The following is a 58,952-nucleotide window of genomic DNA, read 5'->3' on the forward strand; positions in this document are numbered from 1 at the left end:
CGAAAATGCGGAAACGTCCATTTTATAGCGGAAATATATTCTTATGCGGAGACGCGGTGATGATTTATGTATGTTTTGGCATTACGTGCTCTTTACCAGTGCAGCTTTTGTGCACCCATTAGACCCTTTGTGTGCGTTTCGCATTAAATTCTATATACTATACTTATAGATGGCAAACCACTGAATGTGAATGAAATTTAATTCTAAAAACTGCACTTTTTATGGTTACCTAGTAACCAGGTTATTGCTCTGGTATGCAGTAAAATAGTTGTTTTCCAATTGAAACTAAAAATGGAAAATTTTGATCTGTTGGCAGTTCGTCTGTGTCTGGCTTTTGATAAAAACTTTACCTCATTTCCCAAACTTTATGGGTATATTTTGTACACCCACCCAACAGCCAACAGTTATCGGACGGAAGAAAAAAAAAATATCCACTGACAGAAATGGGTTAAGCTCATACAAATGCTGCAATTATTTGCATGCTCGAGTGTCGAGCATTTTTATTTGCCCCGCTTTTCGTATCCTGTATTTGTCGCGAAAAAGGGTATATCGAATTCTGCACATGTATGTAATAGTCAGCAAAAATAATATTAAATATGTGGAAATGTTTATATATAGCTTCATCGGATTAAATTCAATGCCAGAAAAAAATGAAAAGTAGCTAGGTTAGGAAAGAGAAAGAAAGAAAAAATGGTCGATTGGATTGGCCCCACTGAGTACGAGGTATCTTATTCACACGGCTATATGACTCTCCTTTGGCTTACGTAATGGTGGCCGGAATGGTAATGGGAAATAGGAGCTGCGACCAGAATGCGACACAAGAGGGATTTCCCCCAGTGCGTGTCTGAGCAAAGCCGCGCATAATTCAGGTTAAGTGCGCTTCATGTGCGTTTATGCTGACATTAAAACACTCACTCAAACACTCACATGCACTCTCAAATACCCCCATGCACACTCGTTCACATGCTAATACACTCAGGATGGCTGCGTGGTTGTTGCTTTCTCTATTACAACTGGAAAATTATAAACTTTTTTATTGGAGTTGAGAGCATGCGTGCGCAATGGCAAAATAAAGGAAAAAATCCAAAAATAATAACAAACTTTTTTGCCGGAGTAAATGCAAAACAAAAATTGTCGCACAAAGAGGAAAACTTGCTGAATTTTCCAACGAATAAAAAGTTGATGCTGAACCGACCCTCACCCTACGCCGTTAAGCATTGGAAAATAATTAAAAAGTTTTTCGTCGGGCTAATGGAAATTGAATTGCATGCTCGCCTTGAAGAATGGCCAAACTTCATTAAAATCCATGCTGAATAATTTAAAAACAAATGAATACAATTCGGGTTTGATTTGCTCGCTGGGCAGCAGTACTAAATGTCAAATGATGTCACAAGTTTTTGCGTGTTTCACCCAGCAACCAAATATTATAAAATATCTACTAATTTGCATTTGGATTTTAATTTTATTAAAGGCAAATCAAATGCTTTTTATGCGATAATTTGTTGTATTTTTTGTTGAAAATGTTCGACTATGGCTAAATGAACGATCATACGGTTAAAGCTTTTCAAATTAAATATTGTATTGCAATTTAATTTAAAAAAGATGAGATGGAACATGACAAATGAAAATAAACTGACCTTTTGGAATGTGAAATATATAATGAATTCCACATAACGCAATTTCCACGTTAACACGCTCCAACATCACCTCAAGGGGTGTGGGAAGGGGGGGACATCGCACCCATGGTCCTGAAACTGCAACCTCACCTAAAGGGTGTCCTGACTGGACCAGTTGGCATCACACGTCAGTTCACAGGACGTCGCCCACGCGTTGCATGCTTGGTTGCATTTTTTGGCAGCTCGCACGTGTTACCGCTCAACAGCTCCATCTTGCACCACACCATAGCTGCATGCGATTTTTAAAATGCCATTACAAAGGGTATAACTAATTTTTTAGAGCTTTGTAGTGCAAAGATGAAAGCAATTTGCATATGTACCTACATATATTTTTTAATCTGTCTTTCTGTAGACTTTCTGACTTTCGCTTAAATTTGTTCCCGCTAAAAATTATCTGTAAGTATTTCTTACAACAAAACTACCTTTTCAAGGGCATTTCAATCGTCGCTATCGAAATCCGAAATCTTTCTCCATTCTTTCCTGTTATTTTTCTTTCCACTCGCATTCGTTGGCTCTGACAGTGCACACGAGTGCCTGGCATAATGCATTTATAAAGGCCGCTGAACAATGCCAAGAGCGAGTCAGATAATTTCATTTTGCTCCTGTGGCTGGCCCTGGCAATGCCATTTACCGCTAACTGTTTGTTTTTCTTATATTTGGCAATGCTTTACATTTATTTTCGCGCTTACTCCAGCTCTCCCTTTCTTTTGATCTGTTTCTTTTTGTGGCCCTGTCATTAAGCTCGCATGTGCCGGGCTTTGGTTTGTACATGAAATTTTATGACGAGTGTTGTGCCGTGTCGCCTCCACACGAGCAGATAGCGGATCCGCTGACGGGGAACAGCAACAGGAGCCCCAACCAGAGAGACAGGCAGGCAGTCAACGCGAGAGACAGATGCATCAGACAGTGACACTGGCGTCTGCAGGTGAAGGCAAACAATGCAAATATTTGTATGCCCCCCATAACTATATAGCACATGGGTGTACTTGTATCGGAGGTGTATCTGCGGTGTCGTACTCGTATAAGGAGTGCCAAGAGCGCGATAAAAAGTAATGTCGCATTTTGTCGCCCATTGTTTGGCAACTTTAGCTGATGTCGGCATTGATTTTCCTTGATTTCTGCAGTTCAACAACAATCAGAGTGTTGTTATATGAAGACATTAGGGTTTAATGGCTAAGTCAACTGATATTGAAAGATGTGAGCTTGAATTGTAACAGGAAACTGAAACTGTTTTATTCGCTTAGAAAATTTTAAATATAGAATATTTGGGAATGAATGCCAAATGCTGTCAGATAGCTCGTTATTAAAGTTGCCAGGCCTCCAGGAATCCTCCTCCTGGATGTAAAATGCGCTAACCATTTCATGTTTTAATCTATAGTTCTTATCGATCTTATCTCATGATTCCTAGAGTTAACATTTTATTTCCTCTGACTAAAAACTTCTTTAAAAACTTTTATTTTACTGAACTTTGAGTATAATTTCCCTTATACATATACAGAGTTCCCAATATTTCAAGTTTCTGTAAAGAAAACTTCAGCACTGCTAATTAATATGAATGAAGTCCTCGCAGTCTGAGCGTAATTGCCGTCGCCTTTGCTTTAGCAACATTGTTCATAATATTCCACTTAGATGGTGCTCACTTTGGGCCTTGCTGTGGGTTCATGTAGCTCCTTTTTTGCAGACTCTATGTACACGTATATATGTATGTATTTCATTTTCTATGTAGTTGCATAATTTCAATATGTCCATACTGTTGCCAATAAAATTTGCAAAGCAGAAAAAGGCAATGGAAAAGTTTTGCCAAGGAAATGAACGATGCAATCATGTTTCCCTCACTCCGTCTCTGGGAGTGTTTCGCAGTTTTTGTTTTTATTCGTACTTTGCCACTTTGGGGCATGCAACAAACTTTATTAAAAAGTATGCAAGAAATTTTCGCATCTATACATTTGCGAGAATACCCACAGGGCTGCAGAGGTATCCGGTCGTAGCTAAAGTTTGGAAATGGTTGATTTCCCACCTCCTTTTCGCACTCCTTCTGTTTCTGTTTCTCCGTCTGCAGCCCGTTTTCCCATTTTCCTCCACAGATTGACATGAATTGGCAAAATGAAATTGCTGTTTCTTGTGATAAATTTCAATGAACATTTTTGCCAAGGCGCAAACATGAAGTGAAAGTACGGGCCACGGCAGGAATTTGCATCCGTTGAGTGCAGTTTTGTGTGTGGCCCGAATAACAGGCTGTGAGGCATGCTAAGAGCCAGTTTGGAGCAGAACGAGTCCCCACATAAATTGCCTGGCAAATAAATTAAAAAGTGTTCACAAATGGTTGAGCTTTCTCATACAATATGATAGATAGTTGCATGAAATTAAAAAAAAAAAACCATATATTTAGAGATGACTTTGCCATCACATCATGTGAGTGTTTGTTGTTCGGTTTATATATAGTACTAGTAGACCCGAAATTAAACAATCATAATCAAAAGCAACAAATATACTTAAACAAATTGTTTATTTTTGATACAAAAGGGTATAACAAAAAATCTATCATTAAATGTTCTGTTCTACAGAATGGCACAAAATGAAATAAAATATGCGTTCAAACACAAATTTAAAATTTTTTTGATTCATTTTTAATTCGTGAGGAACCTATTTATAGGTTGTATAGAAACAATGCCACATTTTCTGGCTATCATTTAAAATAACAGCATGCAAATTGGGGGTGGGGGTCGCATTGCGGAGATAGCCGCTTGCACACAGATTTTTGTCTACAAATTTATAGTATATAATATAATATATACAGAACATATTTGGGTTATATTAAATATTCCATCTTTCTATAGTATGATAGCCTGGTTTGAATTTTTTCCTCTTAATCTTTTCTCTCGTTATTTTTAATATTGACAATTCTTTTTAAAGGAAATGTGTGAACGTAATGGCAGGAAAAACTGTTTGAGTTGTTAAGAAAATAAAACGCACGGCTGCACTGTTTTTCTTGTTATGCAAATGAAATGGCAGTGGCAGCGGCCATGGCAGCCATTGGCAATGGAAAAACTTGGCCTTAACTTTTCAATTTCCATTTTACGCGATGGAGACAGCTGGCCCGCCCCGACCAAACCCAACCAGTGCAATTAACAAGCTATTAACTAGAGTATGCCCAGGACTTAAACCTTTGTCGCTATCCGTATCTCTTCTTGCAGTTGTCGTCTTGGGCAATCACCATGAGAGTCTTTCGTTGAGTCCGGCCGAGCATAGCGTTGTGCGCTACACAAATGAATCCCTCATTGTGCAGTGCCGGAGTCCCGACCCGGACGTAAAGCTGCATTGGAAATCGCCGAAAGGGGACATTATACGCGAGCACAAAGGACGCATCCACATTGAGCAAACATCGCCAGGTGAGAATCGGGGTCAGTGTGGGGTTCTCGATAGATAAAATCGAGCAAAACACTAAAGGCAGGGGCGCCCGATGGACATGGGGCAAGAGTAAACAATGCCACAAGCACAACAACCGCAATTAATTGCAATTCCATTACTTTCCATCTGAATATTCGAACCTGAAAGGGAATTCACAAAGTCCCACGAGAAAGGGGAACAAAATATTCCTTTCAAAGAAACTTCAGAGCGATTTCAAATTCTTGTGTACTCTTTTAGTTTTAAAGTACATTTAAAAAGTGCAACAGAGCATCAATTTAATCCTGTTTACTAATCTGTCAGTAGTACTTTCAAGCTAATAGATAACGCTTTGATTCCCATTTAGTTTTGGCTACCAATGGGTATCCCCCTCGTCGTCTCTTCATCAATATTTATCCTCTTTTTGTTTTACTTTATGCTTTCGGGCTGTGGCCTTTGTTTTTTCGAACCCCGTTTAACCCTTTTCCAACATATATTCTATACACAATTTATTCTTTTTTATTTCTCGTGCTCGTTTGCTTATTCTCTTTTTCTCCGCTGCACAGAACAATTGAAAATCGTTTTCGCCCACATCGCACTGGCGGACAAGGGCAATTGGAGCTGCGAAGCTGCTGAGGGTGGTCTGCATAGTAAATCCTTCGATTTGATTGTATATCGTAAGTGCTGGAATCGCCCACAGGGAGTCCAAACTGGTGGGGCAGTCATTAATATTGCATTGTTTTCTTGACCCACACAGAGAAAATTACATTCACGGAGAACGCCAGCGTGATAACCGTAAAAGAGGGCGACAAAGACAAGACCATATTGTGCGAGGTGAAGGGCGAACCGCAGCCAAATATCACCTGGCATTTCAATGGACAACCCATTAGTGCGGACAGTAAGTTGGACGACGATAATGAGCTGTGCATTTACACGACTTCAAATACCCAACGTACAATTTTACCTTTTCCATTTCGTCCATTTCTCCCCGATTCCTTGGGATCGAATTCAACCCTGTAGCGGCAGATGGCTCCAAGTACCGCATCCTGGCCGATGGTTTGCTCATCAACAAGGTAACACAGAGTGACACCGGCGAGTACACGTGCCGGGCATACCAAGTGAATTCGATTGCTTCCGATATGCAGGAGCGCACAGTTTTGATGAAAATCGAACGTGAGTGTGATTTATGATTTCCCAACAAGAGCCATGGCACACTGGGACCAGGTGATGGGACAACAGCGATCATGAGATCATAAGAAAAGTTTTCCACAATGTTTGCAGCACCATCTTGTCCCAGTGTGCAATATTTTGGGGGCTTCCAGTGAAATTACTTGAGCGTCATGCTATTTCTTTTTTGTGGGGTGATGGCTATGAAATTTGTGTGTGCTCTTTATATGCGCCGCATTGGGCGGTAAATAGTTTTTGAGCACGAAAAATGCTGGAATTACATTCGCTTAGAGCCGCTTTTTGATGAATGCTGATACTCGCTGGCGGGGGTCCGTGTGCCCTGGTCAGCCAGTGGGCGTGGCACACATGCAGCTAATGGCTTAACTTGCCCAAAGAGCCCCGCAGCGAGGCTGTGATTTATGGTGGGCGAACATGATTTTTCCATTTTCCTGCCATACCTTTGAGCGCCACTTGTCAGCTGTCAGCAGACCCCATCCTCACTGCAGTAGACCTCAGGCTCAGGCTCAGGCTCGCTGCAACGGACCTCAGCTTCTGTTCAGATTACTGCAGAGTTGTTGGTAGAATTGAATTAAAACAAGCTATAATTGATTCCGCACAGACAAACCATTTTGGACGCACAAACAGTTCGTGAGCATGCAGTTTGCGTACATCAACGGGACAGCGTCCATCATGTGCGAGGCCCAGGCGGAGCCGCCGGCCACCTTTACGTGGCACCGGAAGCAGAAGCGGCTGCACAGCAACGAGCGGCTCTACACCATCGAGGGAGACCACTACTGGTCCCGGCTGACCGTCCATGTGCTGAACGCCAGTGTATTTGACAACTATCGCTGCCGGGCCACCAATCACCTGGGCAGCATTGAGCGGACCAAACGTCTGGAGCAGGGCGACAAGCCCCCATCGCCAATCACATTCCAGCTACGCGGCTTCAACTCGAACACCTTCGATGTGGATGTTAGTGCCCCGCGGGGACCCGAGGACCGCGGACCCATGGAGGTGAACGGCTTCCGGATCGAGTACATGTCCGAGTCGGAGTTCAAGTCGGATGCGGGCAAGTGGACCAATGCCAGGCGCAAGGACTTCCCCTTCGAAGAGGGTAAGTGATACGAGTGCGAGTATGTCGAGACCCTCAACATAATGCCTGTCACACGCTTCACTCCGCCCGACAGGTGCCACTTTCCTCCTTACCAACCTGGAACCCGACACCAACTACCTGATGAGGGCCGCCTCCCGTAATCTTGCCGGCTTCAGTGACTTTACCAAAGTGGAGAAGTACAAGACGCTGTCACTGGAGCCGCGCGTGTCTTCGGCGCTGCCCCAATCCACACCTCTATGCTTCGCTTTGATGGCTATGATGTGTCTGACACTACGGCTGGGATATTGAATCTGTATCTGCAGGCGGATGACGGATAATGGATGAGAGATGACGGATGACGGTTGATGGATGACGGATAACGTTGGACGGGTGATGCACCTAGCGGAACCGTGGCGAGCCCTTTGCCCCCCATGTGCTTTGTTTAGCTTTAAGGCGTGTCCGTGTGGGCACATTTCTGTCTGATTTGCTTGGCCTAAGTTCTTGGTTTATCCGACTGTTGATACAACCCAAAAACCAATGTTTTAGTTAAGTTTAGTACGAGTCTCTCATTAGCTTTGAACTTGCTTAAGGATTATAACTATAGTTGAAAAGGAAAAATATTTATGCAGAACATATAGAAATATTTATATTTAAAAAAAGTCCTCATAGTGCTTAAATGGAATACCAAAGTTCAACTTTAGATTTGCGATGCAGGGAACCAGAAGCTTCTCACAAATCTACCAACTGAACCCTCTATCTTCCCGGCTGCCCAACATTTTTGGGTATGCAAATCTGGAAATAAATCTTAGCTGAATATTAATCCAAAAAACCAAAAACTTTTCTTCCTTGAGCTTGAGCGTTGGCGCCTAAACTAGATTTTGTTGCCAAATCTTGAGGATATAAACAAAAAAGTTGCCAAATCGCAAAGATATATACCAAAAGTTGCCAAAAAAAAAAAAACATAATATATTCTACATAAGCCTTTAAGAGAAGAGATTCCAACTGATACAAACATTCCACTGAACATTTTTCTATGTATGTAAGAACACTAGACTCATAAACTATACAATAAAACAAATATAAATTTAATCTTCCTCTAAAGATATTTAAAAGTCTCATCACTGCAAACTCTCTCCCAAAAGATACACCGTGAGCGCATCAAACAATAAATACCAACAACACAGAGCTTAAAAAAGCATTTGAATATTTATATTACATATACCGGAGCAAAACCAACATTTCCAAGAAAAACATAAATTTAAATCGTAAAATATGTGTGCCACAATGAAAAGGGATGCCAAATATCGTATACCACATTTTGTGGCTAAAATATTTCAGCCTTAATGAATAAAAACTCTTCAAACTCATGGAAGAGAAATGTAACCTAGCCAAAGATTAAATGTTTTGTGGTTATCGTGTAACAATTGTGTGTGTGAGCCAAAATAAAAATTATTATGAATACCGAAAATAAATGTTGTACTTATACTCTATATATTGTGGCAAAAATATAAAATATTCCGCATAGAAATGGCAAAGAGCTAAATGAAGTGAGTATGCATAAATACATACCTACATTTTGAATAGCCTTTTGTATGGATATTATAATTTCCATTGATTTCCACAAATATAAACTAGAATCGGATTGGCCTGTTTCTACACTTCAAATTGTATTTGTGTCCTGTTTCTCTGTCATTTTAAGCAACGTTATCAATTTCAGTTCAAATAGTTTTAGGTACCCATTGTGTAAATTGTTTGTTTTTAATTTTGTTCTAATTTTTTTTAATCATGGACAATCCATGCACAAAGTCTATGAGTGCTCATGGTTTATGTGTTTCGTATGAAATTAAAGGCAAAAAGCATAGTAAATATCATTCAGAATGGTTGCAGCTTTATAAGAGGTGTGACTGTCAAATTGTATTGTAATGGCAACTTACCCATTTTCTTCATTCAGAGGAGGCTGTGCAACCAAACCAGGCTCGTCCAAGGGATTTCAGGTGGGTAAACTTGGGGACCATGACAGAAGTCATCAGTCATCAGAGGTATATGACGATGACTGTTTTCGAAACATTAATAAACCATACAAAAATGGATCAAGCCCAGTCTTGTGTAAGTTGGATACATAACCAAAGGTTTGAAAGTGATTATAAAATGTTTGCTTTTAGTTTCTAAAACTATCTATGCCCGATACAAGGCAGCTTTGAAGCGCGCAAAGGCTTTTTCAGCTTCCACTGATCCGAAAAACCGAGGAGATAGAGTTACCCATCCGCGTATTTCCGCTGGCGCTTCCAGCAATATTAATCCAAACTCATATACATGCCCAGGTATAGTCATACCGCCCTACAAGACCGCTGTACCTGTCGAGTCTCAGTCAAGTTTTAATCCGGTAGCAAAAAATCCCTCGTCTGCTACCACCCAAGGCGAAATGTTTCAGCTAAGCTGTGGATGTTTTGAACTGAGGCCAGTAGCAAAACCCATTGACGCTTCGAACAATAATCTGGGTCTTGCGAGTATTAAAGTTTGCAAAGAACCAGAGCCGCAACCCAAAACAGAGCCACAATCCGATGCAGTTACACAACCGGCAGCAGGGCCGATTTCTGAATCCTCGAATCTTTCATACTGTACGTGTCCTCCTCCAACACCTGCAACTGAACCAAAATCTGGAGCCCCCACCACTAGTCAGAAAATCAAATCAGCTATTCATTGCCATTTGTGCAAGAGACCTATTATAGTGGTTCCCGCGGGGGAAGGAGTACCATTGCCACACTTTAAGCATGGCATCAAGCCGAAGAGTAATGAAATTGCTCGTCAAACACCGTTCCAATCAAAGACCATACTGAAGTCAGATCAACGAATCGATAACGTAAAGATAAAACCAGAGAAAACACCTTCCAATATCCAGTTTTCACTGACAAATTTATACACAGAGAACCTACAGGACCTTCCTTCGTGCTCATGTCCACAGGTACACACAGGCACACAGGTAGATCACCAGACGCCTCCTTCCGAGCTTGCGTTAATGTCGGAAATATCCAAGCAGTTGTGCGAGCTGAACAAGAAATTGGATATATTGCAAAGGACAGAGATATTCGATATACGCCATCAGATGGATACCCTTAGCGCCAATGTGCAGTCGCTGAACCAAAAGTTTCAGGACAAGGAGATGAAGACAGAGTCGTCTGAGTGTGTTTGTTGTGCAGCAGAGCAGAAGAAAACCCCAAAGAATATGCAGCCTTCCTCAAGCAAAAATGCGATGGAGGTTAAGGATCGCTCATCGAGTGATTGCGAGTTCTGCAAGAATAAGAATCTACCAGTTCTGAACAGTTTTCACAAACAGCTTGTCGCGCTGATTGGTAACCTCAAATTCAGTGAGGTTTTGATGTCCATTTTGCTGCGGCGCGACAATGTCTACCATGTAAGGGTGCAGGATATGATCCACGATAAAGTCCTGGGCTGTTTCTTGGTAAGCGATGCTGGCATCGAGGAGGCCATCAAGCTAGGTGTCTTCGAGCAGACAATGACATTCAGTGTGGTCGATGTGCGGAACACGCTCAAGCCAAGAAAAGGCGCCCTGGGCATTGCTTTCGAGTTCTCCAAGGAGGAGCGACAAATCGGTGGCTGCGATACTGAAGGGGATATTAAGTTGGAGCCCCCTACCGAGTGTGTTGCGGAGACAGATACCTGAAGGACTAAAAAAACAAATTCTTGTTTTATTTCAGATCATTTCATAGTAGTAATTTTATTGGACACTAAACATTTCACAGAACTCCATAGAATAAATGGTATATCTAAGTACAATCCGTAATTGTCGTGTTCCATGGTTAGCAGAGAGTTTAATAACTGGAGTGTGTGCAACTCGTAGATACATCTCCGCAAATGCAATCAAACCAAGTGGCAATATTGACTGCCTCACCTTTGTCAGTGTCTGCCGTCGAACAAAAGCAATTTTTGATTTGTTGCACCGAACCGGACCAGAGGCCCCGAGGTGCGGTAGGCCCAGGACATCCCACAGGCGCCAGACCATCAGACCTCTAGGCCGCCCGACCGCATGTCAAACTGTTCATTTTGGCAAACAGCGGTTTGTCAATCACCCACGTCAACTGGGGCTCAACCAAAGGCCCGCATATGTCTGTCTCCTCTATGGCGGTATGGGGACGCCCGGTACGAGTACTCGTATAGACGCTGCCATTGCTGACAGCCGCATAAATCAGATGAATGCCAAGCGACGGCTGCTGATTCAGATGCTGATGCTGATGCGGATGCATCTGTGGCTCCGATGGCATATTGTGCGCACTGACTTTTATTGCCAGACCGCGCGTTAAATATTTTCTCTGCACCCATTCCTATTTACCAGTCTACACATACACATAGACAGAGCCATGGATGCGTCTCATCAGCAGCAGAATCGGAATCCGCATTTACCATTCGCGTCACAATGAACCCTCAACAATAGAAGCTTACGTTATTTAGTCGGAAAATAGGCGCGGTTCAACACAATCTGCCCGCTTCTTAATTCCACGCACATGCACACATTTTGGAAAATTGTTTTGTATTGGCAAAACATCAGCTAAGATTGAATTTTAAAAGCGGATCGTCTGCTTGTTAGTAGGCTTGTATAGTGGGTGAGTGCGATATTTACGAGTACTTTCTGATGTTTTATGATTTAAATTTCAGCTGTAAATATCTACTAGCTTACAAATATCTTTGTGTTTCATTTTAAGAGGTATTCTCTGGTTTATTCTCTGAAATGTCCAGCCTTTATTTTTCTTTATCAGACCGCGGTCTTAGAAATTATACCTAAAGGTTCGTTTATTGTTTTTTTATGTTCCTTGTGAACTTTGATCGTTCAACTACTCTATGCCAAAAGTTAACTCTTTAAACCAACTCTGCCCAACAAAAAGCCAAAAGAAAAATCCATCTGCCGCGAAAAAACAGCATTCGGCCATTTCAGGCATTAAACCGCCCACTCAGGTCAGGCACCGCGCAGGCTTTTAGACCAAATCGACGCTTGGCCCCAGTTTATTTTTCCGTTCGCCATCCAAAGCCACTCGAGAGAGCATCTGCAACTGGCGCTGTCGTGTGTGAGTCTATTCGGGCAATGCAATTTCCATGTCAGCGGCCGCTTTTTCTTTTTCCAATTGTTTTTTGTTTTTTTATTTCTCGTCATCGTCGTTTCATTTGGCTTATCGATAGTGCAACATTCAACAATTTTCACCCGCATAGCGGCTGGGCTTTAAATTGAAATCACGTGCAAAACGGAAAAAAAACAGACTTTATTGTCTGAACACTGTTATATTAGAAAACGGAATGAGTTCTGAGGTGAGCCGCAAGAATGACTTATTGAAAATAGACACAAACATATCTGTATTTTGATTTAAAAATAAATCAAAAATAAATTATAATCAGTCTTAATGAAGAGACATGTACTTTCAAATACGTCTGTAATCCGACTGACTCCTGCTATTAGGAATTGCAATCAGAGCCTCATTATCCCGAGCATGTTACACACGCTGTTCAAGATTTACCACTCGGCCAGTCCTTGTGTCGGGCTGACGATGACCCTCCACCGGACGGATGCTTTGTGCCGCCCCTCGCCGTGTCAATAAATGAGCGCCGGGCATTAAATTGTAATTTTTTAATTACACACAAAAGATTTAATGACTGCTGTGGTAATAACACACAACAGACGTTGCCACGCCCCAGTGGCCTGGCCGCCTTTGAGGGCACAAAAGCAGCAGCTCCGCTTTTGCCGTGCAGCTAGCGCGGAAAAGTATGCAACGCTTAATTACATAAACGTTGCTGCCCCGAAGCCGAAGTTGAGCCGGGACGGGGACTTGACTCTCCCATCCATGCACAAGAAAAGTCCCCGCACAGACGGAAAACTGAGAGAAATCTCTCGAGCTGGAGTGCTACATCGAGATAATAAGAAAATGGGGAAAATTAAATTGTTTTTCTGTGCGCGCGCCAAGTGACCAATTAAAGCGAACAGCAAAAAGTCCCCGAGTCGAAGCTGGAGCAACAGCCCCCGGACTGGGACTCTACATCCTCGGAAAATGGTTCTCCTTTTTGCTTCCTATACTTCTACTTCTACTGCCTCTGCTTCTGCTTATTAGCTACTGTGATTTGCTTGAAGTACGAGTATTTGTCCCACTGACTGGAAGTAACCCGTCTTTAGCCTTGTCTGTTTGTTTAGCAATAAAAATCGTTTTGCTCCTGCTAATGATGCCACAGCAATGCGGCGGCTGGCTAAATTAGCGCTATGGGCCTTTCAGCAGTCAACAGTCAAGAGTCGTAGAATATGCTGTTTCTTATCCAGCCCATAAACCACCATTGCCCCCGCACAGTCGTAAATAAAACTTTCTCTAGAACTAGCTAATATGCCAGAAGTGGGGGCCACACAAATCTTCTATAAAGTAAATGCGCTCGCTGCATTGGAATCCTGTTACCGGCTCCTCTAGACTCCTCTTGGCTGGTTTTGCTACTTTTGCCGGCCCTGGCTGCTCTTGTTGCCGCTGTTGTTGAATGTTTTTCGTGTGTTTGCTGTTTGTTGCCAACACACTAATTACCGCAATTAATTATGCTGCCTTGGGGAACAGAGCGGTGTGGAGCGGAGTGCAGTGCAGTGTAGTCCAGGACTAGTCCGGAGCAGGCCCAAAGCTAAAGCACGTCCAATTCCTGGCTGGCAGGATGATGTCGTTACTGCTGCCATTGTTGCTCGAGTGGGAGGTAGGCTTCCCTTTTGACTCCAACTTTAACAGAGGCTATATACAAGTGGGTATACATACGCGTATGTGCATGGGTTTGGGTTTGGGTTTACACCCTGTGTATTCCTGTGTGCACATTTTAAACAGCTTTTACGCGTTTTGTGCTTCGGTCTCAAAGCGCATATCAAATGCTTTGCTGGCCATCCGCACCACCCACACACACACACACACAGACAGAGAGAGAGCAGCGCGGCAATTTAATTCTCTTAGCCAAACGATTTTAACCACATTACAAAAATTGCTCGTTTTCGCCGTTTGAGCGGTTCCAATTGAATGCTAATTAAATGTAAAGTGATTAAAATAAACCAGGTTATGTTAAGCTTTTTAAGTTAAAAGTGTAGAAAGGAAATGAATATGGGAATACATTTTTAATGTTGTTTTCTTGTATTAATCTGTAGGTACGACTCATTGGTCCAAAAACCCGCTAAGCCAGGTGATATTCATACATAGACATATCCAGTTCTGAGATTCGAATCGGCATGTAGGCGTTGGCGTAATGCATTTACTTCCGTTCATTTTACATCCGTTTTCTCTTTTCTGACCAAAATCCACTTAACATAATTCAATGTAAGCTTCATAAAACAAAAGCCATTATTAAGCTGAAAAAATACGCTTTACAGTTTAATGTGAATCAAGAATTTCTGATTACCAAACGCGTATTTAATATTGTTTAAAAAAGCCATTAATAAATACGAGATTAATTAAATATTTACGAAAAATAATTTCCATGGTTATGTTTTGGTACATTGATATAAGTAATAAGTAAATAAGTATATTTCTACCCTTAAAGAACTTTGCGACATAAAATCGGTGACAAATAATATACAATATTTCATAAAATTCAGATTCTGCGGTCCCAGGCTTTATTTGCTTCAAATATTTCAGCATACGGCGATTGTCCGACATGCAACAGAGCATAGTCATGAATATCCCCTCAAAATATATACAAAATCCTATCGAAAAAGTATCCATTATCACTTACACACGAGTATATGCAGGCAAGGCAAGTCTCCAATGATACTTTAAGCCCTTTAAGTGGCGAGTGCACTCAAGTTCAGAGATTTTCCAATGAAATTTCCACATTTCAATACCAGTGCCCATTGCGAAATCACTAAGCGGCCATTAAGCAAATCAAAGAGTGTCACGAGTATTGCAGCAGCGGAGAAACAATTTTGCACCCGGCGATGACTCCACGAGCAAATGGCAAAACATGCATGAAAATTGAAAATTATGTTTGAAATGCACTCAGTGTCAACAGCAAAGGCAACAGCTGGAGCCCCCACAGAGCCGGAACAGCGGCAAGAGCGGAGGAGAAAAGACTTCCATATGCTGTTCTGACTCTGCCACGTTTGTTTCTGTCAACGCAATGAAGTGCAACACATCTATATAAGTGAGTGTGTGTGTGTGTGCTTGTGTCAACACACGATACATGCATATGTATGTTCATACAAACAAGCACCTTGAAGCCACTTCATATTGTAAATTTGGTAGAAAATATTTTTAGTGTCGCAAGGATATCCGCCATGGCTCCCACCTCTGCTGATACTACACTTCTCCCCCCATTTTGGATCGCTTCCGACTCCTGCATGGACTCGTTCTCCGTCTCCTGTTCTGGCAGGAACTGCCTTTGTTGGTTGCTTACATTTCTGTATATTGTAGCGGCAAGTGCTGTTGCTACTCCTACTCCTTCTCGTGGGTCTTGCACTCCTGGCACCTGTTTGCCTGTGCACCTTTTGTGGTCTCCTGATGTCCTGGAGTGCTTTTGTATGCATCCTAATGCAATGCTTGTTACTGCGTTTGTTTGATTGCTTCCGCAAGCAATCCTGCCACAGTGTGCTCGCTCTGATTTGTACTATTTAATTACTACAAAATAGTTAGCATATTGACTGTCAGGGGACTCTGTTACACTTTGTGGGACAAATGGCAAAGCAGGTTTAATTATGCGATTGTTTTGAATAACAGATGGACAGCCATGAGAAGTGAGTATAATTTTCTCCAAACGGTTGCGCATTGAGCTCCTTTATAAAACCTCAAATATTAATTTAGTATAATTATCACCATCACCCACTGTAAGCAGAGTAACGTTCTTAATGCCACATTCCATCTGAGAACTAGCACACAAGAAACTGAGTTAATTCAGCCAATTCCATTTAAGTTTTATTAAATTGCAAGAAAAAATGTCTGCACAGGGCTTCCATTTAACTGGCACACTCGCACTGGCACTCATAGCTCCCTCCATCGAAAGTATATTTGCCCGGCACATAAACAAGTTGCACGAGCAGCTGCACTTGACTAAACAATACACAAACTATAGATGGATATACAGCAGAATGCATCCGAGGGGACCGAGCGGAGCTAAGGGACTCCAAATTCGATTTCAAGCCAGGCCACACTCGAAAAACAAAACTCACAGTAGTTGCGGAGCTGCAGAGAAAACTGAAGATGGAGATCTGGCCATGGATTTTTTTTGGTCTGCTCATAAAGCCATATATAGTATATATATGGCCATATAAAAAGCTGAGAAACAACAATAAGCGAAAGTTATAAGACGTTTGTGTGGGTCTGGAAATCCCTGCCTGGCTGCACATGATTTTGGCCGAGTTGTCGCTCAAGCACGCAGCCAATCAATATCAATCGCAATTCAATTTCAGTTTCATCTTCAAGCCAGAAGTCAGACCCGAGCCAGGAGCAGCCGTCTCCTTCTGTTCCTGTTGTTGTCTCGCTTTTGCGATTTGAAAAATAGCAAAGTGCACTTTGCAGCAGCAGTAACTGCACCAACAACATTTGATGGTAAATTACTTTGGGGAGATTTGTGTGCTGGAACCGAGGCAACTGGCGCACATAATGAGCAGCTGCGGAGACGAAAGCCAAGCAGCCAGATTTCAGCCCACTTCGATGGGGAATGCAGAATGCAGAGCAGCACGGAGCACGAGACCAAAATGGTGAACCGGATGGGGACCAGCACGATAACGATGAGTAGCAACTGATTTGCGAGCCGCTGGCGTTGGCATTGGTGGAACCCAAACCCAAACCCAAGTCCCAATCTAGACCTGGAGCTGGGGCTTGGGGTTGGCGGGTGCCAATGTTTGCGTAAATTTGCGCAAGATTTGTTGCCATCAAACGAGCGTCGAAATTTGCGGGTGATTAATGCGTTTGAGTGAGCGTTGCAAATGCATTTCGCCTGTCAAAGGACTCGCGCACCCGAGAACTTGACTCCACGCGGTGGAATGATGAATGCCAGAGCAGTGTGCAGGTGGAGCAACAGGCAGTGGCTGTCACTGGTTCACGAGCGTTGATTATTAATGGTCCGCCAAAGTATTTTGCCAGACTGACATGCAAATTATAAAACTTTGCCACTGTCAACTTGAGAACTACAACTTGCCTGTCATTTGCCAGCAACCAACTCATAAAGGGAGCTCATAAAAATACTCGGCACTGCAGACAGAAACCAGAAAGTCAAACGACGACCCCAGGATGGCGCAAACGAATAAGCAGACAAGCTGGCAGTCCAATGACTGCACTTTCTTGCCAGACAGCACGAGGGAAACTTACCCCAAAACAGACTATAAACTAAACTAAACAAATGGCTACAAAGGAAAGAGAGATGTCTAGCAGACACCAAATCTTAAATACACTCACAGGATGGCGCTGAGAGGGATAACATTTCAGATTTCAGTTGAGGGTTTCAGGGAACACCTGTTGTTGCAGCTTAAATAAGCTACTGATTAATTAATCATTTATTTAGCTTACTTTTATCATTTTTACTGTCAAGTATTCACTACAAAGCCCCAAAAAAAGTTCACCTATTTCTCAAAAAGAATACCCTACACACATAAAAGCAAAACACCCACACGGGACCTTCGTGCTTGTTGGCTCTGGGCAAATAGTGTAGCATACATTATGACCTCTGCCGCTGGAGCCCAAGTAAACAAGTAAAAACAATGATAATGCCACAACCGAAATAAGTATCAAATGAAGTTAGCCGTAGCCGGAGTATATTAGGACCACCTGTTACCTGTTTGCCACTGTCGGTTCTAATAGACCTGCCAGCAGACAACTGGAAAACAAATACGCTCTAAACCGAGACATAAGCCTTTGTGCCATTATTCGTTTACACAACGGCAAGGACGAGCGGGTGGAAGTGCACAAGCTGAAGCAAGGGTCGCCCCATACACAGAAATGGTTGGTTTTCAATTTCTCTCTCTCTTAGCATTTCTCAATCTCTGCAATTCTCTGACTGCTTACCTTTTTATTAGCACAATTATTATGGCAATTTACAAACACAGCTTTGATTTAATTTGCAACTGCAAGTTGTCAGTAGTTATTTGCCTCTCAAGGATTTTACTTACAGGCTAGAAGGCCAATTTAAATATATAAATAAACAAAGTAACTATAATTAAAGAAGAAGGTACAAGAAATGTGTGTAACAAAGTGAATGCGGGTTTTAGGTTTAGCATACTGAGCAGACTGTTCTTACTGAAGATTCTGCAATATTTTCTCAAACATTTGAAACTTTCCCACTATTTTTTTCACACCATCCTTCAACCCATCAATGAGATTCAATCGCCAACATCTATCGTTGGACGGAGCCAACTGACCACAAAAATAGTTTTTCCAGAAACATTTCAACAACTTTTATACGAATTTCCTTTCGATTTTTTTTTTTTTACTTGGCATTTGCTATTTATTCTTTTTTCCACTTGTCCGCAAAAATGTTGAAAAATGTTTCGCCATGCAAATATTTGTAAATCAAGCGGAAACAGAATTACGAGCAACTTCCTGGTCGCATAAACTCTTTTCTCGTTCGTAAAAAGGCATAAAAAAGAGCCTTCCAGTGGCGTGTCCAGAGCTGATTTAATCATCAGCTCAAAAGGGGGTATGGCTTAGTTTTAAAGTACTTTTAAAACTATATGTGATACCAATGTTCCATTATGTGTATCTAAAATATTCAAATTCTTTTTTTCAAATAAACCCCCATTGCATGAATGCGGCATCCTTGTAGCATTGCAATTGGCATAAACGCCGGTGATGGCTCCCCAAGTGAATCCTCAAAGTTCACGCAGACATCCGAGTGACCGACCATGGCCGTTTGCTCACCTTTGGCCAGGAACACGAACAGGAAGTAGGGAGTGTAGGGGGTTCAGCTTTGGGTTAATGTTCCGTATTGAAATGTTCGAGTTAGCATGTGCTGGGCCCATCGGGCACGAGATGATTTTTTTCACCTTTTTTCCCATTAAGCCCTCATTTGTTTGTTTGTTCATTTGTTTGTTTGTACTTTGCGGTGGCTCTGGCTGTTGCTGTTGGTGTTTTGAACTTTAGCAGGTGTTTGAACTTGTATTTGAGCGTATTTAAGTGTGCGGTGGGTGCCACGGAAGTATTTCTTGGGAATTGTAGACCCCAGTGCGAATTAACCAAGCTGTGCAAATATGTGGGGCATAAAATTGCATAGACATAGGACAGTAGGTGGAAGTAAATGTAAATTCTAAATCAAATGACTTTTGGAGGTATTAAATTTTACATATCAGAGTAAAATGTACAAAAAGACTTTACTCGGAATATTTTTTAATTGCCACGAATTGTATCATAAAAAAACCAAGTAAAATATAATAAAATTTTGTATATCTAATGAATGCCGATTACTTTCATGTAGGTCATATTTGCCAGGTACCAGATTACAAAGGTTTCTAGTTTAGGTTATAATTTACAACAAATTATATATTTCTCTTGCGTAAGCTTTTGGCAATCAAAACTGCTGCAATGATGCAGTTGTCAATTTGAGTATATAGAATAACTTATCAGAAGATAAGATAAATCGCAGATTGAATGATCAGAAGCAGGCAATTAACGCAAGCAGCTGAAGTCGGAAATCTGTTCCTGAACCAGAAGCCATTTCAGTTCGCTAAATGAATAACTTCTTAAAAAATAAGGAAATTATCACGAAAGTGTGCTTTAATGTCTAGAATCTTTACAATAAATATTCAAAGTTGACTTTAAAATAATCAAATTTTATTTACTTATCACACATATTTTGTGCTTTAATTGGATTTTAGAAAATTAAAAATAGTTTTTTATTTTCCAGGTACACCCGATTTCAACGGACAAAAGCTAAAACCTACTTAAGCTCTCATTTAGCCAATGCCTAAACCAGGCCCAAAGCTTAGTATGCTCAAGCTTTGAAGGGTTCTGTTTGTGTATCTGCTAAAATAGATGGTTACATGTGGCACCCTGTCCTTTATGCCCTGTCGCCATCTACTTCTTGTTTTTTACTTTCAAAATTAATTAAACATTATTTTAAAAAAAATGTATATATAAAAAAAGATAATACAAAAAGTTAAATAAATAAATTCTCACTTAATTTAAAGTAAGAGAAATTCGTTGAATAGTAGAGACATTTGGTATTCCGTTACTCTACAGATTCCAAATCAAGTTATATTAGTCGTTAGAATCAATTTTTTTGATGTCCTTTATGACTCTTCAAACACATCTCATCATTAAATAATTTAAGTGTCTACTAATTGCTTACCTTTCTGGATACATAAGCACATTGCCCCTGGTATTTTAACTTACAGCAATACTCAATGCCCAAAGAATGTCGCTAAGATACATATGTATGACAGGTGAAAAGCAGGACATTCCATGCTTAATTACAATTGACATACTAATAATGAGGGGTCCACCTCAAACCTGACCTAAGAATGTCAGGTGGAATATTTGGTTGCCCATTGAGGATACGTACTGGTATTTATTTGTTGATTCCACAGCACACGCACGTGTTCTCGGGGTTGTGGTACCTGAAACTGGTATGGCTTGAAGCACCACGTACCACCCAATACAACCTGGCTGAATTAAGATGGTGGTTTTTGTGGTGGAGCTACAAGTGCTTTAATTCCGAATTAAAATAACGAATTTCGAAGTTGCCACACGTTCTGGTTCTGGTTGTGTATGAGCATGTGTGCGCGCTGGCGTCGGCTTTGACACACGACATGGGTGCATGGGGCACAGAGCCACAATTGAATTATAAAGTTTATCGCATGCAATTCGCAAAACTCACTAAAGGAGCAGCACGAATGCATTTTTAACTTCCCAACCACCCTCCTCTTGAGTGGGATCGCTCTGCTGCTGGGGAATTCCTTTGTGCATTTCTAAGCGGGGAAGAAGCCAAAAACGAAACTCAACTGTGGCATTTTCGGGTGCAAAGTGAAATGGTTTTAGCTTTTCCAAACAGTTTCCTAGGCATCCTAGTAGACAGCCACAAAAAAAAATGCACACAAAAAGTAAATTTGGACTGTAGAAAAAGAGCTCAGCATTCATCCAAGATGACGGCAAAGGAGAGTTTGTCGGTGCTCTGTTGAATAAAGCAAAGACCCCGCTAGATTTTTCTTCACCGATTGAATTCCGATTCCACAAATATATTTATTCATTGATATTTACATTATATTATTCTTATCAGTTTTCTATAAAGATTATTGAGTTAACATTTCCAAAAACTTGTGCTTTAATTGATGACTTTAAGAGTTTCCGTAATCAATCCCCCTCCCCAATGATTAGCTATCGCGTGAGTTTTATTGCGCATACGCCACGTGTGCCGGTTTGGCATTAACGGAAGCTTTCATGTGCCCGTCCTTCCCTTGGAGGATAAAAAACTCTCATTAAATTTCTAAGTAGATTTCAGCTTTAAGTCGCTGTCAAACTCTCGATTTATGTGCTCTGATAAGATAGCATATGATGAGGCGCAGAATGGTGGGAAACTGGGGTCAGTGCTCTATTTTCATTCACATTTTATTCGCCCCCAGTTCGGTGGCTACTACTCTGAGCAATTGCAGCCGTCTGAGGCAGATTTGGCTGTGCCTATTTGTACAATAGCCTCGCCGTTTTGTCTTAAAGTCCGCAGTTGTCAGGAACGACCCAGACCCGGACCCGTCCACTGACGCACACAAAAGCCGCAGCCCACACGCACAGACAGACTCAGACTCCCAGTCAATAAGTTAGCTCGAGTCGTGGCCTGTTCTGTGTCCTGTCCTGTGTAGCGTCCTGTCCTGTGTGGTCATGTCCCTGGCTGCGGTTGGAAGTGAAACTGGGGACTGCGGCCATGGCATTGTCATTCTGGTCGACCATGGTATTCAATTATGCAAAGAGCTGGCAACAACAATGCGAACGGCTACATGAAAATTATGTTTTTAATTTTTAAGCGTACAAAAACAATGAAAAGGAATACCGAAACGGTAGCTACAACAAAATTGGACCGCCACGAGACGCATCAAACAACATTAAAAAGTCAGGAGTTTGTTGCAAAAGCCAACCCACCAAATACAGAGACAGAAACGACATACAGATGTTCAGAGGGAAACACAGAAAAGACAGAAGGATGAACAGTGGGTAGAATTGTAGAGAGTTGTGGGTAAAACTTTGGGGTTTACTTTGGGACTCGAAAACTGCAAAGGATTTAACAGGAGAATAAGTGCATTTCTAGGAAATCACAAGTAAATATAATATTTAGATTTTTAAAAGAACACTTACGACTTTAATAAATGTACACAAAAGCTAACACAACACGAAAGCATTTTCTTGGCTTCCAGAATTTGTACAACTTACAACTTAATAATGCCTGATCAACTATTTTTACGGAACTCTTTTGGACTTTTCTTTTGGGTAGCTTACCACGATTTAAGCTGAATAAACTCACAAGGACGTGTCCCATTGTATGGCAACCAATTCGCTGGCCAGCTAACCAGCATCAGCTGGCTTTTAAGTGCCCAGGACATTGGCCACGGATGGCATTGTTTGGCTGGCACCAGGACCCTGCTGAGGAAGGACCAGAACGGCACATAATCAAGAGGGTTTTTTGAGGGTCCAGGTCCAGTCAGACGCAGCTCCCATGAAGCTGCCGTCGGGTAACGCACTAAATCGGATTAGCCCTGAATTATCCTTGTTGGCATTTATTTTGGCTGTGAGCTCACATATATACATATATTTATATACATATACTGTATATATTTACAGTAGGAGTTTGGAGCAACTTGTTTGCTGGCCACTCAACTCCACTCCCTGCACCCTTGTGCCCCACACTCTTCCCCCAAAAAAAGAAAGAAAAACGAGGGAAAATAAAAATAATGTCAACTTCCGTTTTGCTTAGCCAACTTTTGACGCCATCGTCTGTTGTATTTCTGTTGTTTTAAGTTTTTTTTGTTTTCCCCTCTTTCTTTTCTTTTTACTTTGAATTGCAAATCTTTCTCTTCTTTATTTTTGGTTGTTTTACTTTTTATTTTCATTTCATTGTGGGTCATAATGAGGCGCGAGTGGCATGGCATGGCATGCGTGCCCCATTGTCATTTGGAGCCGCTGGCAGTCCTCAACAGAGAGCTCGAGTACGAGTACTGGCATTTGAATTGCGGCAAGTACATTGCTCAATGCTGGTGCCACACGGACGCACGGCAGCCACGTAAATCTATTAACACCTCACGTCTGACTGAAAGATAAGCCGTACCGCTGTAGCATTCAGACTTACAGTCGGAGCAGCAGCCACAGATGGGGATGCCATCGACGAAGGTGTCGAAGTGTGTGCGGTAAATGAAGCATTTTGGAAAGGGCGGCACGTACTCGATGGAGGTCGAGTTTGTAGGCTTGTTTCAACCAAACCCCAAGGCCCCCGGTCCCACACCAGTAGCCACATCAAAAGGCAATCGCAAGCACGCGTTCGCACAACTTTTTCAACTAATTTACATAGAGTTCTTGACGCCGTACCTACGTGACCATGCAATTTGCATTTGCTTGTGTCCTGGCTCCTGGCTGCAACTTTTAAACCAAGTCCCCTCCACCGCAATTTACTTTCCCTGTGCTTATCTGAAGCTGTCTGAAAGTGCGTTTAAAATAAACACGAAGATGGCTTCTTAGGAAGCTGGCATCAGTTTAAGATTGATTAAGACGTATCTATTGTCGAACACGTTGGCTGGCCCTTAATGCCTTGGCACGTAGCCTCAGCTGGCGGGCAGGCCCTGAAGCGTTTTAGCTTAACCATTTTATACAGCTGATGTAATGGGAAAACATATAGAAGAGTATATATTTCGTGGAAAAATAAAAACAGAAAGAAATAAGGAGAATTTTCTGAGTTACGTGGAGAAATATAAACAGAAAGAAAAAGGGAGAATTTTCTGAGTTACGAATTATTTGATTATTTAAGAAGAAGCCATTTTAAGCTATTTAATTGTAGCATTGAACAAGCAACGCACAATTTGGAATAAAATAAATAAATAAATCAACAAATTAAGGCAAATGTCTGAATTCCCATTCATCCCATCTTCTTTTAGTAGCCATCTAGCTCTAGGAAGAGGTAACACCGACTCGAACCATCAAGAACAGTCAGCTACCTCCCATCCGTGCGTTTAAATATGTATATATACCCTTATATCGTGGCTTGGGTGTTCGTGATAGAATCTCATCTATAAACATTAATCGCTCTTTTATGAAGTATAATAAATTTTGCGTTACACGTTGGCCCGCAATTTAACGCTTTTTTCTTCCATTTGTTCAGGGCTTTAAGGAAACAGAAAATAAAGAAAATCCTTTAGATTTTAGTTTCTCTAAAAATAGCTTTATTTATATGTATTTGATTGGTACCCAGTTTTGGTTTTCGGTTTTTCTTTGTTTCTAGTGTTTCTGTGTGAGTTTTCTAGTTGCTTCTCAGTGGCATTTGGATGCAAACAACATGAGGAAACAATTATTAAATACATACAAATAATCCTTATATGAATATCATATAACAATCACGAGTTGATTTTTTATTGGTTTTGATGGAATACTTATTTCAACGATCTAAGCAATATACATTCATATACAGATAAATAATTATCAATATAATAAACATTCTATCGAACTCTATCTTCTCTAAATACGTGTAAATTTGTTTGGTGTTTGATTTATGCCTAGAATCGAATTGAATCAATAAATAAATATATTTTATTATATTTCTTATACGAATAGAATTTCTCTGTACTCTGTTTTTGTTTTTGTTTTTTTGTAATAGTAGATATATTTATTTATTTCCATTGTTGAGCTCAAACATTTTACAAATATTTGCCATGCACTTGTCTCATTGTGTTTCGGGGATTCTTACAGAATTGTACAATTCCATTGTCTGCTGCAGCGGGGCCGTTGATGGATTATTTTTTTTTTGTTTGCCCTGAAAATTGATTTACAATACAAAAATTCTCCCCGCTCCAGGCAGTTCAAAAAAGTTGTATATCGTTCACTTAATTGGCATTAAGAATGCAGAACATACAAAATAAAAACGAAAACATTACCATGAAATATGTATGTTTTTAATTTTGCTTTCAATTTTTTTAAGCAGCGGTAGCATATGAATTTTTAATATTAAACCGAGCTTATCCGGTCCTTAAAAGCATATTTTAATTTGCACAACAACAAATTTAAATGGTAATGCCATTTCAATTCAACCAAAACATAATCAACTTATAATTATTCATTTCGACCTTGCAATAAATTCATTTGCAACCAATTGCTGTATTTTATTATTACAGGCAGCATTTCGTCGAGTCAGCTTAATGAAAATAAATGTGTTATATTTGTATTGGGGAAGCGGGAGAGTCAGCTTAAATATATGGTGGGGACCTGGTGAACGGAAGAACTTTTCTGTAAGCTCTCCACAAAACACTACTAATTGACCCATAATATTATTTCATTTTGTGACTACTTGAAAAAACTTGAGTATTTCTAACTTTTTCGGGAACCTAATTTTGTTTAATTAAAATGTACAAAAACTTTTTGGATTGAAATTCATTGCTTGCTCATTTATTTCCTCGGAATTTTTTGTTTCATTTTATTTCAGGGTATTTTTGATTGAATAAACCATAGTTTTAAAATAGATTGTTCATCCTTTGTTTAGTTATATTTTCATTGGTCACATGTTGCTTGTTTGTTGCTCGTTTTTTGTTTTTTGTTTGTGTTTTTTTTGCTTAGGTACTGTGCATGAAAACCTTGAAATGAACAAACGGAAACCTAGAGACATTTCGAATAGATTTATATTTGTTGTTAAGTTTTAGTGTTTGATTTAACAAGAATGTGTTTTATTGCTTTTGGTTTAGCACTTGCCTGGCGAGGCTTTTAACTTAATTACGAAGGCTACATTCATATGGAACTACAACCTAACTGCCTTGCTCCCAGCACCAAGTCCTCCTCGATCTAAGCCCAGTCGTAATGTTAACTCAAGGATTTATGTATTTAGATAACTTTAGTAGATGATAAATAATGTGTGTGTCTATACAGTGACTATAATTTACAGGCCTAAAAAGTCTTAACTGGCTTTATATGCTAGTTATATTCTCCATAAATGTTTGCTGAACTCTAATAGTTCGAATTCTATATATATGTATATAGTATCTCTATATTTTTTCTTTAATTCAATTCTCTATATATGTATATAGTATCTCTATATTTTTTCTTTAATTCCTTTTACATTAATATTGTATATGCAGCATAATTAACTTTGATTATACACATTAAGATAAATATTGCATCCTTTGCATTTTCTTTGATTATAATACAATGCTCTTCCTCAGCTTGCTGTTTTATTTCTGGCTCGCTTCGCGAAGTTCTTCTATATGCTTAGAATTCTCTTTCTACAGATTCTTCTTTGGGCCTCTTGTCTATAGATTTTTTCTCCATTCAATTACTTCTATATGTTTTTGTCTCCCATTTGGACTTTTTCTATGGTTTTCAGAGACTCTGCTGGAACATCTTTTTTATACATTTTTCTGGCTCTGTTTCTTTTCCTTCTAGAGGTTCATACTTCCTTCTATAACATGTTCTATTGGTAAGAATGAATATATCTTATTCTTAGCTTAGTAATTGATATAAGTAGTGTATGAGTGTGTCTGTGTTCTGGGAACCATTTCTGGAGCTTACACACTGTCGGGCTGCTCTCAGAGATAGTTGGGCCTGGAAACGCAGCACAGTAGGCTCATGTTCTTGCAGATATAGTTCTGGCGCCTCTTGGCCTGCCAGGGTCCAGTGGTGTCCAGGGCTGCGTTCCTTTCTGCAAACAGCAAATGAAAGAGTAGCCGACATTTAGTTTGATTAATGAATGAGGCTGTGTGAGTCCCTGAATACAACAGCACAAACAGAGAGACACATTTACACTAATGGCTGGGTCGCCGCTTTGCCCTTTTTTGTATGCTATACAATTTTGTTTGCCCAACGGCCTCCGGTCTCTCGTCTCCGCTGAGTGCCACTGTTGTCGGGCCTTGGCTAAATATCAAAGTGCACGACTATGGCAATGCAACAGCCACAGCAGGAGCAGTAATGGGGAGCCTGCGCATACGAGTACTCACCCAAATATGCCTCATGTTGTGGCATGTACTCCTGCAGCTCGGATAGCAGAACGGCAATGTCCTGCGAGTCTTTGGTGATGCTGCACAATTCCTCCTCATTGAAGTCGGGCGTAAATTGTTTGCACAACAATATTTGGCTTATGACATTCCCCAGATTCGAGGGCCCCGCGCGGTTCTCTATGGTGCGAAAATGCAGACATAAATCAGAATACAGTGATAAGCTAAAGTGATATCCCACAGTCAAGTGGTTGGCCGAACCCCGCCCTCCTCTACACTACCCAGCTTCACTTGCAACTTGCCCCGCACAAAGCCGGGACAGAGCAGCGAAGCTGCAAGTCGGGGCTCTATTCAAAAAAACTCCTTTGCATTGCAATAAAATGAATTATTTTGTTTGGCTTTGCCGCAGCCACAAACAAGAACTCGCATTTCTTTGTTTCATTCATTTGTATGCAAACATTTTCCTTTGAGGTTTGCTTTTCCTTACTTTTTTTAAATTTATTTATTTTCGTGCTATTCCCAGCCTTTTTGTAGCTTCATTAGATGGTGGGATATATTCGGGCTCTTTGATGTTTTTTTCACTGACTGTTTTATTCCTCAAAACCTATTTTGGACTTAAAATTTGGCTAATTTAATAGCCAAATATTTATGACTTTGATTTGGTGAAATATACTCGTATTTATATATTTTGTAATTTCCAAATTTTTAATTCAAAATAAATATGCATATTTACTTGTCAATGCATCCACATTCACAAATGGGAATTTTGTGACTTTTTCGCCTTTGATTGATAGCTGCATATACAGCCATCAGTCTCTCCGATCATGCATCAATCTTCATGAAAAATAGTCGATTTAATTACTTAGTGATTCTGTCACTTCAAAAACAATTGAGCTTCAAACTTCAATGCATTGCAATCCATTTTAGTGTATATGCAATATTCATATATCAAATACAAATACATTGAATGCACGAGTTGGCAATGGCACCATTCAATGCCTGTTATTTTTCATACCCTTGGCTCGAAGTGTACAAGGGTGTGTTGTATTTGTCATGATGTATAAGTCTGACTAATAGATGAGCAGATCAACTCTCATAAAAAAGGGACAAGCACAGAGCTGTACGTGTGTCCTCAAAGGTTCTTTTCTGGATGGTCGGTCTATTTCCCTTTGTTTTCCATTCGTTTCATAGTTCAATCATAGTATTAGGTACGAGCTAGTGCGCCAAATACCCAGCAGTATCCCTATTCTTGTTCGATTTAAGCACTGGAATCCAATGAATATTTGCTTGCATGGCAATAATTAAAGGCCCACATAAAGCATAAAGCTGTCTTTACCCAGCTGATATTGCGAATAATTTTTGTTGGAAATTACAACAGCAAAGACCAAAAAAAAAAATCGTTTTCAATTTTTGAATTTTTTATAGTCTTTTCTGCGTTGATGGCATTTTCATGGCACTGCAGAAATTTTGTTTGTTTTCACCGGGGGGATACGGATGGGGAGAAGATGGCCATAAATTGGATGCAACAACAGGGCCAGGACCAAAAGCGCCGAACCTGACTCTGGCAGAAATTCTGTAAATATTTATTCTCACTCTCTCTCGCACTGCGTATTGACAGCGGGTATCCAGCCTCAGTGCAGCGGTTGCAATTTAAAAATTTATGATCAGCAATTGGCATTTGCCATTCGCATTTGTATTCCCCGACAATTGCCATGGTCAGCACGGGCACAAATCAGTCAGAATCCCTGTCCACGTTCATGTGTATATTTGCACTCGCACGTCCACATTAAACATGGGCAAAGAATGCCAATCAGAGCGAGCTGCACTCGAGTGGAATGCATCTTCACTGCCAAACAATTGTTGAACGTGTGTGCCTCCGAGTGTTTGTTTGATGAGGAGATGGTAAGTGAGTGGGCGAGTGAGGGCAGACACAGGGAGACGTTACTTCCACGGAGCATTCAAAAAGTGCAATATATTGTCACGAATATATTTTTTTGTCCTTTGATTCCATATTGAAATATGAATATTATCGAACATCAATCAGTATAAATCATCTATTAATTAATTCGCTTATCGTATGGTAATTACGATCTGTGTATGTATCTTTGAAGGATGCTAATCAAAGACTTTTTGGCTAGTAATTAAAATACCCTTGCTCCATTTCCATAAATTATAAGATAAACTGATTTCAAATGTTCCACAAGTATTCAACATTACTGAATCCAATTGGCAACGGAAGCACCCAGTTTGTACCAATTATGTAGCCCGAAACCCAACTCCAAGTGCCAGGGTCCATGTCTGACTTTGACATTTGCTAACAACAGCAAATTTTCAATGACCCGCAACTGCAAGGCGACAGCTGAAACATGTCTCCTGCCAACTAGCAACCCAACCAAAACTCAACCAAATGCCCACCAGTCCCCAGTGATGGGTGCGGTGCGGGTGCACCACCCATGTAGGGCAAATCGTGCGTTGGTGCGGAATTAAACTTACCATAATAGCCAGACATATCCATTGGCACGACCTGTATGAGACGATAACTTTTCACAAGTTCACGTAGGAATAACTGGGCCATGTAGAACACTAGCACCAAGTGCGGGTTGTCGGTGAGTATGCCATCGGCCATGGCGCTGAAAAAAAAACAATGGCATGCCAAGGTAATATGAACATCTCTCTTTAGCTATTTGTATATATGTATGTATGTATATTACCATTGCATATACATATGTGTGTGGGATATTGCAGAGTTGGAATGCCGCATTGTGTGGGCCACATTTGTGGCACGCCAAATTGCATGCGGAAATTGTGGAATGAAATTTGTATGAATTTATGACATTTTTTATGACGTGGGTGAGAGCTCAGAACGAGGGTCATCAAGTGGCGACAAACTAATTCATTTCCGTCCGACATTTTAAACGAAATGTTCGATTTTTTAATTTGCAGTTCAACTTTGTGTTCTTATGTAGCAATTGATTTTTTTGCGGATTGCCAAAGTTGTATACAATTTATGGACTTTTAAAAGATGGAAACTAAATTAGGGGACAACTACTGAAGCAAGAAGGATTCAGCTAAGACATAGTAACATTCCCCACTAATATATTAGACTTTAAAGAAAACTATAACGTATCACCCGGATAATGTTCCATTAATTTCAATTGGACACTGCTGGATGAGTAAGCTATAATTTTGTGTAATCTATGATCAGCACCAGAAACTAATTTTAATTTTCCGCCACACGCCCCAAAATAATTTATGCAAAGCTCTTTCGATTCGGATTCCCAGAGAACAGTGGCATAATTCATTTGGAAAACAGTCGGAATTTACAGTCGGTTCGCAAATTGCTGCTTAGTTGACATTAATTTCAGTTCTAGAAAGAGCACTGCGACACAGACAGGGCAATTATGAGTGGGGTATGCAAAACTCACTCCCAAGTCGCAGGGAATGGAACCCTAATATAAATTGCCATAAACATATTTACAGCAACACAGGAATAAATTCAATTTGTAAAATTGCTTTTGCATTGCCTAAACTCTGTGGAGCGAGTGGTGCCTCATAGCTGGAAATGAGAAATATATACATATTTTACCAGAATTACCCCCCATCCCAGCTGACACTAAAAGTGTTGCCGTGTCTTCTGACTCCGACTCCGACCTCCTTCTGGCAGGCATTAAAGCAAATAAATTGCGAATTAATCTTTCCCAAGGTGTGTGTGTGTGTAGGTCTGCACCTCTGAGAGTGTGGGAGAGTTTTTGTGAGGATTCAGCTTAAAGCGATTTAGATGTGGGTTCGGAGGGCTCTCAAGCGCAATTTGATTGGTGGTGGAATAGGCTAAGTACAATTTGTTTGTGTGTGTTTTTTGTTAAAAAAAAGTCCAAAATATGTGGGAAGCAAAAGGGCTGTTTAGTCGATTAGTATTACTAATAATTTCTGAGGAAATTATGAATTAATAATTATTAAATATTAAGCGGAAGTTTATTTGTGATTAGTATACTCCACGGCTAAGGACAGTTTGTCTTTTGATTGTGGTTTTTGTGTAAAAGAGTACCAAATATGTGGGAAACAAAAGGGCTGTTTATGAGGAAAATAATAGCTTGGGAAACAATTTACCCATATATTTGGGAAAACTGTTTAGTCGATTAGTATTAATTAATTTTTAATTATTATTTTCCTCAGAAATTATTAATAATACTAATCGACAAAACACCATTTTTCCTACCAAATATGTTGGGAGTATGATGCATGTGGAAGTGTCCCACATATTTGGGAAGCAATAGGGCTGTTTAGTCGAATAGTATAAGTTAATTAATTATTAATTTTTGACTAAGCAACCCATTTTGTTTAGAAGTACTAGAAGTACTATAAAAGTACTTTAGGTGCCACCTAAAGAATAGAATAAGATTCCTTCTAAATAATAATAGAACCATTTTGCAAGATAGATAAAAACACAGCAGAAATTCTCCTTTAGCACTCGTAAAATGTATAAGTTCGTTACTAAAAAGGTTCCACCGGTTCCCTCGAATCATGATACCCTCTCGTGTTGCTGTTTTGAACATTACCATTGATTGTAACAACAGCAAAAGAAGAGAACACTTTCAGGACATTTAATATGCTTAAAATGTAATCAAATTAATGCTAAGCGATTTTCTGTGAAAAACTGCAAGCTGTAAATGCCAGAGAGCAAATGTTTTAATGATTTCCCCACCTTTCTCTTTCTTTGTGGAAGGGACCATCTCTCGTTATTCTGGCGGATTGCGGTGCGCGGACATTAACGTGGGTCATTTTCACCAACAACACCAACAAAATCGCAATAATAAGTTTAAGCAACGAAACGAAATCTGCAAAGCATCCAAAAACCCCCCAGAAAAAATGGAGGCTAGGAGCGAAGGGCAAACAGAACAGAGGAGACCCAAACAAAAAATAAGGAAAATTGTGAAGGGGCAGACCATTGTCAGCAGCTGGTCTTGATTACAGTTTGGACGTTACATTCATTTATTGCAAATAACAGTGAAATATTTTTTATTTTTCCTCACTGCTAGACCCAACGCGAAACGACCCAAGGAAATTCTGGTGAAAATTGCAGAAATGTACGCAGGGATGAAGGTTCATAAAGCGCTTTTATCAAAGGATCTCAATGCTGTTTTGTCTGCCCAATCGAAGTTATTAACTGCAGCCTGTATAAAGTTGTTAAAATGGCCGCAATTTACGATGTTGCCCATCCACCCAGCTGACATTTAAGGGAAACAAAATTCATACAAAAAAAGAAAGTCTTCAGCTACATGACGTGACGATCCGTGATGACAAAACTTGACCCAGTTTCAGGGATGGTGTGCGGGGAGTCCAGTCTTTCAATAATATGCTGTCATTTTCACTAACAAGACCACAGAACATCATCCGGTGTCCCGGAACCGGCATCAAGTGTCGAAATAATAAACGAAATTGCCGACAGCGACAATAAAACAATGCAACAAAAGCAGAAGGAGCAGCAAATCCAAGGACTATGGAATGGAATGGTGTACATGCGTTGAATTTGGGGTAATGGAAATCATGTCAGGTAAATGTGGTCCCACAATCTTTTTCATATCGAAGTGTAAACAGTGCTAGATCCGTAATTTTCTTTCCAAATCTTAGATATTTTATATCTAAAAATATTAAATCAGTTTCGTCAGTTCGATTTTATTTGTACCTCTTTTTTCATGCCGCATAATCAAATTCTTTTTTTTTTATCTCTTCTATATAAATTCATCTTCAAACATCCAAAGCCACCACATCTCAGATCTGTTGATATCCCCTAGTTCAATTTTATCTATAAGTCTCCACCGCTTGGATTTCTTGGATTTCACTCAGATTCATACCATTTCTCCCGCTACTGTCCCACCGTGCAGTGGTCGCAGCAGTTGCAGGAAACATAAAATTTCCGACACATAGCCGAAGACAACGCCATCGACAACGTCTATGAGATTGGCTTTAGCTTTGATGGGGTACCCGAGGGGCACAATCCTTGTGTTATGTTCTTCTCTCGGGCCGTAAACAATTGTGTGCCGTGGGAATGCTACCACTGCACAGAGACTACTGCCAAGGACGAACGACTCTGAGCAGACGTCCGAGTATTATTTACAGAGGAAATGCGCTTACACAAACGTGACGTTGCATAGCCCAGCAGACGGGATTGGTTAGGGCCCCGAGCCTAGGATTTTGGTGACTTACTTGCTGTCAAAACAGCAGATCCAAGGCGAAGACAGTAGTTAAAACAAAGGCGACGGCTGCGACGGCGATAGTAATTTAGCAACAACTAACAACTGCACATAACTACAGGACAAACAGCAAAACAAATGCGAAGTAAGCGAAGGCAAATAGACAGATGGATAGATAACAGGAAGACAAACTCAAACACGGGAAATGGACCGAACGTCGCCTCCAAGGATATGTATGTACGACTGGGCAAACAAACAACCAGGCAAACAACTATCAGTCACTTAAGGCAGTCGGCAAAGTGCTGCCACCCTCTCGAGCCTCTGGAATGGATATGGAACTGAAGGTGGAAGTGGAAATGGGTATGACTCGAGCAAAGCGAATGTCAGAGTGTCTATTCCAAGGTAGTCGGAGCCGAGCCGACTCGAGCTTTTTTCTCTGTCTGTCTTTCGCGCCCTCGAAGGCAAAGCCAAAACATTTGCTGGCATGTGGGCCACCAGGCATTACAACTTTGTCATGATGTTTGTCTAAGGCAACCATAAAAGTGGTAGCTAAATGGGACTTCTACTTATTATAAATGAAAACTTTTCGGCTTTGTTGAAGGTGGTTTTTGCTTACAAAATACATAAAGAAAATTGGCTTTACCAAAATCTTCAGGCAATTTCAAGATCTCCCAATTATTATCTGTTTTTAATACTTCTTTCCTGTAGGGTGTTTAGTATTCTGTATGGTAAGACTGCCAACTGAATGTATTTCTTGCTTGCCTGTTCTTTTATCTCTCTTTCTTGTCGTGTGTGGTGTTCCTTCTCTCTATCGAGTTGTATTTTGACTTTGGCTGTCTGACATCCACGTATGTCTTGCATGTGTTTACAAAACATAAAACAGCAGCAAACAACCAAACAAGGAAACACTGTCTGAAAGTTTTGGCCGTGTCATTGTCGAGTTGCGTCTGAAGTTTTTCCTTCCTCCACTCGATTTTTGCTCCCTTTTGTTCATTCTGTTCAAAGCATACTTTTTGCTTTTTTCAACTTTTACTTTCAATTTAACTTTCAGCCCCAGCTGAGGACCGTAAAGGAGCAGCCTCTGTCGCTTCGCTAATTCATTGTCGTCACTCATACGCCATGTGCCCCCATTCGAAAATGGAACCTGCTCAATGGTATCCCGAAATGTAGGAGGACGACTGAGTCAAGCTGCTCTTCGGAGTCGTTCATTTGTGTCAATAAAGCAGAAATTAATTGAAATCTCTTTTTTTTTGGAGCTGCTGTTTTTGCTGCTGTCTCTGGCTTGGCAGTCAGCCAATCATCAATTTAACTGTCGTTTTCTCCAGAGTTTCTCTTACTTTTGCTTTCATTCCTTGCCATTTCCTTGGGGTCCTGCACTTTTGCCTACGTGCACACACACTCATCCATACATATCGACGAAATGCTGATGCGGATGCTCGTCTCGTTATATTGACATTTCTTCACTCTAGAGTGACATTTAAAGCGTCTGCTCGATAATAAATCACATTGTCATATGCCGCCGGGGTGTGCTTCAAAAGTTCTACCCCCAAAAAAAACATATGACTGACACCTAACACTCTGACAGGACAGCACGTTCTATGGATTGTGTGTCGGAAATTACAAATATTTTATGTATATGAAAATTTCCTCAAGTTGTTTGCTAAAAAAAAAAGTTTTTTGGTCTCTATCTTTCTCGCTCTGTCTCTGGCTCTGTCTCTGTCATTTTTTGGGGTGTGATAATGGCATATGTGTGGCATCCACATGGGATTTCAATTTTGTAACATTTTATGCTTCGGCCAGGGCATAAATCAATAAATTGAAGTCGGTAAACAGACAGCCCAGAGCTGGGGGACCCCCGAAAAGTCAACGGGAATGTTAAAGTTTTGCTCGATTCCAGATGACACACAACTGAAACTGGAGCTCTCTAGAGTGCATCTATATCATATTGATGGGTGGCAGCTGTTGCGAGTGCCAATGTTACAATCGAGCTCCCTTGCTGAACAAATTTTCCTTTCACACAATACTTTTCCTATGTAGCTGCAATCGCAAATATTTCCTCTCAAAAGGTTTAATGAAAAAAAAAATTACCAAGCATTGTGCTTTCCGGAGGCAGCTTACAAAAATGCTTTTCACTTTTGCCTTCAGGAAAGGGAGGGTCCTGCCCCACACTACTTTCATCCTCTGTGTAGAGGGAACAGCTGATAAATTATGCAGCATTGTAAAATTGAATTTCAACGTCAGGCCACTAGCTCATTTCGAGAGCATACCGGGAGGCTTCAATCCGAGTCCAACAAATTGTTATTTATGTTATCCCTTTCACCCACAGCCCAGTCTCCATCCATCATTCTTTGGGCGCTCTAGTAAATTTGACTGCAATTAGATTTGCATACATTTCCATAAAACACTCACAAACAGATAGAGAGACGGAAACGAAAACGGAAACGGAGAAGAAGGTCCCAAAATGTCACACACACGATGCTGTTTATGTTTATGTTAATGGGATCCCTTGAGGGTACCCGAATCTTGTTCAGATAGGAGGATGCATGGTGGCAGATGGTACGAGTATGTGCTTACCTCTTGACCTGCGGCAGGAGTATCTGGGCGGTGTGCTTGAATGCCTCCACGCAGGTGCGACGCAGCTTGCGTATCTTCTCGCGCAGCTCGGGGCAATCCTTGGCCTGCCCCACGTGTATCAGCATATCGCGGAACAGTGCCACATGGCTGTTGATCTCCACGATGAGCTGAAAGTACACCAAAGAGTATATATCAGCATCAGTATATATATTTACATATAGCCAGGGTCAACGACAGCCAACTGATGCTTAATTTATGCCAAAGCTCTCTATTGGGCCATGCACATAACACATTACATATTTTAATTTATGCAGAGCCAACCGGCTCCGGGAACCCTCTCCAACAACCGCAGGCAGTAGCCTATTTGTTCAGGCTCCGGCTGCTCGTTCAGCCAAAGAAAATTTCTGGGAATTTTCCCAGCCAGATAAAACTGAGGCGGCGGCGGCTGCTGCTGCTCCTGCTGCTGTCGTTTTTGTTGCTGTCCTTTTTACGGCTCATTGCCGAAACGGAGGCGGCAAATGAATCGGGCAATCGAGCCTTAATTCTTCTGCCTTTGCCTGCGGCCAAATCGGGCTCATAAAAATTAAAATGCCAGGCAATGCAAGGATTATTACGGCTCCTTTTTACTGCTTCTAGGGTTGGTTAGCCCTTTTATGGATCTGAATGAGAAGGGTAGAGCTGTTGCCGAGAAGTGTATTAAGTCAATTATTATTGACTATATACTGTATTTTGGGCACTAACTTAAGCCAATAGCCTTGTCTTTAAACAAATTTTTGCAATCTTGCTAAATAAATGAGTATGAATATTTTCATATAATGGTAAATATTTTATGATATTCTTTAAAGTGTTTCAGATAAACGTATTTTTAAATTCTTTAGTCTTGTTTAAAAACTGTAGGTCCTATTATTCAACCCTAATTTAGCGTATGCATCCGAGTATCTTAAGTTCCCAATTAAATCTAGAAGGTTCCATCTCATCAGCAACAGTATTTCCTATGCCAGCTCTTTTTAATTATATATTCTTTTGCTGCCTCCAAGTTAATTTTCCAGTCAGTCATAGACAAAGGCATAATTTTCCGCATTACTCACACAAATCCAATGCCAATCCCGCCCCCACACACCGGGGGGCGTGTGTGGTGTGTGTGCGTGCCACGCCCACATACATTTTGAGCAGCACGTTTAAATATTAATGGTTGACTCTGGCAACCTCATTTCCCACGTAGTAGTACGTTCCACCTCCCCTCCATCTCTGGTCGTGCACTTCATTTAAAACGCGGCGTATGCGTAATTTTAATAATCCCCGAATGCCTGAAACGCCTCCCCGCCCCTCAGCGAATGCAAAGTGAATTCTGTGGCTTGACTCAATTTGGGTGTAACAGCTGTGTGCGATTTCAGAAAGAGAGGATTGGGAGGATTGGGAGGATTTACAGCTTTATGAAATATATGCATGATTAGTCATATTGATGGCATTGGTTTGACAATGCCGACAGAACGAGGAAGGACCGTGGCAGTGCCGGAGCCGGAGCCAGAGGCACTGTCAGAGGCAGCACTTAACCAAATTGCTTATTGAAAGTGCTGCCAGTACGATATTTCCTCAAAACTTTTCTAAGCTGGGGCGGGTTGTGTGGGCGGGGCCATGGTTTTGTAATCATTCCCAAAGCGTGGGCATAGGCAAAACTTTTCCACCATCAGCTGTTGCCTGTGCAGCTAAATTTATTGGATTTATTGTTTTCCCAGTGAGGCTGGATTTTTGGGTGGATGCGATTTGAGCTTCTTCAATATTGACAGATCAAAAGCGGCTATATTGTGGGCTCATTTCGAGGAGTGTCTATCCCAGTAAACTCAATGAAAAAGTTAATCAAAAGAGCCAGGAAAAGGGCAGGTAATGAAGGACTTGGGGAAGCTTCAAAGGAAGATAATGAAGGACTAGCTTCCACTTTTAATTCCAATAATATCGTCTGCAAAAGGAATCTCTGCCATATTTCATCCACAACTTTAATAAGCCCTGGCTCAAGGAGTCCCAGCAGTGATGTGTGCTGTCTCTGTTGTCTGTCCTAATTATTTGGGTTTTTTTCCCCGCCACCTGAGAACCAAGGCCAGTGGACCCCATAAAACATATAACACTAGTAAAGCCAGCCACAAACACCACCTGAATATACATAGGTGTAAGCACATAAAAGCCACACGCATAAATTTTATATGACGCTCAAATCTGCGAGATAAAGACACAACAAAAACCGAGTTGGGGAAACCAGAATTGCAAAAAGTTCATGCAGCACATGCAAATCCCAGATGTAAACGTTTGTCGTCTTTGGTCCCGGCATAAAAAGGGACACCAGAGAGCGCCAAACGAGCAGTGCTAAACCAGAACACAAAACCTGTAAGAAGGCTTGTAGTTCATAATACGACTATGAGGTACCTCGTATTCGGAAACTGAGCAGAAAATGTTGCAAGAAATTAAGTTGGCATTCACCGTAGATTTTTGTCTTTATTGTGACTTTAACACTAGTTTGATCATAATTATGGCTTTATAGGTGGCCTATAACTCTACACATAATCTATTCATATGAAAGTTGCTTATCGTCAAAAAACAAGCATAACTTTATATGCTGGCAAAGGTAATGACGGCGTAAATTTCCACAAAAATAACATAGCCCTGACTGCTTTCAGTACTGGGTATAAGAGGGCCCAGAAAATGTCTGAAATTACCTGACTGGCTCCACAAAAACTCACCTTTGGACATACACCAAAGAGAACATATGGCAGCCATTCATATAAGTCCGAGGGAAATTCAATTCCCACGGCGTTTTTCTGCCGCGATGTTTGGTTTCTCGCTGGCCAGTAATAAGCGCCGTGCCGTGGCCCTAATGGAAACATCAGCTGAAATGTGTGCCACAAAAGATGTACATCCCCATAATGAAAGTACATGCTACTCGTGTGTGTGTGTGTGTGTGGAATAATTATGGGGCAGCGTGGAAGGGGGACATGCATATTCATGTATTATTCTTTTTCATCTGGTTGTACGAGTAGTATATTCCATGGAACCACTTTGAACTACTTTTGCGTCAACAGTTGAGGCGGAAAATTGAAAAACAGCTGCCGGCTCTTGCCCGCTGCGCCTCGCCTGCAACAAAAAGCTCCAGAGCTGCATGCGTGCTACGTGCCACATGCCGCAAGCCATGAGCTACGTGCTGGCCGTGGCAGGAAAGACACACTCCCTCGCACTGCCCCCAAAATGTGTAAATCAGCAAAAACGCAAATGCCACAATGCCAAGACAAAGACAGCCCTCGGCGGTTTGTGTTCAGGGAAATGATATGAGATGAGATGGGAAGTGAGTCCTCATACTCGTACTCATCTTTGCCCCAGAGACAGGGAGAGAAAATGCTAAAACACAAAAGAAAACGGCGACAAGTAAAACTGAATCTAGACAAAGTGAAAGCGGAAATTAAAATTGCAATACAAAAGAGAGGAACCGACAGAGACAAAGACAGACAGCGTTTGTAACGAAGTGATTGTGTGGCATGTCCACATGACAGTATGTATGTTCTTCTGGGCAAGAAAGAGACAGAGAGAGACTCCTTTGGATACTCGTACATTCAAGAGTGCATTTAGCCCAGGGCCAAAACAGCAATCTGACAATGGCCAGAATTATTACTGTGCGTTGCATAAACATGAGACTAGTCTAAGGATAGGAAAATTCATGCAAATATAAAAACTAAACTAAACTAAACTCTAGTTTCATATTCCTGATTCCTGAAACTTTTTTCACTTTTAAAGACATGTTTCGAAAAGTCAGTGTAATTGTCAGCGTTGCGTAAATGCAAATGAAAAGTGTTGGCTTAGATTATGAGATTCCTTGCTGGTCCGCACATGGCCTGCAGATGGGCCACGCCCAGCTGATATACCATTCCAGTTAATAAATAACACGCACCATTTGCAACACGAGCTGCAAAAACTTTGATAACGGCTTGTTGCTAATGCGCTTTTCACATCGCCCATCTGTGAATGTCCAGATACACCCACAGACACTCACAGATACACTCACCCGCACACAGAGAAGGAGAGAGGGAGAACAATTTCCAGGACAGGGACAGGGGCTAAATGTAACAAAGTGCAATGGCAAAACGCATTAGCCAGCGAACCAACAAGTTGAACTGTAGAATAATTACAATCGAACTGGCAGGAGGCCCCAGGAAGCAGCCAACTAGCCAACTGTCCATTCAACAGTCGACAGGCAGCAGAGCACAACTCCCCATTACCCAAAACCCCTTCTAAGTCAAACCAAAAATTGAGGCTAGCCGAATCACAAGATACCCTTGCCGAACCATGGCTCCAATAGGAGTACGAGCTTGCTTCACTGCAGTGCATTCATCTTGAAAATTTCACAATACTCTCTTCAAGGGCACAACAAAGGTTCGTTACAGCGTTTGGAAATCGGTTGTAGCAGCTCCAAGGCAGCCCGAATGCAACATGGGGCAGCTGGCAACAATACAACACAATGCTGCAGCTGTCCCACCCACATGGCCAATATCGAATGGTCAACTGTGTCTGGCAGCAATCGCCAGGCAGAACACCTATCCCATTCTACTTGGCCCATTCTAGTGGCTACACTTCTGCCACTCTACTAGCCACATTCTAGTTGGAGGGGGCGAAGAAACAACAATAAAAGAGGAGAAGTGTTCCGAACAACCATTGAAGCTCATGTGGCAAAACGGTGGTGTTAACGGGGGGGCACCACCTACCTCGACTCTCGCTGCCACAGAAAGCGATTTGGATTGGGCCAACTGTTATGGTCGGATCACACACAGGACTTTGGGGGTCCTGCCCCAGAGTAATCGAAAATGGTAGTGGAAATTATTTTCAAATCCCTTTAAGTTCTTGGAAGTATTTTCTACAAAAATCAAACAATTGGATCAGCTTGGGGATATGGAGAATTTATTTTAGAAACCCTGAACAGACTTCGTTTTGGTTAATTTCAATGGTTAAGTCAGTTTAAATTATTTGGAGTGTGAATCTTTTGTAACAAATCTAAAATCCTTCCAAATCTATAATTTTTAAGATTTAACGTTGTTTAATTTAAATATTTTAAATAGTATTTACACATATTAACCATGTATTAGATTATACGTTCAAGTTCGAAGATGGTGTTTTTCAAAATGTTTCTTAAACAAGAGAAGAGAGGTTTTTGTACTTGGAAATAATCAAAAGAAATAGCAAATTATTCAATAACAATTCCATTTCCCAGGAAAACTCCCATCAAAATAACGATTTCAATGGGCATTTGGGTCATTGGCGTGAGTGATAACAAGAACTTGTAAGCTGCAAAATCGATAAGATGTTCGCCTAGACCCGACTACAGTCCGACTTTTATTTCCCTGCCACTGCTCGGAGATGAGTGGACGGATACGCACTCAATAGCCGGGGATAACGATGATGAGATTGGGTGGAGTGGCTACTGGGGGTGTCCTGCTCAGCTTACATTATCAATCAAGCCGACTGACAATCAGGCGGCGGGGAGCAGCTTAGCTTAGCGGATACCTTGCCACTATATTGAGAGTGACATGACCCGGGCCAACAAAAGCCACGACTGTTAATGTGTGCGTGCGGACCTTGAACACGATCCTTTGTTTGTTGAAGGCCTTCTATCCTGTTGTGGTTCCCCTTCCAAAAAGGGGAAACCCACATTCATTTGCCCGTCGGATGAGACAAATGTGCGCCGCTAAAGTTAAGTACAAGTTTTCAGTTTTTATCGTGGTCTGACTGCCATTCCCGTGAAAAAAAAGACAGAAGCTTCGACCAAATGTCTGCACAAACATGCCATACATTATTTCAAAATTAATGAAGATGTATTGGCGGCACAGAGAGAGCTCATTTAATGAAAATTGGTTGTAGTTCCTTTGGCACGCACGCACTTTCCACCAAACTGCAGTGGCCATTCCATTATTATTTCCACTCTAGGCCAAGACAGTCAGCGATTTTTCTTAAGAGCCACACCATACCATCATCATGGCTCGTCACTCTGGGCCACGTTCCCCTTTCGTCCTGTGTTTTTGAAAAGCAAAAACATGTCGGCAGTGGCTTGAGTGGTGTGGGCGTGAAAGAGGAGCTGCCTCGTATAAAAGTGCTTCATTACTTTGCGCAACAGCTCGCGAGAATATAATGAATGGCAATAAACGTGTTTCACATTTTCCTTTTCGCTGCCAGTCCACTCGTTGTGTTTCCCGTTGCCCTCTCGTTTTTCACAGCCACATTTTTCATTTTCCAGCTAGACAAGTTTTGTGTATGGTCAAGAGCGCCTCGTTTTAAATGGCAGTGGGTGGGCGAGGAGCGAGGGTCAGCTAACGCTTTTCATTCTCTCCCCCTGCAATCCTTTCAATAACTCTCATCATCTGTTCAGCCCCATCTGTGCTTTGTAAACCAACTTTCTTAGCATGCAAGAAGGATGCCTGATACATTTACTCTAGAATCGTAGAGTAAAAGGACTCTACGACTATAAGAGCTGGAGTAACTTTTGTTGTTTTGAATGAATTGGCAATGCTTTTGCAGATTAAGATTGTTTTAAACTGAAAATTCCTATGATATCTAGACTTTTTAGGACAATCTCAACATCATTCTTAGGCACTAGAATGATAATAATTAATTAGTTCTATTGAAGAAATCATTTTACTTTGCGGTTGTTTTTTGTTGAAATTAAATGCACCCTCGAGGAGGGTATCAATACTTTCGGAGGAACGGAGCTTTGTATATTTTTTCGTATGTTTACCCCTTAATCTTGTTATTATTATTTTTCTGCAGCATCTGCACGCAGTTACTGTTAAAAATTGCAGATTATTTTCAGCTCTGCCTTGGCTTTTGCTGTCCGACTGCCAGTTTGAGATGAAGAATTTCATACCGCTTTAATCAGTTTAGTCGACCCTTAAGCTGCAGGGAAGGCAATTGTTTTTCTTTGGTAAATATATTACAATAGCACACTTTAAGGCAAATGATTAAGGTACTCCTTTAAAGCTTCGGCTTCGGATGCAATAGCATTCTTAAACTATTTTCGCAAATTTCCTGGGGAATTCAAATTTTGAAAGCAATGTAGATTGATTGGTGCTGGCTTTTAAAATGAGTCATACTACTTCGGACTATTGGGAAAAGTCATTGCAATCACACCCGGAATTCATTTGGATTTTGAGCTTTCGATGTCATTCATTTTAATTGAAAATTTGAAAAGTGCATTTACATACAGAGAAACATACTAGAAAAGCGCCTTATGGGGTGGAAACAACATTGGGATTATTGGGTGGTGCCAAAGGTGATTTTAAATAGCTTAAATCAATATCGATTTTGTAAAATCAATTTAAACTTTCATCAAAAAAAGTAATACGAATAGTTCGAATAAACAAGTTTATTTAAATGAAGTTTCCAAATCATCCAGAAGTGCCCGTACTTAATTCCAACACTTACCGTATTTAGATTCGTGATCTTGTCCAATTCCACGGCGGTGCTGCCTCGATGATGGTGCAGGTGATGCAGATGGTGTGTTGTCAACATGTTGTTCTTGTTGCGGTTGCTGCTTCCGTTCTTTCCTGCTGCTGCTGCTGCTACAGATGTTTCTCTTGCTGTTGGTTGTTGCGGTGGCTGTGTCTGCTGCTGCCTCTGCTGCATTCAACCGAATAGTGGCCTTATTTTGATTGCCGACTGTCGTCCAATTGGAGCAAATCCATCAAAGCAAGCCGCACAACACGCAAATTGCCAATTGCAGCTTGTTGCACTTAGCCGGCTTCAATTCAAATCACATCACGTGACCCAATGACCATCTGCGAAGAAAAAACAAATAACATTGAGAGTGGGTTGAGTGAGTGAGTGGCTAAGTGAGATTGAAATCAAATTGCATAACCAATATGGCGGATAGCTGGCAGGGGGCACGATATGGGACACGCCACTCGCGACACCGGAACGCATTGACACGCTTTTCCGGCACCTCAGGCACGGGGAATTGGGGGAATAGATTGGATTGGGTTGAACCGCCGATTTCCGGCACGTCACTTGCGGCTACCTTTTCCTTCCTCCGATGGATTTTTGTTTTGCATTTTGTTGCCCTGCCATCGATTTTTGCTTGCGGATTCCGCTTTGCAACAGAGCCAACAATCGCACCGGATGCGACAGTTGGCAGCAGAACCGCTTTTGGCATTTTTAGGTGTTAACACTTCATTGGCCTTTGAGCGCCTGAATTGGCTGTTACGTGGCCACAAGTTTCGCGACCAGTTTCCGGTTGATTCCATTCGCATCTCATCCATTTGCCCTAACTGCATCCTGACGTCCTTTCCCTTTTTGTCGAAATGTCAAACTAAAAGTCAAGCGAAATTAAATTAAATTCCACTCTTCCTGTTGCACTACGCAGGTAAAAACTACGAGGTCTGATTAAAAAGTAATAGTTGCTTTTAAGCATTCTTTCCTCTATGTATTTCCAAGCACACCTCTCCACTGCCAGGCTGACCTTTCCCAACCGCCTGGCTTCCATTTATAGCGATGAAATTACATTAAAAGTAAAACAACAGCCACAGTCGAAGCCTGAACAGTAGTGAAGGCAAAGTCAGAGCTGAAAAGTCTGAAAGCCTTGGAAAGAATGCAAGGCAAACAAATGATCCAGGCTAAGACCTAAGGTAAACTACTTATTTGCCCAGCCAGAGATGAAGATACAAAACAGCAGTCCGTGTTTGATTTGTGCCCAGTCAAGTCGCTCCATTTACCAACTGAAATAACTATGAATATTCCCTGCACTTAGCTTGAGGGAAAGGTTTCCATAAATTCAAAATAATATTTAAATGGTTATGAAAGGAGAAGACGAATTCAATTCAATCATCGAATTCATTTTCATTACAATATATTTATCAGAAATGGATGCACTTCAAATATTTCTAGGAATATGTGCCTGAACATGCTTAAAGACAAATGTGAAAATGTCTGTTTAATGTTTTAAAGTGCCGAAGGCACGTACTTGAATGAAGAATTTAGTTGGATGTTGGGACTATTGTTTGGACATTGAGTTATTTGTTGCTCTCTTAGTGTACAAAGATATCATCTTTCGTAGTTGTCCAATTATATTTTCCTGCTCCTTCTAGCCAAGTATTTTGCTGTGCTCCAATTTTTTCAATTTCCTCAAAGCATTGTTTCCTCCTAGCTGAATCGGATTATTTCTAGTATCACCACTAGCCTCAAGTGGGTTTTTATACGGTTTAGCATGAACAAAAATTAATTTCCTGTTTACAAATTAAATTTTGGCCAAATGCGAGAATTTCCCCATCCTAAAGTTTACAATATTCATAATTTCTGGCAACATTTTGTCGAATGGGGCAGTTAGCAACCTGTAAGCCAACTAAAAGTAGCACGGCCCTGAGTACCGCCAACTGCAACAGATAAGGGCTTTGGACGTGTGCGTGTATATTTTGGCTTAGAGTCACATTTTCCGGCAAAGGGGACCATTGTTTGGCTTCGACCATAACCGTGGCAGAAGGAGATGGAAAGCCGCGTGCTCGGCATGGAAATGCGCCTCATTAAGTCGCGGGACGCGTTGATAAATATACCACGAACGGATTAAGCGACGATGCTGGCGACGAAATGACGCCACGACTATTAAAGGATTTCTGCTCCTTTTCCTCTACCTCATTTCCATTCCGGTTTGCCACCGTTCTCGGCGACCGTTAAGTGTAATTAAAAAACTTAAATGAAGAAAAAATTATAAATGCGTTGGTTTTTTGCATTTGCGAAACATTAATGTGAATCTGATGCAGATGAGAGTTCTGTTTAATTGTGTGTGTTTCAAGAGAGTGTCTTTCTCTCGACTTAAATCAATTTCAATGCCAGACACGGCGTATACGCAATTTAACCCGCAGCTACAGCGTGTGGCAAAAGTTTATAATGAGAATTGAGGGCTTGTGACTCTGTCTCGGATTGTGATTCTGCTTCTGATCCTGAATGCGAGGCATACAATATTCATATGTAAAATACATAACAGCAAAATGCCATAATCATGTGAAATAATACCATTCTTAATGGCAGCAAGCGTGCAAATGCGAGTGCATGTTGCCACCGACTGGGAATTAGCTTCCGTCTGGGTCCTGGGTCCGGGACCGAGACTGTGGCAGACATGGCAGAAACTCATTAGCTTTATTACACACATACAATATATGAGGGGGGGCTGGAACTGAAACAGACCGACAGCGAGACAGTCAGTCAGGGGCAGGCAGTCACAGCCACAGGCCCGGAAATGCCATGGAATTTGTATTAACTATTCATGTCTGGCTGTACACTCACACCCACATTCACATTACATTCCCATTCTGGCATAAAAGACATTTGAATAATTTTGACAAATGTGTGATTAATTCAAGCATTTTGGCAACTTAGGCTGTCATTTTTTATATACCAACAACGAGAGCAAATTAGCACTTCATAAAAAGAAAGTGGGTGAAACATTAATGGTCTCTTTATACATATGATACAAGTATGTGGGTGTGAGGAAAACTTTTCGAGATCAAAAGCTGGAAAAGTGTTGAAAAGTTTGTTCTAAAGGATATTTCTTTGCCAAAAGTGGCATTAAATATGAAATAAGACCCACTTGAAGTGATTTTGGTATGAAATAAAGTGGAATAACGTGTGCTAATTAAGAGCTTTGATTAATATTAAAAAATGTGAAACATTTAAAGATATGTAAACATTTTGTACAAAACAAACACTTTGAATAATTCCATCTTACTTTAATTGAACTTCACATGTCGCTCTATAATTTATACGCCCTATCCATGTCCCAAGCTTAAAGCTTCTATATGCGCTCCAACACATACGTATTCAATTCATGTTTCTTAGACGAAGTCAACCGGACAGAATTCTATTCAACATAGTCACAATGGCTGTCTGATTGGGGGCCTTGAGCGATTAAAGGCCCTGACAAATTGAAATTTATGGCACTTGGAACACTTAAAGCTAAACGGCAAATGCTCTTTACTTTTTCTACTAAGCAGAGAGACCATGCACAAAAATATGAAACAAAAGTCAGACAAAAATTTCTGTGGCAATGGCAGTGGCAAAAGAGTGCACAGAGCAAATAAAACCGACAATATAAAAGAGTCGCATGCCGGAAACGGCAAACGACAGACGACAGAGTGCGACCGCGGCAGGGGGACAGTCAGCCTAATGCCAATGCCAACACCGGATGCGGATGTGTGACACATGGCCAAAGGGGCGTCCACATCGTCCTCCTCCGTCCCTATAGCTGACTAGCAGCATACGCACAATGTCATTGTCGTTGGCTTTAAGTAGGCGACTTTATTAAGCCGAGGACACCCAGAAGCACCTCCAAAGTGTGCAATGCGAAACAAAATAAAATGGCACACAATTTTAGACTGTAATAAAATATAGTACTATGGGCTGAACAATAAAGAAATAAAATTACATAAAATTAAAATTGTACATCCTAAAATAGTAAAATTTCAGCAAAAAAATATCCATAATATCCATATATCTATGTTTTCTAGAAGAATATTAATTTGTATTCAAATAGAGAAACAGAAACTAGGAAATATCCCCTTAGCACTTGGTAACATAATTCATCAAGGTAAGATCCACGTAAAAAGATTTTTGTTAGGTTTAGATTTAGATTATATACGCATAGTTGAATGCTAAATTAAAGCTTTCTTTCAGTTAATTTTCAGATATTTTTATAGCTAAATTATAGCTATATTATTCGTTTTGTGTCCCACTGTTCATTGGTTTGTGCGAAAAGAACAAACAGCATAATAGGCTGGCAGGACACCTGGGCACGTGTTGGCCTTGCCCCCAAACTAGGTCTGGCATAAAATTAAGCTCCAAGTGCGACATCGTCGTCGTCGTATTCCTTCTTGTTGTGGCCGTCGCCATTGCCTGCCAGAGTCTGAGGCTTAGGCAAAGGTCGTTTATGGCAGGGCCACAATTTGTTGCTTTTTGATATTTATTTTCAAGAGAAGCATGTGAAACGAAAAACAGGAACAGCACATAAATCAAAAGCGCAATTCGAACCAAGAAGTAGTAGCGGGAAAGGCCAAAGGAAAAGCCGCAGCGGAAAAGGGAAACTGCGGCAACAATGGCGGAGCAGCCATTCAGGTGCGGAGAGCGCGACTTAAACTTGTTATTTATGGCACTGCCAGAGGAAAAAGAGTTCAGTCAGTCGACTAAATGCGGAAGTAATGCCAACGCACCAAAAAGAAAGTTTCAAGTCCAAAGTGCCCAATAGTATGCTATAGCGCCGTAAGTTTCAATTCCATTTCGAGGACCTTATAATTTCCAACTAGTTCTAGCGTTTGCTTAACTTAACCAAATTATGTAAGGGGTAAGCTGCAATTAATTCATCGAACCATGGAGACAGAGAAAGACGATATTTTTTCCTCTGACGAGAGCGTCGACTCTATTGAGCTAGAGGATGCGATCGAACTATCCAGCGAAGACACCGGCGATGAACTCAATGCCCGTGATGAACCGAGCGAAAACGGCTACGATGTGAGTAACGTGTAGCTATCATTAAAAGCTTTTACATTTAAATAATAAAAACTAATTTTCTGTCGCAGATTGTGAGCAAGGAAAACCTTCTTAAGTTTGTTCAAGCTATCGATCCAATGTCCTCAATGGACGATCACGCTTTGGATCTGTTTGCCAAGATGGCGGATAACTTTGTGGATGATGTCTGCCAAAAGATGGTCAAAGTGTGCGAGAACCCGTTTCAGCAGATAAGCCAAGTTGTTCTGGAGCGCACCCTCGAGCGAGAATACAACATAAAGGTTCCCAAAAAAGCTACTCAATAGTAGCAACTTAAAAACTTTAATTTTAACGAATTAAAAAAAATAAAGTACATTTTTTATGACGGCATAAACAAGATTATTTCTAAAATTGTTCTTAAGAGAAATTAAGTATTGACCATAAATACGGGATGGAATGACCAGCCATGACCACATCCTTGCCCTTCTCTCAATTTCAAATTCAATAGCCCAAAATGATTAAGTAATTAATAAACTCAATAAGCGCTGTCAAGACCTCAAAAAGGCTTTCAACGCTGTTTTTCGGCACCTAAAAAACGTTCATCGTCTTGGCCACACTTGGCCGCACACTCAACTTTCGCCTTTCAACCGAGAATTACTCGACATAAACTTAAAGGGCCATAAAAATGCCAGGTCTCAAAATGGTCCCATTTACACACATGACCAAGTTGGTGGGGTTTTTTATTCAACTTTTTCTTTAAAAAATAGCAGACTAAGACGAAAATGTAGAGCACAATTTTTCAGTGATTTTCTGGGGCTGCATAACAAATAATTTCTTGGTTGGCCATGGACAAGGGCACACTGTGTGTGCATGAAAGGAGAGGAAGTTTTCCTTTCCTTTGCTTGCTCATTCATTCAAAAACTATTATCTTGGATATATGTACATATAATTTTGCATGCACAATCTGATCTGTATATATTTAAATATTTATGCAAGGTTTTGACTGTCGTTTGTATTCTATATGCTCAAAGGGGAATTGAATTATGAAATTTATCAAACTTGTGAAATTACATTTAGGACAAGAAGTTTGTAATTTAGAATACGCTACGAACTGGAATTTTAATATATTTTAGATGTGAAAAAAGTAGTCATATCTTTTTATCCTCTTCTCCACCCTTTTGTTCACATTTAACCAAAAGAAGAAAACACATTTCCGGCACTCGAAATGTAAACATTGATTACATTAGGAAAAACCCTCGCTGGCGGACAGAAATATTCGCAATCATAATGCAGGAACGACACATTGGGGCGCATTTAATCCGATTTCATATTGGATCAGCAAGTGCCTCTGTATGACTGGGGGAAAAGTATCTGTGTGAGTGTTGCTCTACCAATACAGAAGCCACAAGCGGATGGGGAAATTCTTTTGGCGTATGTCTTGGCACGCACGCACCCAGAGAGATCCCAGAACCGTAGATGATTCGTAGAGGGAACGCTCTCCTGCTCCTCTGAAGCGAAATTATAATGAATTTGTCGTGAATACACTCCAAGTGCGTGACTCGAGACGGGCACAGACCTCCAGCAGACAGTCATACCCCCTCCATATCGGCCAGATTTGGCTTAGTTTCGACGATGAATCCGGGGAGATAAGCAGTTAAGTGACTTTGTCCTGACATGGCCCTCGGGCTGTTGTCGACATCGGAATTGTGTGCATGAAATAAATACGATATCTTGTGGCTGTTGTTGTTGTGTATTGGCTAATAAATTGAATTAAAGTGAAATCAGTTGCCGTTGGCCGTTGGCCATAATAAATTAATGAAAACGCAAGACCCAGTCATCGGGACAGCCACAAGAAGGAAAAACCAAATTGAGAAATCAGCATAAATCAAAGCAAGTGCGAATGCGAGTGTGTATAAGCAGCCAATGATTATATTTGCAGCCTGACTAAACTTTCGTCTCCGGCAAGTTGCAAATTAATTTTGATTAAGCCTCCTAATGTGTATTTAAAGATATCCCTTTGGGTTGCCAGCATACTCTCTTAACCGGCTAACTGCAGCTATCCCGAGCAGCTTTTGTAGCTTAAAAGTTTACAAGCCAAAATCTGTTTTAATTAAATTCAAGTGTTGTGCGCTGCCCTGCGACCTTTTCTGCATGTCAAACGCGTGGCAAAGGAAACTTCCTTCTACTTTTCCGCTTTGTGCGAGTCATTTTCAAAGAAATTCACAAGTTATTCATTCTCGTGGGGGTCTGTCGAGGCTGAAGGGGACGGGGTTTCGGTGAAAAGTTGCGTTGAGTGATATGTTACCAAAGAGTTGTCGTCGCTTTTAGCCATGGAATCAGGGTCCTTGCAACCCAAAGCTGGAGATGAAGATGGAGCGGAATCCGGACGCGACCAAAAACAGCAATCAATGCAAGTTGATTACCATTTCGTTCAAGCTTCCCAAATCACTTTTCGATGAATCAAGTTAATGAAATAAGTGAATTGGAAAACTTTTCAAGCCAAGTAAATGGAAGATACGCGCATTCTGATTTTATCTTAACAAACTTGACTTTTTGACTGTCGAAATGGAATACTTAAATCCACTTAGGAAAGTGTATTACAATTAAAAATACTGGAATCTGTTTGAAAATGCATTTGAGAATAATCTGAACTCGCATGTTACTTTGGACAAATGACATATAATAACACAAATTTAAATTTTTAATTACACTCTTGAATAAAATAAAACTTTTCCATTTGAATATTTATAGGGATATAATCAAATAAAGAAACAGAACAGAACGTACATACATATGTATGCTCGCACTAAAAAGTGTCCTATATGGAAATGCAAGGATTAATATATGTATTTGAATACCATAACTCATCTGTACCAATCCTTAAGTCTTGTCCTTTGCCTCTTTACTTTTTAAATTCCCTCAAGGCGATTACACTCCGTGTCCCATTTAAGCTTTCGATTTCCCAGCACAATATAAACCGCATTAAGTGGACATGTTTTAGCACTTTTCATAAGTTTGTCACGTTCAATTGGCTCCTCCACACCTTCGGCTTCGATGACGAGTATTTAGTTTAATGTCGTGCCATAAACCTTATGTATGCATAAAATGAGTTTCAAATCAAAATCCAGAGCACTTTCGACTGCCAATCTGGGGAGTTTTTGAAATTATGCGCAAATCTGTTTTTATGGTCTCGAAGGGAAAGTCATCCCGTTGCCAGAAAGACGGAAGGAAACGCCCGCGCCACTGCTAGGCCTGTCGTAAAGAAATTTCTTACCAATTTATTTATGCGGCAAGATGGAGCGAGGAACGGTGCTGTGGCACTCAAGAACATCCTGCACATCAAAATCGAGTCTAACATGAATAAGATTATGATAAATACATATTTAATGAGACAGATTTTGTCATGGTAAAATGTGGTTTGGAAATTTATTAAATCTAATTGCATTGCAATGTGCAATTGCGGCAAATTGTCAGCTGTCACGGAAATTGAAGTGTTTGCGTAGCAAATCAGGGACAGAAACAAAATGAATGCGGCTCCCTGGCAGTAACCCTATTACGGCTAAGTGCCATTACAGGCATTGCCAAGAAAAATTACCTACATGTGAGCGCACTGTGGGAGTTTTTTGAATCGTTTACTATACTCTAGCATTAACGTAAACTTGGAATGGATAATAATCCTATAATATAAGCTCAAATATTCTTCTTACTTGCGTTGACATTTTGTTCGAGTACAGATACAATTTATATAAGAATACAATAAGTATATCAATATCTTTACACTGCACCAATACATTTTTATATTCAAGTATATGCGTGATTTTTGGCTTAAAGGGAAACTTGAAGTTCTGACAATAAATGACATATATTCATTGAAGTTCAAATGTCAACAATTTTTCCCACATTTTCATGTTATTCGAACCACTGTACATACTACTACTCTGTGTTTGCATTTGCATTTCATTAAAACACAGGCAGGTAAACAAGTTGCCGCCCAGGGCACTCACTTACCCAGTCACTCATTCCGTCAGTCGGCGCGGCGCGTCTCCACCGCATTCGGTTCGGGGCCGCAAGTATGACGGATGGGGACTACTGGGAGACCGCCTTGTTGTTTCAGTTGGCGGCTTCATGATGGCAGGCATTGAGTGCCACCAACTACGACACCAAGTGCCAAATGACAGCAGCAGCTCTGCACGAAACACAGGTGAAAGCTGAGGTAAAGGTAAAAGCCAAACCAAGGCAAGTGCACTGCAATTGCAAGTGAGTGTGTTCTCAAGGCGCCCAAATAATTGCTGCAAACGTGACACGCCCCAAGCTTAATAATAAGTATACCCGTTGTATACCAAGTTGTCCAAAAGAATGATTCAATTAGTTTATGTTGCGGCCGAGTAAACACGGTAAAAGTGCGTGCAAACAGACGTGGACGTGGAGAGAAAAAACTAAGCCAAACGAATGAATAAAAATACAAAAGATAATGACGCCATGTTCATGGGCAAACAATAAAAGCGTCAGGCAAATTACGGGGCCATATCGGACGACCATGCCCTAGCCAGACCCAGAGCCAGACCAGACCAAGCTGATTCCGAGTCCCTGTGTCCGCGTCCGCGTCCCGGCCAACCAACAAACAAACTGTCACTTGTCACAAGCGCCTCACATGACCCAGAGGGAGGTTAAGGCCGCAGGCATCTGGTCAGATAAATTCCTTTGTTTTGCGGTAAATGTTTTCATTTTCTCTTGGTGCAGCCCTACGGAGGGTATCATGACTTTGTATCCGCTCGTTCGTTTTTTTTTTACCCAAAAAATTTCTGCCTTTTTATTTTCAGACCAATTTAAATCCCTTAAATATGTTAGTTTCCATTAAAACGATCTGTTAGAATATGATCAAGGGTATCAAAAATATCAGCTCTAAAAAATAGCGTTTCCTTTCTTGTTTTTTTTATGAAACTGAAGATTGAAAGATGATGGGAGGAGTGGTTGTTCGGCTTGTCAGCTATTTTCCGCTTATTTTATCACGTTTCGCGCGCGATCTTCTTCGTTCTATATTTTTTGTTTGCTTTTCACGCACGTTCCTATATATAGGAACTCAGACAGGTAGCAATATGTAAATCAAACAGAAAACGAGAGGCCCCTCCCCACCCGTACTTCCTGTGCTCCGTGGAGAGGAAATGGCGTTGACAAACGGTGAGCAAAATATGAGCAGGAAGAGGAATAAGAGCTCAAGGGCACCCATCAAAAGGGGATTGCACGTGCATCCCGCGCCTGTGGGAAATTTAAGCAAAAAATGAAACTTCTGTAATGCAATTTGCCCCTGAATTCCGGAGTGTGCCAACTCGAATGTCAAACCTGGTTTGGTTCATGATTGAAATTTAAATATATCAAATGATTGATTTGATTTCAATTCATAGGATTTGCATTTTACGTGTTTTAGGTGTTGTTTCTGTTCGTTTCACGGCGTTTTCTTGAATTTATATTTCAATTATTCAATTCAATTATATTAAACATTTGCAGATGTTTTTATTATTTATAAGCTTTATTTTTATGATTTATTTACAACATTTTAGTCAATGTTATTCATTGGATTTTATTTGTTAAGAAAATATTTTAATTTTTGTAAATCAATTGATATTGCTTTTGGGAAATTATTTCAAGTTTATTTTTACTTTTTTGACATTGTGCCATTTAAATCACAAAGGGAATAAATATTTATTGTATAAACACACCACATTCAATCACTCCGCTTACACTGAATTTCTCCTAGACGTGGAGATGGTTGTTCACATTCTGATCGAGCAAAGACTCGGGCAGTTCTAGAATTGAAACATCTGGTCTGGTTACAGAGCTCTGGCGCGGATTCCCCTTCGACCAGTGACCATAATGGACTCAGTGCACCCGTTTGAATGGCCCGCAACACGTATACGCCATGTGGTGCCTCGACTCGACTCGAATACGAAACTCGGCTGACATGCGCGCACTGCTCTCGGAGTGTGTGTGCTCTCGACTCGACGTCTGTTGTTGGACTAAAAATCAGAATGCCTGCCCCTGGCCGTGGCACTGACTGTTCGTTCTGCCTGTGTTCTTCAGAGGCTGCGGCTGTTAGCTAACAGCAAGATTAACATCCACTCAACAGCAACAGCTGAGCGCACTGCTGGCCCATTCATTCATAATTGTTTTGAGTGAAAATTGTACGATGCTGAAAAGTTGAGCTCAATCAAATGTCTGTTGTTGTCTAAGGGTGAACGATTAGGACCCGATTTTTCAATGTCCTAGACAGCTAACTGAAGCATTAATAACTGTCAGTTGTCTCATAGTTATGCCTTTTGAATATTAAGCATATACTAAATTGTATATTCAGCATGTTTAACTCGACGTTAAGTCTTTAAATTTAGCTTAAAGATACAAAAGTGTAAGGGGAATAGTAGCCATTGCCTTAAAGATGGGGTATGACTGCAGGTCAGACAAGGCTAAAGATTGGTTTCAATTTAAATTGCAGCTCAGAAAATAATATTTACATGGTTTTCATACTCTTTCAGAAAGCATATTATTATTATTATTTATTATTATTTATTTTTATTTATTTATTTATTTATTATTATTAATATTATTTCTTGATCAGCAACAAGCCCAAATAATAAGTCCAGATTAATCTTGCCACCGCAAGAATACGTTAAGAATAAGTAACCATATCATATGTATTTGACTGCAACAAGAGCAGTCTTTCTAAACATTCAATTATTAAACTACTTAGCATACAAATTTTGGACTAACAAGCGAAGAGTATTTGCAGCTACGGCCTTACAAGTTTTCCTTTCCTGTTTTTTCGGTTTTTTTTTCTACAATTTCTACCAGGCCCCAAGTAACTAAAACCACTGGCAGCTTCTGTGTGGCTGGTGACTGCCTGCTTGTTTGCTGTCCGCTTTATCGTGTGGCCACAGTCTGTATGCTGACAATTTTTAGCATATACGTAAGACCAAAAGTTATAGTCTAAGCGGGATTTAAGCTGCTGCAATATCAGCAACAAGCTCAAAATTAGCTGCACAGCCACAAGAAATCGTCTCCTTCGCCCGGCTGTTTGCCTCCTGCCGTGGCACGACCAATTGTTGGATGTTTTCACAACTGAGTGCAACCACAACATGTCAAAATTGTCAACACCACCCGCCTCAAAACATTCAAAAGAAATTAAATGTGTAAGCAGCAAAAAAAACAAAAAATCACAACCTTTGCGGTTTCCCCACACAATATAAATTTGTACGCACATAGTACATCTCATGCACTACCTTCTAGGGGAGAAATAAACTTTTTAATTGGCTTAAGTTGTTGGGAAATGTTTTCTATCGAAAGTTCTGCCATGAAAATGTGGCACATGGCATAAATGCAATAATTCAACAATGGACCAATTAAAATATTTATTTTTCATTGTGTAGAAAAGTCACTGAAATCAAAAACAGTTCTCTGACAACTAAAATCAATGCAAAACCAACGAACCTACACTTATATAACAAAAAACCTTGATGCTTGACTTATGTATGTATGATAAAATCGTTACAATCACATCGGGATCGGTTGCAAAACGTTTTCAACCAAATAATTAGTTTTGCCACCCGAAATGCATCATTAAAATGGGATCAATCTGCACAACAATGCAACAGTAAAATGCTTCTGTTGGTATTTTCCATTTTCCCCAGCACCAAATGGCTTCTGTCTGGGCCGCCTCTGTAAGTTGGTCGTAAGTTTAAATTAATTGCATGCAATTCGGCAACCTAAAGCCCCCGACTTGAAGTGCTTTGCATTTTAAAAGGCGACAGGATTGCGGCAAGCGGCATAAACTTAGGGGAATTTCCACAAAGAGAGAGAGAGAGAGAGAAAGCTGTAGATCCGAGATGGTAATGTGAATGCAGGCGACATGAAATCCGCTCGAGTGCGCTCCCCAGTCTTCAGTTTGGGGGCTTAGTCCTCGCCCTTCTGCAACTCCGGCTCGGGCTTCTATTTTATATACACCCAGTACGCGTAACGTAAATATGGTATACTTGATGATTTCCAATGGATTGTCTTTAAGATGCGGTTTTAGGCATGGAACAGTATAAAAGTTGAAATACCATTGGGGATACAAAATAAATTTTGATAAATGTATCTCCGATTTATTTCTATCAAATAATTCTTAGTCCAGATTACAACATCCTTTAACATTATAAACATATATTTTTTTAAATTTAAGACGGTCCATCATCTACTTTTCAATTACTGGGTACTTTCTAGTGGCAGCGTCAGGTATCGCGTACTCCCCCGCTTATTTTTTTTTTGGGGCATACAGAACACTAATGAGCATTTAAGCTTGCGGCTTGGATGGGTTCCTGTTCCTCCCCCGAAGCTCGATTTGCTGCTGATGCTGTTGCATTTGCATAAATTGAAATTTTAAAATGGGGAATGAAATGGAACTGAAAAAATTATGTATATAAACCGGGCACATTGCGCTTTTACGTTGGTATAATTGATTTGCATTTTAAATGAATTTAAGAACAAAACGGCGTTTATTTTGGGAACTGTTTTTGTAACGTTTAATCCGTTTTTGTTAAGCCAAATATTTGGCACTCATTCCGTACACACGGCCAATTCAATTCATTTTTATTCCACTTCCATTTGAACAAAAAATCCGCAGTGTTTTTCTTTTGATTTTTTGATTAGTTTTTCATTGATTTATGTGGCCCTGGACAAACCAATATTTTATTGAATTTGAAGAGTCCACACAAACCTCGGGGCAGTACACTTTAGCCGCACTTTAATTTGGCCCAAAACGTTGGCTCCTCCCTTCTATTGCGATTCCGAGTCGATTTCCAATTTCGTTTTTGCTTTTTTCTGCCTTCCTCTTGGGGCTGTCTACGAGGTGGCAGTGTATCTCATTCTGGTCCATTAAATGAAGCGTATACGCCATATCTGACGGGCATCGAAATTTTCGACAGCGGCAGCGGAAGCGCTAAACCAAACATAAAAATAAACAGCACACTTAATCGTGTATAAATGTTTATACATGGCTCTGGAAACGGCATAGTTTTATGTCTCGGTGGAATCATTTCCCAAGCAAATAAAAATAATCAGCCAAGTCAATATCCCCATCCCCATAAGCAGACGGCCAAGAATCGTTGCCCACAAAACGAAATCGGAAGAACTGCCTAAATCTTCCACTGGGTGTCTATTATTCGTATGCCTCATGATTAAGTTGTCGGCGTCGTCCAGATTGTGTTGGTATGATGAAGTGATTGGGTTAGTCGGATTAATCCAATGAATGATACTCTGATTGCTAAATAATTGAAAAGCGCTTAGTTAATGGTTTACCTCGAGCTCTGGCAGTCAATTGCGAGGGGGAAAATTGATTGCGACACGCTCTGTAATGGATTTATGCAGACATAATTTACTTGATTTGGCAATTAATTATTGAGTTGGGAAAATATCAAGGAAGTTTGGATTTCATAATTGCATTAATGTGCATTAAGAATGTTTAATGTGTGGGAGATTTTGCATTGTCGTTCAAGTGTTTCTCCAATACTGCGGGAATGCAGCATATTTTAGCATTTATGTGGGCAAATTATACTTAGAAACATCATCATATGTACTCTCATCATATCTCATCATATGTACTATTAATACATTGCAAAAGGCTGCTTACCGTTTTTACCTTTAATATAAATCCCGTGGAAGTTCCACCAAATGTTTTTAAACATTCAACGCATACACACAGTGCGTTCGAAAAGCGCAAATAAACTTACATATATATGTACTTACATCCATATGTACCTACTAATTACTTTCCACTTTAAATTATTAAATATATATTAAATGTATATTGAATAAACTGTTTTAATTAATGTAGTATCACAGATGGTTGAAAAAGGTCTTTTAAACTATCAACTAGAAGTAACCAATGAGAATTAATATGAGCTTATTGAAAATGAGTCTGGAACAAAAAAGTGCTTACAATCCATCGGTTAAGCAAGCTGTCACCGACATCGACAATTTTCCCACTAGCTTGCTAAGTCCTGCTTCAGCTTCCAGCTGGGGAGCCGCAGGAGACCTGGAGCCTGGGCCCGGCAATGGTGCTGATCCACAAGACTCCAAGACGTGCATCGGCCATGTGGTACAGTTTCTCTGAAGTACTTCGCCAACATCGATTGGATCCGGAGGTGGCGCCCTGGCCGAAGCAGCAAAACATTGATTCTTATCATATCCGATTAAACTTTGCTTCAGACCCTTCTTTGTTTTAAAAGTTTTATTGAATTAATGAGGTT

At 40.6% G+C, this 58,952-nt stretch overlaps 4 protein-coding genes across 5 annotated transcripts; 3 read left to right on the forward strand and 1 right to left on the reverse strand.

The window, feature by feature from the left end:
- Positions 1-1,742: 1,742 nt before the first annotated feature.
- On the forward strand, positions 1,743-8,792 carry LOC111075260 (hemicentin-1). The gene is made up of 7 exons (XM_041593854.1): positions 1,743-1,803; positions 4,871-5,065; positions 5,627-5,737; positions 5,818-5,958; positions 6,081-6,233; positions 6,847-7,341; positions 7,415-8,792. The coding sequence occupies exons 1-7, from the start codon at positions 1,743-1,745 to the stop codon at positions 7,627-7,629; spliced, it is 1,371 nt and encodes a 456-aa protein (XP_041449788.1). The 3' UTR covers positions 7,630-8,792.
- A 218-nt stretch (positions 8,793-9,010) lies between these two features.
- On the forward strand, positions 9,011-11,115 carry LOC111075261. Of its 2 annotated transcripts, XM_041593875.1 has the most exons (4): positions 9,011-9,218; positions 9,272-9,426; positions 9,483-10,180; positions 10,245-10,336. In XM_041593875.1, exons 1-4 carry the CDS (start codon positions 9,106-9,108, stop codon positions 10,302-10,304), a joined length of 1,026 nt encoding a protein of 341 aa, XP_041449809.1. In that variant the 5' UTR covers positions 9,011-9,105; the 3' UTR covers positions 10,305-10,336. The 2 variants fall into 2 exon arrangements, with proteins under 2 accessions (XP_041449809.1, XP_022224118.2); XM_022368426.2 differs by having other exon boundaries at positions 9,014-9,218; positions 9,483-11,115.
- A 14,317-nt stretch (positions 11,116-25,432) lies between these two features.
- On the reverse strand, positions 25,433-54,678 carry LOC111075271. Its single transcript, XM_022368439.2, has 6 exons — positions 54,418-54,678; positions 43,636-43,988; positions 36,187-36,353; positions 29,915-30,051; positions 27,425-27,601; positions 25,433-27,129 (listed from the first exon to the last, which is right to left on the reverse strand). Exons 2-6 carry the CDS (start codon positions 43,834-43,836, stop codon positions 27,017-27,019), a joined length of 795 nt encoding a protein of 264 aa, XP_022224131.2. The 5' UTR covers positions 43,837-43,988; positions 54,418-54,678; the 3' UTR covers positions 25,433-27,016.
- On the forward strand, positions 48,559-49,068 carry LOC111075272. Its single transcript, XM_022368441.2, has 2 exons — positions 48,559-48,702; positions 48,771-49,068. Exons 1-2 carry the CDS (start codon positions 48,562-48,564, stop codon positions 49,002-49,004), a joined length of 375 nt encoding a protein of 124 aa, XP_022224133.1. The 5' UTR covers positions 48,559-48,561; the 3' UTR covers positions 49,005-49,068.
- Positions 54,679-58,952: the final 4,274 nt, after the last annotated feature.

This window comes from Drosophila obscura, unplaced genomic scaffold (genome assembly GCF_018151105.1).
Source record: "Drosophila obscura isolate BZ-5 IFL unplaced genomic scaffold, ASM1815110v1 contig_200, whole genome shotgun sequence".
Lineage (NCBI taxonomy): Eukaryota > Metazoa > Arthropoda > Insecta > Diptera > Drosophilidae > Drosophila > Drosophila obscura.

Excerpts from the sequence above, each read along its gene's own strand:
- LOC111075260 (XM_041593854.1), top strand. The coding sequence starts at position 1,743 with ATGGTCCTGAAACTGCAACCTCACCTAAAGGGTGTCCTGACTGGACCA. Across the intron at positions 5,959-6,080 it reads ACAACCCATTAGTGCGGACA|CGGCAGATGGCTCCAAGTAC; the intron begins GTAAGTTGGACG and ends TCAACCCTGTAG. Across the intron at positions 6,234-6,846 it reads AGTTTTGATGAAAATCGAAC|ACAAACCATTTTGGACGCAC; the intron begins GTGAGTGTGATT and ends GATTCCGCACAG.
- LOC111075261 (XM_022368426.2), top strand. The coding sequence starts at position 9,106 with ATGGACAATCCATGCACAAAGTCTATGAGTGCTCATGGTTTATGTGTT. Across the intron at positions 9,219-9,271 it reads TGGTTGCAGCTTTATAAGAG|AGGAGGCTGTGCAACCAAAC; the intron begins GTGTGACTGTCA and ends TTCTTCATTCAG. Across the intron at positions 9,427-9,482 it reads TGGATCAAGCCCAGTCTTGT|TTTCTAAAACTATCTATGCC; the intron begins GTAAGTTGGATA and ends GTTTGCTTTTAG.
- LOC111075271 (XM_022368439.2), bottom strand. The coding sequence starts at position 43,836 with ATGCAGCAGAGGCAGCAGCAGACACAGCCACCGCAACAACCAACAGCA. Across the intron at positions 36,354-43,635 it reads AGATCACGAATCTAAATACG|CTCATCGTGGAGATCAACAG; the intron begins GTAAGTGTTGGA and ends GTGTACTTTCAG. Across the intron at positions 27,130-27,424 it reads ACAACATGAGGCATATTTGG|AAAGGAACGCAGCCCTGGAC; the intron begins GTGAGTACTCGT and ends TGCTGTTTGCAG.
- LOC111075272 (XM_022368441.2), top strand. The coding sequence starts at position 48,562 with ATGGAGACAGAGAAAGACGATATTTTTTCCTCTGACGAGAGCGTCGAC. Across the intron at positions 48,703-48,770 it reads CGAGCGAAAACGGCTACGAT|ATTGTGAGCAAGGAAAACCT; the intron begins GTGAGTAACGTG and ends TTTCTGTCGCAG.